This window comes from Protopterus annectens, chromosome 14.part0 (assembly GCF_019279795.1).
Source record: "Protopterus annectens isolate FY-2018-M chromosome 14.part0, PAN1.0, whole genome shotgun sequence".
Taxonomy (NCBI): Eukaryota; Metazoa; Chordata; order Ceratodontiformes; family Protopteridae; genus Protopterus; species Protopterus annectens.
Window position 1 is genome coordinate 38,107,756 of NC_056748.1, and position 72,089 is coordinate 38,179,844.

Here is a 72,089-nt window from a genome sequence, read left to right on the forward strand (position 1 = left end):
AACATTGCCACTTAGATTCTTGACATAGCCTTGTGGGTATCTTTGGAGTCCTTGGCAATTTTTCTTTTGAAGCTCGCCTTGGATGATTTTATGAGGGATCGCTTGGTGATACTGATCAGGGATGTCTTCCCTTCTTGGGACTTTACTCTTTTCTGTACTAGTTTCCTCCTTCTATTATTTAGTTTGTTTATGGCAGGAGTTCACCAGACTGGTTCCTTTTCTTGCCGGAGTGAGTCTTGGTTTTGCTTGGGATAGCATGATCCATGCATTCTTGTAGGTGCCCATAGAATGCATTAGTAAAGGATTTTGCAGCTTGGACAGCGTTATCCTTTAGCATGGGGGCTTTGAAACTTTCCACCTTGGTCTTAAGTAACGTGAAGTTTGCTTTTGAAATTTTTGCACGGTGGTTTCCTTGTCCGGGACAAAATGTAGATATCCAAAGTGGTTTGTTTATGGTCAGATCTAACCAGTGAGGGGTTGACCTCTGGTGTGGAACACCGATCGCCCATGTTGGTAATGACCAGGTCCAATATGTTGTCACCTCTGGTGGGAGTGTTGACCAGTTGATCCAGGGCGTTTGAGTTTATAAATTCTAGGAAATGTTGGGCAAGAGAGTTAGTACTTGAGTAGTTCTTCCAGTTAATGTTTGGGTAATTGAAATCACCCAATATTAGAGTGTTTGGTAGGACCTTTATGTTTCCAGAAATGCGGAATGGGGGTCTTGGGACATGGTGGGTGATCTGTAGCAAGCTACAATTTGAATTGCAGTTTTGCCCATTGTTAGTTGCACGTGGATGATCTCTGAAGCATCGTGCTGTGCCACTAACCTGGAGATGTGTGTATCCTTGACGAATATGGATACGCCCCCGCCTTTTGTATTTCAGTCTGGGTTTTGTGGCCGAAATGTGTGGTATGAGTTGTAGCCTGGTAGTGCTGGGGTGCTCTCTGGAGCCTTAAACCAGGTTTCTGTTACTGCACATATATTGATTTTCTTCATACTGAGGAGTGCCTCGAGTGCATGCATTCTGAGGTTCAGACTTCTGGCATTGAGTAGCATTACCCTCAGTTTTTTGTTACTTGTGCTATTTACGGTGGTGGGTTTGTCATTTGAGCCTTGCCTAAAAAAGGCACTATGGGGGTGGCAAGAACCTTGGCCAGTATTTGAAAGCCTAAGGGTGACAGGTGCAAGCCCTCTCTAGCGAAGCAGCATGGCTTCTCGAGCATGTCATCCCAGGCGGACAGACACTGGATCCCCTTTGAATGACAACATAAACTTAGCCAATTGTTGAAAATATTTTTTTCTTTATACCGTGGTATCATTCTTGGTGAGGGCAGGATGCCACTCAGGGTCATACTGGCCTGAGCTACGTTCAGAGAGCTCTTCCATGTCTCTTTTCATGTAGTCCAGGGAGGTATGGCTCATGTCATTCAGACCAACATGGACAATGACAGAGTCGTATTTGTACTTGTTCTGGAGTGACCGGAGTGCTTGTGTTATGTGGCAGATCCTGGTACCCGACAGGCAGCTAACAGTAACTTTCTCCTTATTCAGCCTAGTGAGTGGGACGCCAGTGTGCCTGAGTATAGAGTCACCTATTACTAGTATGTTGGGTATGTTATTTTGCCTTAAGGGCTGTGATTGCATGGCACACTGGTTTTGTGAAGTATGTGCTTCATGGTTTGTGTTGAGGGGGTGGAGCTTAGCCAAACGGGGAAACACTCTTACACTGTTATAGTGCAATACCTCACTCAGCAACCTTTATGAACATAGTTCCACAATCATAGTGTAATACCTGCCTTAGCCAGATGAAAAAATCTGTTTCCACTGCCATAGTGCAATATCTTCTTAAGTCACATGATGAAATATACTTCCATTGTCATGGTATCAGTATCTCCCTTGACCACTTGGGGAATGCTTTTCCACCCTTGTCTGCACTTAAGAGCAATGCTTGAGCATGGCCTCCCCCCTATTTGCACTGTCTCTACACTGCTCATCTGTCTCTGTTCCCTGTACTGTCTGTTGGTCTTGTTGCTGCAGCTTCCCTTACTGACTGCCTTTCCAGATATTTAAACGTCCCACAATACTGCTGTTTGACTGCCAGCTTTACTGAATTGGTAGAAGCATTTATGCGAGAAGTTGTCACATTGTAGCCATGTGTGATTATTTCCCTTACCTGCACTTTGATATGATGACCATTAGTGGCTGTTATAAGGTAGGCGAATGCACATAAAAGTTATTTAGCCCACCCAGTCTTACCATTTGCCTTTATTCTATATTCTGGATAAGCTGCTGATCTATATGAACTGCTTGTTTTTACCCCTCCTTCTCTGAATAAGAGCTGTTATATTTATTCTCCATTCATTCTTCAGTGTTTCCACTGGTTTATACACTACAGCTACTCCAGGATACCTGTTCCAGTCATCCTTGACATTTTGATTAAAATAAGGATTTGTCAATGCAGAATGTCAGCTTGCACTAGATATGAACAGCAGCAGCTGTGTTTGTAGTGCTGTGATAATTACAGTACGGAAGTTTGCAGTTTAACATTACATTGGCTACACCCCATAGTGTACTGGTACTTTCAGAGACTGATGAAATAAATGAAGTTAATTTATAATGTGTGCGTAAATTACAACGGTTTACTGTCACATGTTCGTTAGTCTTTTAGAAGAACGGAATATGTACGAAAACCACATAGCAAAACTGGTAGGGCGATCACCACAATGTCGAAGCTGACAAGAGCGAATGGCCACTGTTATCAGCTCCAACATTGCGGTGCAGATTGCACTATAGTGGGGATGGGGAAATGTACCCTTACTCTCACTGTAGTGCGATCTCAGAGTTTGTATATATAAGTAGGGGGGGTTTGCCCCCCTGCAAACAGTGTTGGTAGACTTGGGCAGATGTGAGCTTTTCAGAAAAGTCGACATTCGACATTGCTGAAATGCTCCGTTCGCTATTTTGTTTGGACGGTGTTCCGATTTCCGACCATTTGTGTCGGCAGTTGTCACATTCATCTAACTGACGATCGAACATGTGATAGTAAACCAATTACAACAATACACACCAATGGTGATGCTTTAAAGTTTGAAATGCTGCAGTAGATAGTATAGTGTTTTTTCTTTGATTGCGTTTTTCATAATTAATGAAATAAAATGAATATCTAACAGATGCACACTTACACCCATGGTTGTATTCTTCCATCACTAAGCATCAGTGGCAATACTTCATGTAAAAAAAAACTTTCTTTTTGAAAGTAGGCATCCACTTGAATTCTATGGACTTCATTAAGGTGCCCATATGTTTCTGCCATATTCCCTTTTGTCTGCTTTCTTCAAGACTCCACACATCAAGTTTTGGAAGCCTTTCTTCATGTGCTTTTTAAAGTACTTCAACCTGAAGTAAGTAGCTATCAGAGGAGGCATGAGCAACAGGGGTCCTTGGGACAGATAGATCACAGAAACACCAGTCATCTAAAACAGTTTTAAAGTCGGGTACCGTGAAAATTATTTACTACACTTTCTCTTAAAATTTAAGGGAAGAAACTTGCTTGGACCAATAAGTGCCATTTCTCCATCCGTCAGATGAGTTGCTATATGCCTGAGCTGCTGGTTGCCCAGATGAATGTAGTGTAAAAGATCTCATGGTACTTATCAAAAAGAGTAAAGGACATTTCCTGGTGCCACTGTCAAATTTCCCCTAGTTATTATGAATACCACCTCAGGTTTCCCAGAAAAGGAGGCCACTGGCCTAGCGAAATAAGCTTGGACAATAAAGCTTAAATAGATAGAATTATATTTTTTCTTTCACAAAAGCATACTTAAGTGGGGTCTTTTGAGTTGTACCAGAAAACTAAAATTAATAATGTGATTTGTTAATAAACCTGTGGATTCATTAAAGTACCTAGCATGAGTTATGTGTCATATGCTAAAAACAGCCTTTCTCCCATGATGTGCCAATTTGCAATTCAGGGGGATGTTAGCCGTGATGAGGTAAGACCTTATTATTGACTAATTTCCATGTCAGTAATACATATTTGCTATGACTGCTGCTCGAATGTGTAGCCACTGGCATTCCTCTCCAGTCACTCTATCATACACACACCACAGTCCCTGTACATGTCCCTAACCTGTCTGACCCCCCCCGTGTTTCCCCCACCCTGTAACAGTTTAAGCACCACTAAGGCACTTACCTCTTATGCCTAGGTAGTCTAGTGAATCCCCCACCTCTCATACTGCTGTTGGTGCTCCATGGTATCTAGTGTATCCCCCACCCTCATCCCTGTTGTGTTGTTGGTTCCATTACAGCACTTGCTTTAAGAGTATTCTCTGGTTTCTAGTGGTCTCCCATACTCCTATCCCTGTACTGTCCTCGTGGCAGGTGGTTAAACATGGCCTTTTGGCCGCATTTAATAACACAACTTGGAGGGGATGGATGTAATGATCTGCTTGACCAAGCAAGTTTCTTGACTTGCTTGGCCATGTAAATGCCTTCTTGGAGGCAGTTCTGGGGAGAGAGTACATAGCTAATTAGCATGTGCCCCTCCTCTAGAATGTCTCATTAGAATTCATCATGGCCACGGAGCCAACCCAGTGTGGTGCTGCACATATCTGTGGTAGAGAACCTTGCAGCACCATATTAGCATGGCTGCTGAACTGGGAAAAGGTGCTGCAGCGTGTACACATCAACCCATCACAGTATCTTCGTCAGTCCCAGACATTGTGCTCCCTGGACATCTGAACTTCGTAGCTGTACATAAACATATTTCAGGCTATTCTTACCTATGACAGTAGTCCATATTTGTTAGAAAAAAGTGGATTTTGTTTTTTCATAAGAAAGAACTAGCAAGGATAAACTAATTTTTCTTTTTCAGGCCTCTGATAGTGCATAATCTAACAGAGGGTTTAGGCAGTGTGTGGTTTTACATGTAGGGACACTTAAAAACAGCTTTGAAATGACAGCCATCGTTGAGTTTGTGATGGTAGGAAGGAAGCATAGACTATCAGGATTTCTTTGATACATATATATTATAAGGCATAACTGGTATTTGTCAAGGAAGGTTTGTAGCCTTTTGTATATTAACAGCCCGAGTTCATTGATAAAACAAATAGAAATTAAAAAAAAAATATTTCTTGAGGTCTGGGATACTGTAATATGAAGCATCTGGTGGCCCAAGATAGGACCTGCCTTGGAAATAACACCAGTCAGATTTCTGATTTGTTTTTACTGTTAGATGCTGTATATATGCTTCATTTTATGTTTGTCTTCTCTGTTACTGGGGTGTCTTGTGCCATGTTTTGTCATTTTTGTCGTTAATGTTTTACCAAGTTATAATAATCGTTTCAGCATTCACCATCTTGATGACATTGTATCATTAACTGTCTTTTGTGTTATTTCTTTCTTTAGTCTGGAGGTTTGAGCGCACTGAATTTTGGAGCTTACATTGCTGTTTCTCCTTCATTTTCCTTGCATCTTCTGTTCTCTGTCTTTGTGTGTAGTCCTTTACTGTTCAGATTGTGGTAAATTTATTTATTTGTTTTTTTTTTACTTATTTGTTTGTTTGTTTGCCAGGTGAGGTGGAATGATACACTACCCTTTTCATCCACTGCCTGGGCTGAAAGGCAATATAAAGTTCCAAAACAATAAAAAACAAAACAAAACAAAGATCTAGAAACATCATACTAGGCATATAATGTATGTAACTAAAACACAACAGGGTGTAACACAGACAAATGCAGACATGACTGTACAGTATTACCCAATAAAGTATTACTTAAAGAATAACCCTGTATACATCATAGTGTACATACATATAAGAGATACAAAAAAAATTCTAGTTTGATTGTAGTGCACATATCTAATTGAGGTTTGCTGTGTAGGAGGGATATACAAGGAAAATTGGATCAGAGTTGACCAGAATCTTTGAAATGTATGTATATTTGTATTCATTAGGCAGGTGGTCCCTCAATCTTCTTTTGAAGTGCACAATATGTTCAGCTTTATGGTGACTTCTTTTGCTAGTGTGCTATGAGGCAAGAGCCAGTTTACAGAAAGATCTTTCACAAGAGACAAGACAGAACTGAGGTCTGTTTAGTTTGAGAGAGAAGTTTAAGTATAGAAAATAAAGGGAGTCATACTGAAAGTAACCATTTATGAAGGGTTATCTTTCCTTCAGCAGTTTAAACGTAAGGATATAAAGAAGAAAGATAGCGTTGGCAAAGTCAGGGTGCTGTTTGACGTTTGACTGGATTTGCATTGACATTCACTTGCCTTTAGCAAGGTCAATAAATATGATTATTTTATTTTCTGTGTTTTAAAGTCGTCATATTTTAATCTGACAGCAGATCAGTAATAGATGGTACACATTCACATCTAGGCATAAGCATTGTGATAACCGTAGCTCTCCAACCTTCAGATATTAGTATGTTACAAACACTGTAGGCAGCTTTATGATCACCAGTGCCCCCCCCCAAACAATCATAAACTGCAACCCACTAAATTTGGATCTCTCATTTCTCCTACATTAGTTTCTTCATTTATGTCTGCTCCTTCATTAATGAAGTTCCTTGTTTTATTGTTTCCGTTGTATTTGTTTCACAGTAGCATCTACAATTACAGGTTAGATTATTCTTAATTTGTGTAGTTAAACTGCTCAGAGAGTTGGTAGCTTTGCTGAGGACTTTACTTGGAACTGCCAGGTGATTTCTACCTGTATCTATTCATCACACTCCTTCTAAGCCTTGATCATTCGCTCTGTTTATATTATGGACTTGTACTTTGGGTTGTCATTAAACCGCGGTGGTGGTGCTGCGGTAGCGTTGTCGCCTCACAGTAAGACACTGTCTGGTTCGATTTTCAGCTAGAGCGTTTTCTGCGTGGAAACATGCGTGAATGGGCGTACCTTCGTTGAAGGTTGTGCATCAGGCCTGGCAAGCCGGTATGTAAAAATCAACTGCCAATCATTAGCGGACCGGAGTTCCGCTGTGGTGACCCCTAACTGGGAAAAGCCGAAAGACACAAACAAACTTTGGGTTGTCATTAAGACTGTATGGCCTTTTACTTGACAGACTGGCAGTGTCAAAGGCACGCAGTTTTTACTTTTACCTTAAGTAGGTTAATTTGAACGGTGTGCAGTCTTTGTTCTTCATGGTCGGACTGACATTGTTATTTTGCTGCTTTCAGCTTGTTTGAACTTTGAGGTTTTGGAACTGCAGTTGGAATTGTTATGGTCACTCAGGGCAATCCTTAGGTTAGCAGGTAAGGATACCTACTGAAAGCTGTCACTCTTTCCACTACACTGCTTTACCTACAACTACCCTTCATCTTCCTGTCTTAAATAGATCATTGTTTCCTGTCTTTCACTTTTCCTACTACTCACTTCCCTCTGTTGTTTTCTCCCACTAATCTGTCTGTTTCCTATAGTGTTAACTAGTCTGATTCCATCTACCACTGCCTGCCTCTCCTGCTTTCTACTCATCTGTTTTTCTTCTTAAAATTAAACTTTAGGTAAAAGGTACATCTCTAACCTGACCCCCACACACACACATTTATTGTTGCTGTTCCCCTCCCTCCACCTTCCTATTAGCACGTTTTCCAACTTACAATTACAGCCTTAGCTCCCATTCTACATTCTCAATCCCTGACGTCCTTCTGTTAGCTCCCATTCTACATTCTCAATCCCTGACATCCTTCTGTTAGCTCCCATTCTGCATTCTGAATCCCTGACATCCTTCTGTTAGCTCCCATTCTACATTCTGAATCCCTGACGTCCTTCTGTTAGCTCCCATTCTGCATTCTCAATCCCTGACGTCCTTCTGTTAGCTCCCATTCTGCATTCTCAATCCCTTTCGTCCTTCTGTTAGCTCCCATTCTGCATTCTCAATCCCTGACGTCCTTCTGTTAGCTCCCATTCTGGATTCTCAATCCTTGACATCCTTCTGTTAGCTCCCATTCTGCATTCTCAATCCCTGACGTCCTTCTGTTAGCTCCCATTCTGCATTCTCAATCCCTGACGTCCTTCTGTTAGCTCCCATTCTGCATTCTCAATCCCTGACATCCTTCTGTTAGCTCCCATTCTGCATTCTCAATTCCTGACGTCCTTCTGTTAGCTCCCATTCTACATTCTGAATCCGTGACGTCCTTCTGTTAGCTCCCATTCTGCATTCTCAATCCCTGACGTCTTTCTGTTAGCTCCTGTTCTGCATTGTCAGTCCCTGACGTCCTTCTGTTTAGCTTCTGATACTTACTGGTTCCCTTGCTTTGTTCTTTCTCTGTCTTCCATGACACTGAGGCAACTGCTCAAGGGAAGTCACCCCTGTTTTTTTCCACCTAGGAGCGTAACTAGGGCAAGTTGAAGGGGATAGCTACCCCAGGCCCAAGATGTTAGGAGGTGTCATCGGTGCAGATGATGAGCAGGCAGTATGCGAATACTACATTTGTGGTCAGGGCTGACGTGTTTTAACACTTCGTGTGTGGTAGTTAGCTATAGCTGCAGCCACTTGTTACATTTTTGCAGCAAATGATTTTATAGAGTTTTCAACCTCGACTTAGAATTGCAAGAGGTGCAGAATATCTAGCTGCAGTTCTGCCCCCACTCAGGTAACTCTCTCTGTCTTATTTATTAAGTAGTCCATTTTCCACTTAATCCTTAGCTCTTAACTTGGTGCTTATGTCTGTTGCTCCCAGACATCCTCCTTTATAGCAGCTTTGTTAAGAATCCTGCTTTTCTCAGGAAGCAAACCTTTCATGGCAGTCATTGTTTTGTTTAGAGATCACTCCCTCCTTTCTTTTCCTTGGTTACTACTGGAATCCTGCATTCATTTCTCTGATCGCTGAAAGAATCCCTTAAGCAGAAGACAAGGCTCCCTCGTTCTCCCATTTACTTCATCCCCCACCCCACCCCTCCACACACACACACACAGACACACACACACACACACACACACACACACACACACACACACACACACACACACACACACACACACACACACACACACACTTCCTCTCTTTATTATTCGTTTTTAGCACACCATTGGCTGGCTACTTTGATCATGGTCCCCATCCATCCTTCATCAAAGCTCATCCTACTCCCACTCATATGCTGGATCCCTTCTCTCTTCTATCCCCTAGATCCTTCTGTAACTAATTTCATACAGTGAAACTTAAGATTGCAAGTAGAGTTCCTTCACCCAATCTCCCCATAACTTTGGTTCCACTTTAAGTGAATCACCACTCACGCTGAGTTCACTATCCTCCTTAACTGCTTCCTACCATCTCTATTTATCTCAGTTTTGGGAATACACCATTGGTGGATAACCTCCAACCGACTACTACATCTTCCATTTTCCATCCCTTTTTCATCCAGCCACTGCCACTGTGGCCTGAACTTAAATGCTGTTCCCCCTGCCTTACATAAAAATGTCTATGTCTTAGGCATTTCCAGAATGTTGCCTCTCTACTTTACCTCGCCTTACTAATGGTGTTAGCAAGTGACATCAGAACAAATTCTGGTCCTGGTCCAACTGCCTGTCACACATTTACCTCTCAACTGTCCAGACCTTCACAGAATTTCCAGATTTTTTGACCCATATTTTTGGTCTGTTCCTCATAAAATTTGAGGTTTTGTAGAAAATCTTTGAAGATTGAAATCACTAAATAATGACAGACATTTTAGTTTCAGACTTCATATCCTTCATAAAATGCATGCCAGTGCAAAATTTATTATTTTAGCAACTTTCTAAATTTATAAGAGCAATATTTACAATCTATCCCTATTTTGGGGTCTTTATTCTCCAGTTATGTTTGCCTTTGTCAGGTTTCTTGTGATAAGAGATCTATTGGTATGGCACACCCCATACCTCTCAGCATTTTAAAGCAAGAAATCTGGGCAAAGCCATAATAAAAGTGGGACAAAGGCCCAAAATAGGGACATTTTTTTAAACATTGCTATTACAAACCTAGAAAGTTGATAGAATAATAGGTTTTGCATTAGCATGAATTTTCTGAAGGGTATGAAGTCTGAAACTCAAATATCTGTTGTTATTTTCTAACTTCTGTCTTTAATGATTTGCCAATAAGTTGTCAGAAAAAACACAGTTTAATGAAAAACAGACCAAAAATATGGGTCAGAAATCTGGACATTTTGCACAAATCTATACAGCTGAGAGATATGGCAGACACTACCCTCTTCTACCCAATCTAATCCCATAGCTAATACCCTCCCCTCAAATGCTTTGGCAAATAAAGTTAAACACACCGCAGCCAAAAGTCTGGCATCTAAATGCCCAAAGCCTTAGCAAGAAATAGGACAACGTTGAAGCTTGGGTTTCAACTCACAATCCTGACATTGTCACTAAAAAAATACTTAAGTCCCTGCTCTTGCTGTCTACGTACCCTAAAGAAAAATATGAACTTTGCTAAAACAGCAGGCTTGGCACAGTGAAAAAAAAAGTGTGTGCACAATGCTTCTTATTAAAAAAAATCACAGAAATATCTTCCTGTCTTATCACAGAGTTACCTGTCTAGTGGCACATTGACACGTTTCCTAATTGGCTATTATTTCAACTAAATATTTATAATAAACTCAAGCTTCCCTTTGCTGTTGAGTATATCCGGTTTCAAATGTATTCATCTTTCAATCATCAGCTGTTTCCTATCTCACTGTTAGCCTAGCGACATTATAATAGCAGGTGACAAATACTGACTTTCTCGTTTCTTACAAGTACCAACTCATTAACTTCCTTATTGTAATCAAACTTTCTCAACTAGTCAGTACCCTAAATAGGAAAAAACGACTCCAGTAAAGATGCACTGCGAATGTCTTCGTCACAGGTATACCCCAGAAATTAAAAGTATTGTGCCTAATCACTGCTTTAAGTAACCATCTCACCACTCAAGCCCATGTTTCTTAAAAAAAAATCTGTTGTAATCATTTCACACAGACTTTTTCCAAAATTAAAGATGTATGTTCTGCTCCATGAGCCTCAAATCATCAAATGGTCTTTTTTCTATATTGAGCTACCATCCCAGACACTAATCTAGGTATCTTCAACTCTGGCCCTTTCCTTCAAATTTAAAAGATCTTCCACATTATTAAGCTGAGGGTGAGTGGAAAATAACTAAGGAGCTTAAGATCAAATTCAAACTAAGGGACAAAACTTGGGGATGAAAAAATAAAATAAAATCACTTCCTTTGAAAACTATATTGAACCACTTGCTACAAATGTAACAAGTCGCTTGCTAGAGCTAATTATAAAATAATGTCTCATTTGTATTGAAAATGAGCATAGACCAATAGAATAAAGTCTGTCTGCTGAAGTACCATTGAGGTGCCGGACTTCCTACTGGATTTGCTTAGGAACAGAACAAAACAGAATTAAAATCAAGGGTACGTTCTCAAAAATAAACAGAAACATACCTAATTTTCCTTCTATTTCTGTACTGTCCGTCGTAAAATCTCAACAGAAAAAAAAAAACAAACAGCAATGGAAATTATTTTTTTTCCATTGCTTCTTGTCCTGCACTGTACTGATGTGGTGTACTGTGAAATGGTGGGGACGCAAGTTTCATATGCTCGAATAGTACATCAGGATAGCAGCACGGAGTACACTTCAGAAGTGCCCTTATACAAAGACATTATTAAGAACATACCTCTCAAGTGTACCTCATTGCGAGAAACGTACCTCATTTGGAGTCTTAAAAAGTTCATGTTCCTCGAAGTTCCACATTGAAAGAGTCTGCTACACATTCAGTTTTAGGACGTTTTTAACCGATATTTGTGGTAAATAGAAATTAATCAAATTAATTCATTAAAGGATCTTTTTCATAAGTAACACCATCATATTTTAACCATCCTATGGCTTTCCTAGTTGAAGTTGGTAATAAGCTGTTAGTAAATGTTCCACATTATGAAGGCTAGTGTTCCTTATTTTGGAGTTGGAAGGTTGAGAGCTGTGTTTAAGAAAGGTAAAAATTTTTTTCTTAAATAACGTCAGTGTACAATAGCAACTATCTGTGACTAAGTATATATCAGGATTTACCCACAGCTGGCTTGGTTTAATCACTCTGACTTCACCTTCATGGTCAAATCACATCAACCATGGGTAAATCCTGATAAACCTACACCCAGTCATGGATTATTGCTTAGATACCACAAACAGTGTTAAAGCTTGTTAGCTCTCACAGCAAATGCAATATCCAGATACTGCCCTACTGCCAGAACCTCATCTACAGCAATCATACCTCGTAACCCCTTGTACCCGGGCAGCTGCCCCCTACCCATAGGTTTGATTACCTCTGAGAAATTACCTCAGTGTTATCAAAGAGTTACAGTGAAGGAGAAAGTCAGTATTAGAAGCTAAACAGAAGGACTTCAGGGAGTGAGATGTCAGGATAGTTTTCATTTATGTGATATGTTAAAACAGAAGGACTTCAGGGAGTGAGATGTCAGGATAGTTTTAATTTATGTGATATGTTAATGATAGAGATAATACTAGTGAATCTTTAATGGAGCTGTTTTTCCCCCGGTTAAAGCACTGACTGGTTGTAAAAGGATGTTTAAGGTGATGAAGTTATTGAATTGGTAATTACCAGAACTGATTAACTGGCTGATTAAGGTTGTGAACGTGGAAATCATCCCTCCTTCATACTAATGTGACATTTTTAAAATTTAAAGCAAGGATGCAAATTAGTCACAAAGGAGGCAAAATCACTTCACTTAAATATTGCTATTGTTCCTCAACCTGAGATCTTGCTGGAAACTTGGTGCCTACTGTGGTAAAGTGCCTTTTTTTAGTATGAACCCTAACTTGAACGAGGTTGCTGGGAATAGTTTCACCATCATGGCTTTGTAGCCTGATCCATTAATGTCCACTTTAGCCTTACTTCATCAACCTCCCCTTCATTCTCCTCCAAGTCAGTATTTTTCCACACTGTCCTCCCCTTTTGCCCCTCAGGCCATCTCCTGAGTTCAGCCTTTGTCTACACAATCCTCCCATTTTTCCTTCTTTCTACTTCTAACTAAGCCCCTCCAAGACTGTTAAATCCATGCCCACTTTTTTTTCTTTCATTGTACCTAGATCATGTCTGAAAGGGGTCCCAAGACCACTACACTAAAGTCCATTACAAAATAACAATTTGATGTATTTTTGCTTAGAATCCTGGTGATAGTCTTTCTGAAATGAATGCATAAGTCTGGGTTTCTATAAAGTATGATTTTGAAATTCTTTATATTTGTTATTTTTACTGCTGTTGTTGATTTTTTTTCTTGTACAGACAGAAAAGGGAAGAAAGAGAAAACTGTACCCTGATTTCCCCTTATTACATTTAAGCATACATCTTGTTCTATTTTCTTATTACATTTAAGCATACATCTTGTTCTGTGTTTTCCTCTTGTGATTTATGTTAACAGTTGTTAATGGATTCATGTGTTCAGCTAATTTTTATTGACTTGTCTTATGTTTCTGTTTTGTTCTGCTGGGCTGAAACTAAAAATCCCCTGGAATTTAGAAAGGCTTTCTGCGATGTGGAAGCCATAACTCCAGACGTTTCTTCATATCAGTAAAACTCAAGAATTCAGAGATGGCTTTCCTTCCAGGGCCTTATGCTGGCACTGACCGTAGAACTGAAAGTGGTCACACTGACAAAGACGCTTGCAAATGTGGTAGTCTGGGGGATCAGCTAATGTTGATTAGCCGTGTGCTTGTCCCCAGAAAAGCAGCAGTTCCAGAATGCTCTAAGTTATGTTTTTTGCTAGGTGGAAATTGTGCACACCCTCTTTTGATGGTATATACCTGTTCATCCTTATGCAGTGGTTGCAGACCTGTAGAGGTAGGGGTGTGTGCACTCACGCTTGTATATCTGTAGTGCATGCATTCAGTCTAATAGGTGTGTGTGTGTGTGTGTGTGTGTGTGTGTGTGTGTGTGTGTGTGTGTGTATACACACTGGTGGGTGGTTGCATTAATAAGTGTTTGGAAGCTGTGTGTGTTTGAGTGGTTCTGTGAGTGTGAGCATGTCTGTGGATACTTCTTTCTGGCTGCATGGATGCATGCATATGTGTGTGTGTGTGTGTTAGGTAATACCTGTGCTATGACAGTATGTGGGTTGCTAGAGAGAGCACTAATGCAGTCATGTCTGTTAGTACACTATTTGATTCAGAGTCACGGTAATTAGTTGCTAATGTGGTGTTTCTCTGTGCCAAGCTTTACCTTGTCTCTGAAGTGGATGGAGATTCTGAGCATTGTGCTAATTGACGAAAACACAGCAGCCAATTAGTGGAAGTGGCAAGAATCCGTCTGAATCCAGGGATGGTGTCTTGGAATCAGTCCTTTACCTCAGTTAACAAATGTATATACATAAATAGATAACATATTCAGTAATATACTTGGACTGAAACTGTTTGGAATAATCTAAAACAGATTTCTTCCTTTAAGCACACCCTGATAAGTCACCCACCAAGGCTTATATACTTACATATTAAACAATACACTTGCTATGTCAATTACAGTTATTTCTACCACTGCCTTGATCATCTTTTTTAATTTTACTCTTGAATATTTTTATCCCAATATATGACCCGCGGTGGTGGTGCTGGGGTAGCGTTGTCACCTCACAGTAAGATGCTGTCCGGTTCGATTCTCAGCTAGAGTGTCTTCTGCGTGGAGACATGCGTGAATGGGCATACCTTCGTTGAAGGTTGTATGTCAGGCCTGGCAAGCCGGTACGTAAAAATCAACTGCCAATTATTAGCGAACCGGAGTTCCCTTGTGGCGATCCCTAACTCGGAAAAGCCGAAAGACACAAACAAACAATATGTATTTTCTGTAAATCTACTCAACATGTAAATATTCTGTATGCAAATTATCTGTATTGCATGTGTATGTTCAACTTTTTTGTTATTTAATTAATGTGTTTTTTTTTTTTTTTTTTTTTTTACTGAGCTTGAAAATGGCGCAGTAGAGTCTACACTTTACCCTAGTTAATAATTAAAAATAAATAAAAATGAGTATTTGACAGTTCTGTTTTTACGTTATTTTACCATATTGTTTGGTTTGGTTTGGTTTATGTATGGCGGTTAATTAATGAGCAGTTAAATTAACTTCAGCTTTAATTTGAAGCCTTTGAATAAGGAAAACAAGCAGTTGAGCAACACACACAAACATGTAGGTGTAGAGACTTTAATGAACATTGATCGAGTGTTGGGTGTTCGGAATTTAGCCGCTCCATAATGGAAAGATTACTGAAGAGCTAAGTTCAGTAACCTTTGCTGTATCTGGCATAGTATGTCTGGCAGTTTGAGTAAATAGATTCCATATCCAGGAATGGGCAGGAAGTAGTGTGTGTCCCAGGTCATGTTTGTACAGTCAGTGAAGTGGTAATTAAATGCTTATATGTGTTCAGGTATGCATTCTCCTGAAGTTCTTGTTTTTCAAAGAGTTGGACATAGTGAAAGGAGTGATTAATCGTCAAAGCATGTAATCAAATGGAAATTTTCTTGGGGTTGAAGTAAAATGTGAACTGAATAAGGTCACAATAAGCAATGAGTGAATAAAATTTAAGTAAATAACCAATGGATGGTAATTGTCTGAGTATATATATTAATTGCATATTATATTTAATTGGTTATTTCTGCATTCGCTTTCCTTATTCAATATACATACATTTGAATATTTTGGAGGGTCTTGCACTGCCCAGCCCACCCGCCACCTGTGTCTTTTTTCACCATATAGAGTTAGTTATACTTATCACTGTGTGTGGTGACTATTCCTTATCCTCCTCGCATGATCTTACTCTATTTACCTAAACTGCATTGTATTTATTAACTGATTTGTTGTTTTTTGTCATAGTAAACCTGTTTACAGTAGTTATGTTGCTTTATGTCAAGCATGCCTGTCATTTTAAGTTAACACTCCATGGCTGTCACACCCATCACTCTGTCTCTGGCCCTTCTCCAACTCCCATGTGTACTTGAAGACCTTAATTGGGCCACACCTTACCACTTATTCTGGTAACCCCACTCTGTGTAATAATATATATTTCAGAATACACTATAGTTTGTACTCTTTTCTGTCTGATGTCCTCCTCAGCCCCTACTCTTCCTCTTCTGTTCTGTCATCACAGTCCTTAGTCATGACTGGAAAACCAAGACAACATTGTCCACTCTGTCCTAGTTTCTTCCAGACTTTCTCTTCTTTTCTCATAGTATGTTTTGCAGCTTTTATGAGACTAATAATAATAATAAAAATAGTAATAATAGTAATAATGATAGTAATAATAGTAATATAGCAGTGGTAATACTAATAATAATAATAATAAATAGCAATAATAATCATAGTAATAATAGTAATAATGATAGTAATATTAATATAACAGTAGTAATAATAATAAATAGCAAAAATAATAATCGTAGTAATAATAGTAATAATGATAGTAATTGAAGTAGTATACCAGCAGTAATAATAATAACAATAATAAATAGCAATAATAATAATCATAGTAATAATGCCTATTTGTTTACCAGGTAGGCCCAGTGGACACAAAGTCCCTTTTTAGGAGTGACCTGGGAGCAATGTCTGGTTAAGTGACTTGTTCATGGTCACACAATAGGCAAATAAGAAATGAAGTAATCAAACCCTGTACCACAGGAACTACAGCTCATAGCTTTGACTCTCTGCACCAAAGGCCATATTACTGGGTCCTTAACTCTTTTTTTTTGTTCGTTTGTTTTTATAACTGTATGGAGTGCACCATATAAGGCCCGATTATTGCCACACACAGATGTGGAAGGCCCCCTTGCTCCTTGTGTCTGTTTTCCTGCGGTTGTAACGGAGGATCCTTTTAGTTTCAAGGTACAGCTTTCTGATTCTGCATCTGATGGTCATGTCCTGCTACTTAACAAAGCATAAAGAAATCCCTCCTTTCTCATTTTCTACTTAACCATCCATGCTGCTGTATGAATTTTTTTCTTTTTTTAATTTCTTAAGCAGGTAAGCCTGTGTAGAATGAGTCCATCATGTCAGGGACAATTCCTGGGCACTTATGGTTAAGTGACACACTCAGAATCACACAGTTTGATATTAGAGATTGACGGGATCAAACTCAGAATTTTAGGATGGATTTCATCAGCGGCTTGTCGTCTTAACTCGCTGTAGGTACTCCTTACTTGCACACAACACCAGAGCATCAGAAATGAGCAATAACAGCAGAGATTTCTCCAAGGAAACACTGGTTTATTTGTGGATACTAAGAGTTAATTTCTTTTAACTTGTTTTTTTTTCCTGTCTTCCCAGAATTCCACCAGGCAGTAGAGAAGTACATGTGCTATATGGTGGTTCTGAGGGAAGAATGCCCCGTGTTATGCCTGGTCTTTCCTAGACTTACTTCTTCAGGGTAAGGGGGTGCCCTGTGTTATGAATGGTCTTTCCTAGACTTATTTCTTTAGGGTAAGGGCATGCCCTATGTTATGCCAGGTCTTTCCCAGACTTACTTCTTCAGGGTAAGGGGGTGCCCTGTGTTATGCTAGGTCTTTCCTAGACTTACTTCTTTAGGGTAAGGGCGTGCCCTGTGTTATGAAAGGTCTTTCCTAGACTTACTTATTCACGGTAAGGAGGTGCCCCGTGTTATGCCAGGTCTTTCCTAGACTTACTTCTTCAGGGTAAGGGGTGCCCTGTGTTATGCCAGGTCTTTCCCAGACTTACTTCTTCAGGGAAAGGGGGTGCCCCGTGTTATGCCAAGTCTTTCCTAGACTTACTTCTTTGGGGTAAGAGGGTGCCCCTTGTTATGCCAGATCTTTCCTAGACTTACTGCTTCAGGGTTAAAGGGTGCCCCATGTTACGCCAGGTCTTTCCTAGACTTACTTCTTCTGGGTAAGGGGGTGCCCCGTGTTATGCCAGGTCTTTCCTATACTTACTTCTTCAGGGTAAGGGGTGCCCTGTGTTATGCCAGGTCTTTCCCAGACTTACTTCTTCAGGGTAAGGGGGTGCCCTGTGTTATGCTAGGTCTTTCCTAGACTTACTTCTTCAGTGCAAGGGGGTGCCCCGTGTTATGCCAGGTCTTTCCTAGACTTACTTCTTTGGGGTAAGAGGGTGCCCCATGTTATGCCAGATCTTTCCTAGACTTACTGCTTCAGGGTTAGAGGGTGCCCCATGTTACGCCAGGTCTTTCCTAGAATTACTTCTTCTGGGTAAGGGGGTGCCCCGTGTTATGCCAGGTCTTTCCTACACTTACTTCTTCAGGGTAGGGGGTGCCCCATTTTATGCCAGGTCTTTCCTAGACTTACTTCTTCAGGGTAAGAGGGTGCCCCGTGTTATGCCAGGTCTTTCCTAGACTTACTTCTTCAGGGTTTGGGGGTGCCCCATGTTATGCCAGGTCTTTCCTAGACTTACTTCTTATAGGTAAGGGCTATCAGCAGCAGAGTGAAGCTGAAACTCTTGTTTAATATAATAACTGCCAAAGACATATTTTACTGACTATATAATGCTCCATTTTAAGATCTCATGGAACATGTTAATCTCTACCTTTCGCTAATGAATTGCATTTACTTGTTCTAAAGCATTGCACATCTGTGCCACAAATGAAAATATGTAATATGTTTACTTCACATAAATGTTTTCAGAAGTAATAGGGTTAAGTTTGAAAGATAAAAATAAAGGTCACTGTTGCAGTGAGAGTTTGTGTGTGATGGTACAGCATACTCTCTCTGTGTGATTACATAGTTTTACATACACACATGTACACCAAGGAGTTTGATCATTTGTCACTTAATAGGCTACAAGGGGGTTCTGGTTCCCTCTAATTTAATTTCGGAAAAATATGTTCCTAGAAGTTAATTAAGAACATTTATTGTGCTGTAGTGGGAAGCATTGAAATAAAGCTCTTAAAAGTAAAGGAAATATTCTCACATGGGAGTGCTGTAATTTTTATTTATTACAGATGCTTCATTAATATTTGTAGCCATATTCAGTAAAAATGTTAAGCATGTTCCACATATTTATGTAATATCAGATATTGTGTGGTGTTTCTACTGTCTGTGTAATCTTTTTTTAGACATTTTGAGAGGTTATAAAACAACTTAAAGAAAATGTATTTCTCTTCCCTTTTTTCTTTCTTTTCATTTTATTTGTCATTTTCCTGTCATTGTCAGCAGATCTGCTGGGACCATTCTGCGTGGCAGTCACTACTTCAGTGCAAGTGCACTGCCAGTTCTCAGCAACAACAGGCGAAAAAAGGGGTTTAGTAAGAAGGATGCCAGAGCACAGCAAATTCCTGCAAACTATAAATCTTAATAGAAGTTCAGGGATTCCACAGGGCTATGCAGTGCCTCTCTTTTCACCAACCTCACTCCATCTTGGCTCCCTTGTGACGAGTCCTGCAATTTTCCTGAAACAGAACCATAGCAACTTGAATTTACTTGCAGTGCAATTTGCCTACAAACAGGATTACATGCATATAACCTATGCAAATCAGTAAAAACATGTCAAGACCCCTTAGTTGGTTCTGGGCTCCTGAAGCACAATTTATTGTGCCACAAATGAGAATAAGAAGCTTGGCAACAAATAAAGTCTGATCACCTAACTAGCACCTGTTGTCAGGCATTTGAAGACTGCGTTTTTCATTTGCCTCAGAGTAAATTGCATTTTTGTGCATACTGAATGGTATAGGGACCAAGGGACATACATAACGCTACATCTGAGATAGCCTGCTGAAAGTAGCAGCCATTTTCATTTAAAGGGAACAGTAAAGTTCTGAGGTACTTTGTGATGTTGTCATTTATAGATGTCTTATTCACACTTTCAGAATAACTTTTATAGAAAAATAGAAACACAGTGTGTGACGGTGATGCAGAGTCTTGGTGTTCACTCAGACTGCATGTTGCAATTTATGTAATGCATACATTCATTTTTTTATTTGTAATGACAGTTTGCCATTTTAAACTTCATTTTTCTTCTTTTCTCTGCAGTTACATGATTACCCGCGCAGTGGCGTGAATGTCAAAAACATTTAATTTTGTTCTCCTGTATGTAATGCTGCCCGAATAACTGCTAAAACAGTAGTTTGCAGTATTTCCAGTGTGTGTGTGTAATATGTGAGTGTTTTTTTTTTCTTCATTTTTTTTGTTCTGGTTCTGTTCTCTGAGAATGTATTCTAATATTCATAGCTGTTTATATGATTGTGATTGTATTCATCCAGACTGTGTCTGAAATAGGTTCATTGTCATCATTGCACTATCCTGGTAAACAAACACACACACACACACACACACACTCCCTGCACTAGGAGTGATACTCTAAATATCTATGACTAACATACAGTTCTGGGGGTTTTGCAGGAAACAATGAGACTGTGCTGTCTCAGATATTTCTCGTAATCATGCATTCTTGTTGTTAGTGTATGCAGATAGCAGGAGATGTGGGTGAGCCACTCCCCCATGTGGAGGGCACAGAGGGCTTGTCCCCCTGCAAGATGGATGTTTCTGGCTGGTTTTGGAATGTAGGTTGTTTATTATAGTTGAGTGATTCTGATGGACTGTGATCCTTGTTTGATGATAGTTCCGTCAGATTTTCATTAATGAGTCATATTAATGTACGTATGCAGGGCAGAATGTGGAGACTGCAGAATATCGACTTGTTCTCTAGCAGTGTTTTTTTGCCAAATGCACGGTATTTCAAAGTCAGAATTTATTGGCATATTAAAGTGAAGTAGCGGTGTGGTTGGAATCCCATGTACTAGGTTACCTTGTGTTAAATGAGTATATTTTGTTGGATAAGAGGGCATATTAGTGTAGGTTTTTGAAGGAAAGCATCATTGGTGTGGTCTTCAGTGATTGCCCTTTGTAGGGCAGTATATTCCCCTTCTTTGAGTTGGTGTGGCTGTGGAGTTCGTATATTGAGTTTAAAGGTGTGTGTGTGGGGGGGGGGGGGCTGCCTTTCACATTGGAGTGTAGTGTGGCTTGCTCCACTGAAAAGAAAAATATATTTTTCTTTTGATAGTGGGATTTTTGTAGGTTCAAGATTTTTTTTTTTAAGACAACTTTATTTCAAACAATAGAGTAACATGTACAAATGCTATCCGCATGCATTCTCATGGTGGGTTGGGCTCATATTATTAACGCCAATTGACACAATACAAAACCCTCTTTAACCTTATACAACAGGCATAACCCAGAACCAAGAGTAACAAAAAAAATCCTCTCTTCACAATATACTAACTCATTCTATCCTTCCCCCATCAAAGTCTGATCTTATGAGTGATCTTTATTAAGGAGGACTTTCTCCCCTTCTCACCGCCTCCTTTCTCCCCTTCTCACCGCCTCCTTTCTCCCCTTCTCACCGCCTCCTTTCTCCCCTTCTCACCGCCTCCTTTCACCCCTTCTCACCGCCTCCTTTCTCCCCTTCTCACCGCCTCCTTTCTCCCCTTCTCACCGCCTCCTTTCTCCCCTTCTCACCGCCTCCTTTCTCCCCTTCTCACCGCCTCCTTTCACCACTATCTGTTCTCCTCTTTCTCACTCATTTCCTTTGCTCGCAGGAGGCTCATTTTTTTTCTGCGCAGCTTGCTTTTTCTATGTCTCAGCTGGCTTCGCTATCCCATGACCTTCTATCCAGTTCAAATGAAAGTTTATACTCCTCATTTGCCATCCCCTTTCCACTATTTTCCGGATTAACTTCTCCAATTCTTCTTTAAAACTCTGTAGTTGTTCACATAACCAAAAGATACTGTCCCGGTCCTGCACATTTTCTTGTTCACACCTTCAGCATTTCGCACTCAGCCTGGGAAAAATTATCTGCAAACATTTTAGACTACATCTTTGGAGGCACTTTCATTCAAAAATTCTCAACTTCCCTAGCCTTGTTGCTCTTCTAGGGATTTTACATATTTCTCCCCATTTTTCATCTGCTGTCTCCAATTCTTCCCATTCCCTCCACGTTTGGGCCTGACTTCGTTCTTCTTCCATTTTTCTTTGATTAAGGCTCTACATGTCCTGCTTACTAACCTTCCTGTATCTGCTTACTTTGTCCTTGTTTCTATCAATATCCTAATTATTTCTGGCTTTTCCAACTTCATTCATTGAATTTCTGTATCATATTACTGTAGGATTCTATGTCATTTTTTTGTAAATTTCAACCTTGAGGCTTAAACCTGTCAACAGTGTCCCTCCATTCCAGTCTTTTATGCCCTTTTCACAACTGCTCCCAAAAATACACTTTTCTGTTCCTCTACCACCATCCTTTTGTTATATCCAAATTAATTGCAAATCGCCTGGTTGCTCATCCTGATGGCCAAACCCGCAAACTCCATTGTTGATATTCCCCTTCCCTTATGATTTTCATCCAGCCTTTATACATCTCTCCTATCTGTTCCCTCTCATTTTCAGGTCTTAGAGCTTGACCCCACAAACATTTCTTTTCTCCATGCTCACTGGTCTCAACATCATGTCTTTGCACTTTGCCCAGTATATGGGATTTAGAAGGGTATACACCACTTCTTATCTATGCCACCTTGTAATACTCACTGTCACCCCCCCCTCCCCCCTTTTTTGGTGTTTTTTTTTGCCATGTTGCTCTTGGCTTCTTGTCCATCTAGATTTGTCTTATTATTTCCTTCTTTAATATCCCCCAGTGACCCCTGACTGGGTTGTAACCCAAGAGTTTGCATGCTATATAAAATCAATGGGACCACAGACATTTTAACTGCCTGTGTTCTTTGGCCAGTGTCTTTCACATTATGTCCTTGGTCGGTGTCTTTCACATTATGTTTCCCCCTCCATATTGGACACATGATTTCTATCTTTACCTGGTCCTTTGGTTTTTTTGGAAACTGGGTGGGGTCCACGAAATCTATATACCAAAATACTTCAACCTAAAGAGTCCCCAGAAATGTGGAAATTCCTAAAGAAATTCAAATGTTGGTTCATAATTTATAAATATAGCCTTTGTTTTGTCTTTGTTTGTTTTATTCCCTGCTATCTATGTGAACTTCGTTAATGTTTTGAATAATTTTGATATAACCTGTTTGGGATTGGTCATAGAAAATGGCACATATTCGCCAAACATTGACAGTTTTTATTTGCTGTTATGCCAGTCTCAGGCCTTGATGTCTGTTTGCCGTAACGTATGTGATAAGCAGTCTACTGTGTAAAAAAGCAACAGGGACAACGGCACCCCTGTCCTGTACCCCTACTACCAGTCATCACTTCTGGTGTCACTAACACATTTACTTTTATCAGTACTTTGGATCCCTTGCGTTAACCCTGCAGCATGAGTATTAACTCCTAAGGAAAACCCATTCTAAACAATGTTTCCCATAAATAGTCCCAATGTACTCTGTCAGACACTTACTGTTGTTGTTGGATTCTAGCGAATGCTTTTCCATGTCTAAATCTCTCTAATGCTAGTTTTCCTTTCTTTTTACTTGCTTTACTTTGTCTCTGTTATGGGATTTAGCAGCTCCCTCCTTTCCTCATCCATCAGTCTGGGCATCACCAATCATGCTAAAAAGGTTTCTAGTTTCATCCGCCATTAATCTTCCTTTTGCTTTGGACATAACGTACAATAAAATCCCAGAACACTTTCTGTATTTCATTATCTTTCCTGTTCTGGGATTTCTGATTTTCCACTGTCATACAGTTGTTGCTAGATATTTTTAGTGTTTTGCCGTATTGTCATAGTATGCAACATTAAGTACCACCTGCCTTGCTGAATTCTGTCTCCCTCCCAATCTCTGCAGTCCCTTTCTAGCTCTGTCTGTAGTCTTAGCTCTTTTGCAGTTAGGTGTTGCTCCCTCACCTGCAGGTCCTGTACTTTCTTCTTCCTTTCCACACTCCATCACGTTTTCCTCTTCTTTTAGGCTTTGTCTCATAATCTGCTTTATCAGATCTCAAGATCTCGTAATTTCTAACTGGGATTTTTTTATTGTAGATACTCTTTCTTTAATATTTTTATACAACTATGTGGCACTTCTGTCTCCAATGCCTTTCCCCTTATATCCCTTGGGCTCCTCATCTCCACCCTAACTAGGATGTGATCTGTTAATAAAATGGGGTGTATCTGATTCATCTCCACCCTAACTAGGATGTGATCTGATAATAAAATGGGGTGTATCTGATTCATCTCCACGCTAACTAGGATGTGATCTGATAATAGGGTGTATCTGATTCATCGCCACCCTAACCAGGATGTGATCTGATAATAAAATGGGGTGTATCTGATTCATCTCCACCCTAACTAGGATGTGATCTGATAATGGGGTGTATCTGATTCATCGCCACCCTAACCAGGATGTGATCTGATAATAAAATGGGGTGTATCTGATTCATCTCCACCCTAACTAGGATGTGATCTGATAATGGGGTGTATCTGATTCATCGCCACCCTAACCAGGATGTGATCTGATAATAAAATGGGGTGTATCTGATTCATCTCTACCCTAACTAGGATGTGATCTGATAATAAAATGGGGTGTATCTGATTCATCTCCACCCTAACTAGGATGTGATCTGATAATGGGGTGTATCTGATTCATCGCCACTCTAACCAGGATGTGATCTGATAATAAAATGGTGTGTATCTGATTCATCTTCACCCTAACTAGGATGTGATCTGATAATAAAATGGGGTGTATCTGATTCATCTCCACCCTAACTAGGATGTGATCTGATAATAAAATGGGGTGTATCTGATTCATCTCCACCCTAACTAGGATGTGATCTGATAATAAAATGGGGTGTATCTGATTCATCTCCACCCTAACTAGGATGTGATCTGATAATAAAATGGAGTGTATCTGATTCATCTCCACCCTAACTAGGATGTGATCTGATAATAAAATGGGGTGTATCTGATTCATCTCCACCCTAACTAGGATGTGATCTGATAATAAAATGGGGTGTATCTGATTCATCTCCACCCTAACTAGGATGTGATTTGATAATGGGGTGTATCTGATTCATCTCCACCCTAACCAGGATGTGATTTGATAATAAAATGGGGGTGTATCTGATTCATCTCCACCCTAACTAGGATGTGATCTGATAATAAAATGAGGTGTATCTGATTCATCTCCACCCTAACTAGGATGTGATCTGATAATAAAATGGGGTGTATCTGATTCATCTCCACCCTAACTAGGATGTGATCTGATAATAAAATGGGGTGTATCTGATTCATCTCCACCCTAACTAGGATGTGATCTGATAATAAAATGGGGTGTATCTGATTCATCTCCACCCTAACTAGGATGTGATCTGATAATGGGGTGTATCTGATTCATCTCCACCCTAACTAGGATGTGATCTGATAATAAAATGGGGTGTATCTGATTCATCTCCACCCTAACTAGGATGTGATCTGATAATAAAATGGGGTGTATCTGATTCATCGCCACCCTAACTAGGATGTGATCTGATAATAAAATGGGGTGTATCTGATTCATCTCCACCCTAACTAGGATGTGATTTGATAATGGGGTGTATCTGATTCATCTCCACCCTAACCAGGATGTGATTTGATAATAAAATGGGGGTGTATCTGATTCATCTCCACCCTAACTAGGATGTGATCTGATAATAAAATGAGGTGTATCTGATTCATCTCCACCCTAACTAGGATGTGATCTGATAATAAAATGGGGTGTATCTGATTCATCTCCACCCTAACTAGGATGTGATCTGATAATAAAATGGGGTGTATCTGATTCATCTCCACCCTAACTAGGATGTGATCTGATAATAAAATGGGGTGTATCTGATTCATCTCCACCCTAACTAGGATGTGATCTGATAATGGGGTGTATCTGATTCATCTCCACCCTAACTAGGATGTGATCTGATAATAAAATGGGGTGTGTCTGATTCATCGCCACCCTAACCAGGATGTGATCTGATAATAAAATGGGGTGTATCTGATTCATCTCCACCCTAACTAGGATGTGATCTGATAATGGGGTGTATCTGATTCATCTCCACCCTAACTAGGATGTGATCAGGTAATAAAATGGGGTGTATCTGATTCATCGCCACCCTAACCAGGATGTGATCTGATAATAAAATGGGGTGTATCTGATTCATCTCCACCCTAACTAGGATGTGATCTGATAATAAAATGGGGTGTATCTGATTCATCGCCACCCTAACCAGGATGTGATCTGATAATAAAATGGGGTGTATCTGATTCTCATGCAAAAGGTACTCATGTTTCTCCATCACTTGTATTTTGTACAATCTTTATCTTGTACCATAATGACTTGATGCATATGTGTATCCTTCCTCCCTAAGTCCTTCATCCCATAGTTCTTCAAAATATATCTCAACATTTTACCCTCCCCGCTGACCTTCCCTGCTCAGGGACCCCCACTTACATCATCACTCACCACTACTGTTTGTCGGTCTCTTGCAGTGACACATACTCCCTGAACAGAGTCACTTTCAGTATGTTTTCCATTTCAGCTCCTGACATTTTCAGAGAGATATAAACGGTTATCATTATCAGGCTTTTCCTCCTCCAGTCTCCTCTGATCAGTATATATATATCTCCCTGAATCATCAGGTCTCTTATCTTCAACAGTAAATGGTGTTCCTTATGTGATTAAAATGAGTACCCGTATTTTTCTCCCCTCAGAAGTGCTACCATAGTGTTCTTCCTTCAAGCCCTTCTTTATGCATTTGGTTTTATTCAGATGGATTTCCTATAGCATTATTATATTTACACCACTTTGCTTTATGTAATCCATTACCCTCTGCATCTTATCATTATCAGGAAGGCCATTTAAGTTCTGTGTTGCTAGTCTTGTTGTCATTTTCATCTTTCCCCCCATTTTTTTGCCTCTCTCCCCTTCTCTGTCTAGCTAGGTTGTTTTTGACAGGTGGATTATTTTTTACACCTTTTATGTTGTTGCTTGCCTTATTGGACTGTATCTGTGTATTTTCTTGTATCTTAACCACTGAAAACCACAAACCTTCATAAATAGGTTAAATAATACTCTACTAACAATATACAAAAACAACTGTACCTTTAATAAATATTTCCTCTTCCCTTTGCCATTAAGCAGATCACTCAAAATGATGCCCTGAACCTCTCTCACCTTTCTGCATTCCACTTTCCTCAAAAATTCTCTCTTTCCTGTTGTTCTCGCTCATCATTTCTTTACTCGCTTGTCTCCCTCTTCCCTGTTGTTCTCGCTCATCATTTCTTTACTCGCCTGTCTCCCTCTTCCCTGTTGTTCTCGCTCATCATTTCTTTACTCGCCTGTCTCCCTCTTCCCTGTTGTTCTCGCTCATCATTTCTTTACTCGTCTGTCTCCTTCTTTCCTGTTGTTCTCTCTCATCATTTCTTTACTCGCCTGTCTCCTTCTTCCCTGTTGTTCTCGCTCATCATTTCTTTACTCGCCTGTCTCCCTCTTCCCTGTTGTTCTCTCTCATCATTTCTTTACTCACCTGTCTCCTTCTTCCCTGTTGTTCTCGCTCATCATTTCTTTACTCGCCTGTCTCCTTCTTCCCTGTTGTTCTCTCTCATTTCTTTACTCGCCTGTCTCCCTCTTCCCTGTTGTTCTCGCTCATCATTTCTTTACTTGCCTGTCTCCCTCTTCCCTGTTGTTCTCGCTCATCATTTCTTTAATCGCCTTTCTCCCTCTTCCCTGTTGTTCTCGCTCAACATTTCTTTACTCACCTGTCTCCTTCTTCCCTGTTGTTCTCGCTCATCATTTCTTTACTTGCCTGTCTCCTTCTTCCCTGTTGTTCTCTCTCATCATTTCTTTACTCGCTTGTCTCCCTCTTCCCTGTTGTTCTCGCTCATCATTTCTTTATTCGCCTGTCTCCCTCTTCCCTGTTGTTCTCGCTCATCATTTCTTTTCTCGCCTGTCTCCTTCTTCCCTGTTGTTCTCTCATCATTTCTTTACTCGCCTGTCTCCCTCTTCCCTGTTCTCGCTCATCATTTCTTTAGTCACCTGTCTCCTTCTTCCCTGTTGTTCTCGCTCATCATTTCTTTACTCGCCTGTCTCCCTCTTCCCTGTTGTTCTCGCTCATTTCTTTACTCGTCTGTCTTCTTCTTTCCTGTTGTTCTCTCTCATCATTTCTTTACTCGCCTGTCTCCTTCTTCCCTGTTGTTCTCGCTCATCATTTCTTTACTTGCCTGTCTCCCTCTTCCCTGTTGTTCTCGCTCATCATTTCTTTACTCGCCTGTCTCCCTCGTCCCTGTTGTTCTCGCTCATCATTTCTTTACTTGCCTGTCTCCCTCTTCCCTGTTGTTCTCGCTCATCATTTCTTTACTCGCCTGTCTCCCTCGTCCCTGTTGTTCTCGCTCATCATTTCTTTACTCACCTGTCTCCCTCTTCCCTGTTGTTCTCGCTAATCATTTCTTTACTCGCCTGTCTCCCTCTTCCCTGTTGTTCTCGCTCATCATTTCTTTATTCGCCTGTCACTTTAAACTCATGCAGACATTTATCCCATTCCCCATTACAGTACGTTCAGATTTGTTTCCCTTTCTGCTTTTTTAACTTCTTGCACTTTTCTTTCCCCTAATATTCTCCGTATTCTTCTCTTCTTTTTTATTTATCCATATAGTTTTGTTTTGCTGTCCTTGCCCCCCCCACACACACATGTTCACTTCGACCTGCTCTCACTCCTTCTGCCCTTTTTGAAATATTAATTCTGCTTAGCGAACGACTTGTGATGCTAAAACCCAGCTGAACAACAAACAAAAGGCCAACTGATTCCAAAAATACTTTAATAAAACAAAATTTCAAAACACAATCTCCTCTAGCGCCTTGGCTGAAAGCCTTTAACAGAGTATGTCCTTGTCCCTTCTTAACATCCTATATTTACACCATTACCAACTAATTAAACAATTAATCTAATAAATTAAACAATAAATCAATTAAAACATTCATTAAAAAAATGTTTATATTAAACATTTCCAACTGCATTCCTTGTTCATACCTTTGGGAAAAAGTGTTGAATTTCAAAATTAAAATAGATTCTTTCCTTCTCAACTGCCTTTTTATATCAGTTACCATTATTTTATCTTTATGCAGTTGTTCCAACACTGTTGCCTGTAACATTACTATTATGTGCTTGCTGAAAATGTATGGCTGCTTAACTAGCTTCGTTATTTTTTCTAATGTCTCTCAGATGTTCTTTCAACCTGGTTGAGAAGCTTTTTTTACTTTCCCCTATATAGTATTTCCTGCAGGGGCATTTTAAAGCACATACAACCCCCTCACTACTACAGCTAAAACAACCTTGTGCTTGAAATCTTTTACCATTCATCTGGGAAAACTTGTCACTACCTTAACTTGACACTACGTTGTCACTACTTGTCACACTTATCCCCTCAAGCCACACGCTCTAGGGATCTAAACCTCACCACAACAATAAATAGGACGTGCTGGAGGGATAGATTCCTGTCCCAGAGACTTCCCATGCTCTAGAACAAGATTCCAATCTACATTAGGCAGAGCTCCTCGCTAACCCTCTTCAAGAGAAACCTTGATGAGTGGATGTGAAATAGAAAGTTTACCTCGGGGATCACTTCAGTGGCTATGCTTGGCAGCGGCACAGGGAACTAATCTAAGGGGGCGGTGAAAGCCAACACATTCTGGCTAGGCTTATAAATGCCTTCGGGCAGATAGCCTAGTACCTACCTATGAAACTAGGAACTACATGTTGACATTCTATACATTTTCCACAGGGGAAGGCTCCTTGTACCACCACCCCTTCTTATCTAGTTAACATTGGGGGACTAAACTTTCATTGTACTAAAAAAAAATCTGTGATGTTTCTCCCTCTCATATAGGAGAACCTTACTTTTCATTTAAGAAATTTAACCTCTCATCCCTTTCCAAAATACCCCAATACTATTTTATCAGATTTCTAAATTGCTCTGAAAACAATGTATATTTAGTAACAAAATATATAACATTTTCAATGTTTTCTCCTCTCATTAAATTATTTCTTTTCCTGCAATGCATCTTAACCTCTTTCTTATTTACCTTCTTAACTTCTTCATTAATCAAATCTCTTTTATAGCCCCTATGTGTAAACATTTGAACCGTCTTACTTAACTCCTGCTCATACTCACTTTTGTCACTACAAAATCTTTCAAGCCTTAAAAACTCAGTAAGAAACCAATTCTATGGTGTGAGGTGGATGGCAGCTACTTCCATAGAAAATGTAATCAAAATGATCAAATGTCCTATGTATTTTTGTTTTGATATTACCATCATTCATTCCCTCGATTATTATATCTAAGTAGTTGCGCTTATTACCTAATTGCAAGCCATCAAAGCCTATATTGAATCTATTTCTTTGAAGGCTTTGAATAAACTCTATCACCTTATCATATCCACCCTCACAGATAAAAATCACGTCATCTATGTATCTAAAAATACTTCACCACGTGTCTAATAAAAAACTCATTACTATAAATATATATATACTTTCAAAGTAGCCCATAAATAAATTTGCATACATGGGGGCAAATGCTGCCCCCATAGCTGTCCCTTGTAACTGTTTAAACAATTCTTCATTAAACTCAAACATATTATTTTGCAAACAAAACAAATTGAATTCCAATATATATAGTGTGCTAGGGCTATCACCCAAAAATGTAGTACTGCCTCTAGTCCATGTGCATGTTTTATACTGGTGTATAAACTTGTTATATCTATGACTACAAAATATCTTTCTCCTTACCAACTTACATCCTTAATTCTTTCTATAAAGTCAAAAGCATCCTTAATGTAAGATGGCAACTTAACCACTCTTCGTAATAAATACTGATGAAGAAAACAAGAAATATTATGAGTGAAATATCCACAGGCCGACACGATAATGGCCTGGTGGGTTATTAAACTTTTATGTATTTTAGGCACACAGAAAAAAATAAGCTGCAGAACAGTCCTTACTATCAAATACATATTGTACATCCGTAAGATAAAAATAATTGACCTTTCCCCTGTGGAAAATGTACAGAATGTCAACCTGTAGTGACAAGTTTTCCCAGATGAATGGTACAAGATTTCAAGCACAAGGTTGTTTTAGCTGTATTAGTGAGGGGGTTGTATGTGCTTTGAAAGTGTTGGAACAACTGCATAAAGATAAAATAATGGTAAATGATATAAAAAGGCAGTTGAGAAGGAAGGAATCTATTTTAATTTTGAAATTCAACACTTTTTCCCAAAGGTATGAACAAGGAATGCAGTTGAAAATGTTTAATATAAAATGTTTTTTTTTTAAATGAAATAATGTTTTAATTAATTTATTGTTTGATTTATTAGATTGTTTAATTAGTTGGCAATAGTGTATATATAGGATGTTAAGTAGGGACAATAAGATACTCAGTTAAAGGCTTTCAGCCAAGGCACTAGAGGGGATTGTGTTTTGAAATTGTGTTTTATTAAAGTATTTTTGGAATCAGTTGGACTTTTGTTTGTTGTTCACCTATTAATTCTGCTTACTCTGATAATCCTGTGTTACATTTAAATTCCTTCTGTAAAGCATACTGTTTCCAGTTGGCCAACATGGGGAAATTTACCCTTCTCTTTACTTATAGTGCAATCTCGGAGGTGGTATATGTAGTTGGGGGGTGTGGGGAACAAAGCCCCCCATCTGGGTGGGTTTGACATACTTTGGTGTGTTTGCTGTTGAATGTTGGCTAACTGCCTCCATTTCCAGTTTAAAATTCCAGTGATGTGAACATTCGTGTACGTGAACGTTTGGTGTTGTCTCGATCTAGTGAGATTCAGGTAAATGGTATTTTGGTAATTAGAAGTATACCCCTCCCGACACATCCTCACTTTTGAAAATCAAATTCTAGTGCCCCCTATAAGTAATATTCCCTGCATCTTAGGTTAATAGATTCATAGGTGTTTACTAGGATAAGGATCATAAGGGCCTGTTTAAGCGTAGCTATACATCCCAAATGTCTGACAAGTTTTTGTACACTTGATAAGTGTAAGCAGGGGCTCTGGAGATGAAACATTTACAAGCAGGTGCCACAGAGATGAACCACTGCAGGCTGCCTGTTTCCATTAGAGACACGGGTGCCAAACCAGGAATTAATTTCCTGTACCCCATCCAATTGAGTTAAGGAAGAATTCTGCTTCACATGGCTGTGGAGCCTGTTCCAGAAAAGGGATAGTCTCCTGGGTACATAAGCAGGTTCTGTTTATATCACAGACAAGCTTTACATCTTTAGAATGGGTACTTCTGGTGCTGTTTGTTTTACAGATATGCAGGAGGTCCATTAGAGTGGGATGTGACAATGCTCTGTATGCCAGGCATAGATCTTCCCTCAACAATCTATAGAAGATAAAATACAGGGATAGGCCTTGAGGTAGTCTGCATAGGACATGTTACTTATGCCCTGTATTCTTTTAGTGAGGAACCTCTGTGGACGTTCCAATTGTTGGGTATGCCTTGTTAGGTACATACCAAAGGAACACTGTACTCAATGATAGGTCTGACGAATGCCAAATACAGTGGAACAATGACTTCCTTGGATCTAGATGCCATACCTTTGTTTATAAGTTGCACAACATAGAATGATTTCCTCACTACTGTAGACGAGTGATGGTCAAAGGCTAGATTACTGTCTATGTATGTCCCTAAATCCCCTCACTACTGAGTCAGCTCTAAGGAATCTGTTGTCAATATGATAGTTACCAGGGGTGACTGTTATGCATTTCTTGGCATTTAGTTTTAGTCCATCGCTCTGGCAACAGTTGTATTTCTTGTGTCAGCCCTTGCTGGAGAACATTTGTGTCTATATGGGATTCAGTGACAGCTCCTAATTTGCAGTCATGTGCAAATTTAGTCAGCCAGAGACCATTGACATTGGCCTTGACTTCAGAGAAATAAATGCAAAAAAGGAGTGGTCCCAGGGCCAATCGCTGAGGGACTCCATTTGTGACTGGCCTCTTTGTAGAGGTGAACTCCCCAATTCTAACTTCCTGGGTCTTGTCTATGAGCCTTTTTGCTATCTACCAAGTGACAAAAGGGTTTGTACCTAACCTCTTGAGTTTTTCAACAATGTCCGAGTGTGATATTGTGTCAAATGTTTTGGCCAGGTCAAGGTAAGCAGTGTGAACCATTTAGCCCTCTTCATTTACATTGGTGACCTTCTCAAAGAAGTCCATCAGGCTGAGTAGGCATGACCTGCCCTTGATTAAATCAAATTAGGTTGAGTTCGGTGTCTGCAGGTTTACTGTATCATTACTGGTCATTTCAAGCTAGTTAGACTTATGGGTCTGTAGTTTCCAGCATTTTTAGATGGCTCACCTTTCTGCAGAGGGATGACTGTTGCCTTTCTCCATTCATGAGGCACAAAGCCTGTTTGGAGGCTACAGTTAAATAGCAATTCCAGAGGTCTTGATAGGTCATGTTTCATGCTATTTTTGGAAGGCATCCTGGGATATTGTCTGGGCCCAATAATGCAGTGTTCTTGATCTTAGAGAGAACATTAAAGGCATGTTGCCTAGTGGTAGCAGGGGGAATTATATTTCATGGTATTTCCTGAGGGAAGGTTGAGGTGGAGAGAAGGGTAAAGTTGGACCTGAATTTGTTGGCCAGTGGGTTTGCTGTATCTTGTAGTTCAGTACAGGTGGCTCCATTTACAATGAGCTCTGCACACGATTGTGTATTGCCTTTGAGGTTGTAGACATAGTTGAAGAATACCTTTTGGTTTTCGTTGGCCTGAGAGGCCAAATGTACCTCAAATTTGGCTTTGGTAGACTTTACTTGTCCTCCGAGTTGTTTGTTTAGTTTAATTAGTGTGCTTTTATCCTGGTGGGTGCTGCACCTCCCAATTTTTGCCATGATTGTCTTCCTTTTGTTATACAGCCTATTGATTTTGTGATTCCACCAGGGTGCCTCATTTTCTGAGTTAGTTCTGCAATTCTTCCTGGTGGGTACAGCTGCTTCTATGCAGCTATTAATATGCTTGTGTAGGGTTTCTATGAACAGTTCTGCATAGGTAGCAGTGATCTCAGGGTTTATGGGGGCTTGAAAGTTTGCCAGGTTATCACTTAATAGCAGGAAGTTAGCCTTAGAGTAGTTCCTGAATATTCCAGGGTTAGCTGAGATTCCAGATTTTATTTTTCTTCAAAGGAGACCATTTTGTGGTCTGACATTGCTAGGGAAGACATTACACTAGGGAGTGTGCAGCACTCTCCCGTATTAGTTAGGACCAGGCCCAGTATGGTTGTACTCCTGGTTGGTGTATTGACAATCTGGTACAGGAAGTTTGAGTTTACAAAATCCAGGAATCTCTGTGCCTGTACATTTGTTGTTTTGTAGGACTCGCAGTTAATAGTGGGGTAATTAAAGTCGCCCATGAATATGGTACTGGGTTGGTTGGTTAGGGTTTCCAATAAGTTTAAATACATGGTATGGGTTTCCTGGGTCATAGAGGGGAGATCTATACCCTGCAAGGAAGTGGTATTGGGTTTCATGTATGGTGATTTGAATGTGAAGAAGCTCATGCATTGTCCTATTTGATCAGCCTTGAGGTATATTTATTTTTTATGTAAATCAAGACACCACCACCTTTAGTCCCTATCTGTGTAGTTGTTGGTCTAAATGTGTGGAAGGCATTATAACCCTGCACTGTCAGTGTGCTCTCCACAGCTGTAAACTATGCTAAAAACTGATTATTTCTCCCCAAAGTTTCTTTAGTTCCATAATAGCAGTTTTTGGTGGAATATAAATACATGCTATTGTAGTCCTCCTGCCCTGCCAGTAGCCGCTTAGTATCACAAATCTACCATTTTTTACATTTTTCCCTATTCACTATTGGAGTCCCTCAAGCAGTTGGTGCAGTTACTCCCCTTTTCCTGTGTCCCTGTTATTCTGCTGAGTATTCATTCTGAAATCTTCTCTCTGTCAAATTCACAGCTCATTTTGTTCCAAATGTTTCTCGTACAGTATTGCTATTTGCAGTCTGCATTTCATAATATAATTCAATACTCTTTCATTTTTATGTATACCTTTAAGGCCATTCATGTTCCAGGATAATATATACAGCATACACATCATGATAAAACCTTTTGTTCCCATGTATTATACATGACTGTTTTTAATGTGTATTCTTAGTTTTTGTGTTACATGCAGGGGTCTAGGACTATTCGCTGAAAGCACATTTCACTGAAACACATTAGACTGTGCACAATTCACTAAAAGCTCAGTTCACTGAAAACACAATTCACTGATCCACATTTCACTGAAAGTTATATATGGCCTTTTCCCTACTGTTGTGTGACCCTGGAGTTAGTATATATAGTAAGGAGGGTGTGGGGGGCATAGCCCCTCCACCTGTTTTAAATATTTTGAACTGTATACATGGATACTTGCAATTGCAATAAATTACTCTTTTCTGAACTTAATATGTATCCAAAATATGTGGGGGGCTAAGCCCCCCACACCCCCTTACTATATATACTAACTCCAGGATCGCACAACACTGGGGGAAAGGCCATATATAACTTTCAGTGAAATGTGTTTCAGTGAATTGAGCTTTCAGTGATTTGTGCACAGTCATTTGACTTTCAGTGAAATGTGCTTTCAGTGAATAGTCCTAGACCCACATGCACATACTAATGTTTGGCAGGCTAATCTTTTGTACATTTCTTTCTTCTCATCTCCATCTGAACCTATGTCACACTTTTCAAGCATTTTTGTTTTAATGAAAACCCTTGGACAAAAAAAAAAAAAAATAAATAAATATAAAACATCTTCATCCCCTATTAACTTGGAACAAACACACAAAGCTATGCTCATCATTAAAACATGAAATTTAACCATCCAGAAAGTACAATTGCTCCAAATTAATGGCTTTACCTACAGGCATTATCTAACCTTAAATTAAAGTTATCCATGCTAAAGTGCATGGTACAGCCTGTGCTCCCACTTACACTGATTGCGGCCTGTTCTTTTCTTATATCTCTTCCTCTCCCAAACACAAAAAATCTCTCAGAAAACCTTAACTTTCAGCCCTAAGAAAAAAGTGCACTTGGCTGTATTTAAGAAAAACTAAATTACACACTGTTCTATTAACTGCTGCTAGAGAGGTTGTTACCTCTTATTCACTTCCATAACTTCAAACTTATTTTTTTCACTGAATTGCTTGCCATTGTACCTTTAAATTTTGCATTTCCCCTAGCAAAGAATGATCAGAATTCTGAATATCAGCTTCTTGCACATGCAGACAGCTTGTCTCCATGGAAATATACTCAGTCTTTGTAAATTCTACTCAGAAAAGATTGCAAAGCTGCTGTCAGCTGCAGACATCTCAAGTCCAGTGAACATTTGCCAGTGGAAACAAACAAGCTAATGTCTTTGCAATTTGTAAGGAGCTAATCATTTTCATGGCTTTCATCACTTTGTTTGTAAGCCTACATGCTTACAAAAATACCTGTTTACAGCTTAAGCCAAAGGTAGTAATCTAGACATTCACCCTTATAAAATAAAAGAGAAAATATCCTAATTCTACATATAATCAGTGCACTTACACCTCCACAGAGGCAGCCCAAGATCACAGCATATCAACATTAAACTTGCTTTTGTCCAGCCTTTTTTCTCTTACTATACTGTAACACTAAATATTTATTACAACTGAAAAAGTATTTATTTACTTTAATATCTTTAACACAGAGCAGTCACTGAAAAGACTCACCCTACATTTAAAATACCACTGACTGCACAACACACAAAACTGTTTTACTGTATGTAACATGCAGTTTGCCATGAAATGTTTTATACAAATACAAATAAGAACAAAAAGTGTTTTACTTGCAGTTGCTTTTCCCCTTTTAGTTTCCTTCTAAGAATTAGTGATAGAAAATGGGATATATGCTTTACAGTCCACCCACAAGTTTAACAAAGTCAACAAAAAGTCCAGTGTTTTTCAGATATTTTTCTTGAAAATCCATATTTAACAAATGTGATGATGCTTTATAGTCTATCATTTATTCACTACTTTCAGAGTTCCTGGTCTTCTTTCTGTTCCTCTCCATCTCCCAACACCAGACTCTGGTTCAAGTCCAAGGAACTGCTTATTCTTCCAGTTAACTCCTGTGTTTTTTTTCTTTCTCTCAAGCATTTTCCTTTGGAACATTGGAAGAAGTTTCGCTGGCAAAATCTCTCTTTGAACATTACACCAGAAGAATGAAAAGCAGTCCCCTTCTGAGTCACTTTGTATTGGATACACTTTTTATTTCCTTCTTAGCCTGTTCTCCGTTAAAAAATGGTTTTGGTGCACCAGAAAAAAAAAAAGAAAAAGGAAAAAAAAAACAATTTGAAGACAGCTGGGTACAACAGCTTGAATCTCATACCCACCTCTTGACATTCCCTGATTGCTGGATAAATTTACTTCTCCCTGGTGTAAAGGGAATAATCATTTTCTACAGACATTCTGCTCTCTCCAGTTTTTGATACTGTGCCCTTCTGCCCCAGTTTTTTTTCAGGATTGACTCTTTCTGCTGGTATAATTGCATCTTTACTAATATAGGTCTTGGCTTCATTCTTATAGCCAGGTTTAGAGCATACTTTTGATGAGCCTTTTCAATTAAATTCTGTTGTGGAACACCAGTCCAGTTGCTCTTTTATGTTTCCATAAAATAAATATAGTCTGTTCCTTTCAGTTTCTCTAGTACAGCAGAAAATCTCAGGTTTTCTCTCCATGCTCTATCTTCCTTCTCTACTATTTTGTAAACAGTTCTTCTTGAGAAACTTCATATTTGGCCATCTTTTTCTTCATGCTTGATTTTTGCATTTTTACCAGTTCATCTGAATGGCCAGTTAAAAGTTCTTCTATTTTCCAGCCTTTTGCTGTTTGAATCGATATATATGTTTTATTTATTTATTTTAAACACCTCTGAATGCATTTGGTTTATTTTCCTGTAAATTACTGGAAGCCATCTCTTGAACCAAAGCTGAAGCTTAAACTGCTTTTTGCTGAACAACTGCAGAATCCTTCCCAGACACTGTTTTTTCTTCACTTTTTCTGGTTGATTTTCTTTCAAGTTTTCCAAATTTCATCTTTGCTGGCATCCAGGCAATGCATTTACTAGCCAGTAACTGAAGTTTACCGAAAAAAGAAAAAAAAAGCAATGGTGCTCTTTTTTTCTCATTTTATGTAGTCACACTGACAGAGTTGAAGCCATGCTTTGGATGAGTGTGCAACCATCTTGGAACTCCCAGTCTTTTACATATCTTTATGTATGGCAGAAATTTACCTTTCATCTGCGTGGTATCAACAGAATAATACTGATCCAAAAGTACTCTTTCCTTCTGTTCCTTCCAGGACATTTGTAAATCTTTAAGTTGCAAGCCCGTCTCTCAGTATTGCATGTCCAGTAGCTTCTCCCTTACTTCTTCTTGGGTGGCTTACAATGCCATTGTGCAAATCTTCTGTTCCTGTCCCTCCTTTTTTCCCTTTTTATGCCATCTGATTGCATCACTGGGGTATTTTCTATCTCATCTAATCTTTTCTCTGTGTTTATCACAAATTCCGGCCATGACTCATTCATCTTACTTCATTTTACATCTTATCCAGCATATCTTGTACCTCAGCCATTCCTCTCAAGCCTTCTCTCTTCACTTCATAGCACTGCTTCTGTGAGTCTCGATCTCTGCCTTGATTTTTCACTGTTATTAGCACTTTGTTTTTCAAGCTAGTCTGATTTTTCATTTTGATTTAGTCATGAAACACCCTCTGGTAGTTTTACTTTAGTTTCTTGATGTAGACATCAGTTCTACGTAATATATTTTCCTGAAGTTACTATATCCCCATCGAGAAAGGATAAGGGACTAAATCTGTTCAACTTAACACCAAAACCAGAAGTCATTAGAGATGTTTTTCAGATTGCTATGTGGTGTCCAGTTTTTTTTTTTTTCAGTGTTTTTTTTCCCTCTGAATTTTGTGAGGTTAGATATTTTTGTAGTAATATATATAATCTATATATATATATATATATATATATATATATATATATATATATATAGTTTACTATCATTATGTTAAAGTGGATTCGGACGAATCCACTTCAATGAAAGGCAGGGGGTCGAATGGTGATAATGTCGAACCCAACATTGCTGAAGTGCAAATCTCGCCCCTATGTCGACCTGTGTTAAAGCCCATTTCTTGGCGCATTCGAGACGTAATTCGACAATGTAGGGATTCGGCATTGTCAACTTTCGTGGACGTATATATATATATATATATATATATATATATATATATATATATATATATATATGCATTATATACTGAGAGAGAAAGAGCTGTGTATGTATATATATATATATATATATATATAGAGAGAGAGAGAGAGATGTAGAAATGTGTGAATATGTTTGTATATCTGTATATATTATTAGTGGCAGACTTTGCTAACATAGACTCATAATGTTGACAAACAAATGCTAACATGCTCCTATGTATGTTCCTAGGTAATTTTTCAGAACATGCAAATTTTAGAACTGTGTTTTTGAAGGGGGCAACTCCCCGCACTCCCACAATCCCTGCAAATTATTTATTCCAACTCCAAGACTGCACAATCCCCAGGAAAGGGGATATTCCTCAATCCTGGGACAAGTTAACCAAAGTGTGTCAACATGCAGAGGTCAATTTAAACTTAAACTGACTATCGGCAGGTAATCCATAGATGTAGATCTGTAGATATAGATATATCAACATATATTATATTTGTGTGTGTGCATATAAACCAGTGTGTTTGTAGATATATAATAGTGGTCAAGAGAGATTGTCATGTAATAGATGGGCAGTTCCAGGTTTCCCTAAGATGTATTTTGAGTAAACTTTTGAATTGTTTGTCTGTTTTTGCTGAGGTTATATTGGCAGGGAGGTTATTCCATTTTTTAGCTGTGGTATGGGAGTATAGGGCTTTGCCAGCAGTGTTGTTGGCAGTTGTCATATTGAGGAGAGGTTTATTAGATGAGTACAGAGGGCAACCAGTACAGTAAGATGTTAGGAGCTGTTTTACTGCTGGAGTTTTCTCTGGGAAGTTCATGATGTTAAAGGCACAGGTGAGTTGTTGGTAAGCTAGTAAGTGTGGAAAATCAAGCCACTGGAGTTCTTTTAGTACTTGGCAATGATGGGTTCTAAAGGGAGAGTTGTTGGCAAATTTGGCAATTTTATTATAACATGAATCTAACTTGTCCAAATCTGTTTTTCCTAATATGGGTTAGGACTGGGGCTGCATATGTGTGTTGATAAAAGGTGGGTTTGAGCTAGGGTGATTCTTGCTTTATTTGTGAGAAAGTTTTTGTGTCTATAAAGGGTTCCCATTTTTTTATGTACCTTCTGGATGGTTTGTGCGATGTAAATATCAAAAGATAGGTTATCATCTATTTCTACCTCTAGGAGTTTTGTATGGGTAGATGGAGAAATAATAATGCCATTTCTGGATGAGATAGAGAAAGTTAGGCGAGTAGATTTTGTTTTGTTAGGGTTAAACAAGAGTAATTTGGTTTTATTGGGGTTGAGAATGAGTTGGATATCAGTGATCCAGCTTTCAGTGGCAGAGAATGATTTTTGGGGCCAATTTCTGTAGGGTGGTAACAGATGGGGCTGCACAGGTGAGTGTTGAATCATCTGCATACTGAATTAGTGTCGCTTGTTTGGAAGAGGTATGTAGATTGTTTGTAAAGATAGAGAAAAGTAGTGGGCCCAACATTGAGCCTTGTGGTACTCCTATAGAGTTAGGGAGAGGGGGAGATAGTTCGTTTAGCCATCGTACAGCTTGCTGTCTATCTGATATGTAGCTTTTAAACCAGGAGATAGTAGGGGAAGCATAGGATAGAGAGTTAAGGGCATCTAGAAGTTTAGGGTGTGCGACCATGTTGAATGGTTTGGAGAGGTGTAGAAAGATAGCAGATACTTAATTATTGTTATTTCTGTGTTGATTGAGCTGATTGGTGAGGAAGAGGAGGGCAGCACTTGTGCTGTGGTGAGGGCAGAATCCATGTTGAGTGGAGGACAGAAGATTGTGTGAGGAGAAGAACTGCATGACTTGCAAGTGAATACATTTTTCTAAAAGTTCAGATAGGGGAGAAAGAATATTTATAGGCCGGTAGTTAGCGAAGTCGTAGGATTTGCCACCTTTGTGAAGCGGTATAATATAGGATATTTTCCATAGATGTGGTACATAAGCTTCCTGAATGGACCTGTTTATCAGAATTGAGACTGGATATGATAGGGAGTCAGCTGCTATTTTCAGAATGTTAGCAGGTATGCTGTCTGCTGCAAGTGTGGTTGGTTTTAGGGCAAGGAGGAGTTTTTTTAATTTTAGATGTCGGTGCAGGTGAGAGAGAGAAGGATGGTTTGTCGGTAGGGTTACTTGGAGGGCTATTTATGGTTGTGGTTGGAGGGTTATCAGTGTTAGATAGTTGGATAGATAGAGTTTGAATTGAGTTAATAAAATGAGAGTTAAGATGGGAAGCTATCTTTGCTGTTATTTTTGGGGGAGGTAGGGGCAGGGGTAGTAAGTTTGCCAAGTTTTAGTAAGGAGTAGATGCTGTGCCAAAATCTTTTGGGATTTTTTGAGTATTTGGTTTGGAGACCTAGAAAGTAGTTTTGTTTATTTTTTTGGCTAGATTTATAATTTGTTTTATATATATATATATATATATATATATATATATATATGTGTGTGTGTGTGTGTGTGTGTGTGTGTGTGTGTATGGTTTACCTTTATAGTGCCAAAACCACATCCAATGAATGTGCATATATGTGAAACATTTCCACAAATTTCGTCTGACTGAATCCTCTAAACTTCGAAGAAACAGCGAACTTTGACATTTCCGACCACTCCACAGCTGACTACCATGGGTCAAAAAGGGGACGAGATTTTGTTATTTGGAACATCGGCGTTCTTGGTTTTGAGAAGTTGCACATTGCAGTTCGCGGAAGCTGTTTCGGGGACATGGCTGTCGGCAGTATAAATGTAAACCTATATATGTGTATGTGTGTGTGTGTGTGTGTGTGTGTGTGTGTGTGTGTGTGTGTGTGTGTGTATGTATGTGTGTATATATATATATATATATATATATATATATATATATATATATACACACATATACATATATATACTATATATATATATATATATATGTATATGTGTGTGTGTGTATATATATATATATATATATAAAATTATATGTATATATATATATATATATATATACATATAATTATATATATATATATATATATATATATATATATATATATATATACATATAATTATATATATTTGTGTGTGTGTGTGTATGTATGTATGTATATATATCTATATATATATCTATATATATATATATATATATATATATATATATATATATATATAAATAACTTGAGTATGTCAGTTACGTCTGAATGTGGATTTGGGTGACATTCACAATATCGGCCAAGACTCATCAAAGCACAACTCATTGAATCTGCAGTTCAGTAGTTTCCAGCTACTTAAGCACAGGCACTGACCTCATTGTGCCCCATGAAGGCATCTATATATATCTGAATAGTGAACAAATGTTTGCTGTGTGCTTCATGCCTACTCCAAGGCAAGGCACATGCATCAGGTAACATCAGCAAGTATAAAAATATCTAGATATGACTTTTGCACAGCTATCAGAGCAGCAAAGCAGAATTACAATTGTAAGCTGGAAGGCTATTATTGAACTGCTGACAACAAGGGGTATGTTGAAATGCCTGGAAAACATCATAAGCTACAGACACAAAGGCAGAGGGATCATTACTGACAGCCAGTTTTCACCAGACGATTTCAATGAATTTTATGCCCAGATTGAGGTCCAAAACACTAAGTCAAAGGGTACCATCATAAGAGAGAGGGACAGAGAAGGGGGCACCACCACTTTCACAATATCACCAACAAGTGTGGTAAAGTCCTTGAGAAGGATAAATCCCTGGAAGGCAGGCGGTCCAGATAATATTGCTGGAAGGGCACTCAAAGCCTGTGCTTCAGTGCTTGCTGATGTTCTGGATGATATATTGAACTCTCCCTTGCATGAGCTACAATTCCCACTTGTTGTAAGGTAACCACTATTATTCCAGTGCTGAAAAATGGCAACGCCAACTGCCTAAATGACTACCGGCTGGTTGCATTGACTCTCATAGTGATGAAATGCTTTGACAGATTGATTGAGTCATATTCAGTCAGTTTTACCTGATTCAGTGTATCCCCTACAGTTTGGATACAGACTGAATACGTCAACAAAGGATGTAGTCAATACAACATCGCATGCAGTTCTTAGTCATTTGGAGAATTAGGACTGTTACGCTCGATTGCTGTTTACTGAATATAGTTCGGCCTTCAATATGGTGATACCAACGAAACTCATTAATAACCATACTGGGGGTGCCACTGACTCTTTGCAATTAGGTCATGGATTTTCTAACAGGCAGATCAGTCAGTCAGGCTGGGAATAACATCTGTAAAACAATAATAATAAACACAGGACGTCCACAAGGCTGTGTCTGAGTCCAATGCTGCACACCCTATTCACTTATGATTGTATTGCTTCTCAACATGATACCAGTATTGTCAGATTTCTTGATGCTACAACAGTCATTGGTCTGATCTCCAGGGATGATGAGTCATTGTGTAGGAGAGAAGTGGAGAACCTTCTGAAGTGATGTTGGAACAGTAAATCTCTCTCTTAATACCTGCAAAATGAAAAAGATGATCACTAATTCATAGAGGAAGAGATAGCAGCACTTAACAATTATGTATTGGTGAGTCTGAGGTGGAAAGAGTGGCTACATTCAAATTCCTCAGTATTAAAATCTCTTAGGACATTACCTGGACTCATAACATCTCAGACCTGGTAGGGAAAAGCTGGCAGCAACTGTATTTTCTGAGAAGGCTGAGGGAGTTTGGCATGCCCAACACCATCCTCAGCAACTTCTACAGAAGTACAGTTGAGAACATTCTGTCCCACTCTATTACAGTATGGTTCGGGAATAGTACAATACAGGATCACAAGGGTGTGCAGGGAGTAATAAAAACTAGCAAAACACTATTGGAGTAATACCCCCTGCATTGAAAGACATCTACACCAAAAGAGCTTTTAGGAGTGTCCAAAACATTATCATGGACACTATCCACCCACAATACAAACTGTTTATGCTGCTACCGTCAGGGAGGCGTTACAAGAGCATGGCTCCACAGTGCCCACCCACACCACCTGGTGCCCCCATTCTGGTCTATTTACACCAGCCATTACTGGAAAAGCACCTCTGATAGACTGGTGCCCTAGGCGCCCGCCTAATTGGCCTATACGTAAGGCTGGTTATGACAACCAGCCTGAAAGACAGTTTTATACCTCAAGCTATTAGACTGTTAAATAAAACTCACATACTACCTCTCCCTCCAGTATGGTAGGTTGGTTCACATTTGGAGGGAAACAAGCTTGCTTTGCACAAATGTTTTCTTTTGCACAGTTGTATATATTTACTTATATTGGTATTTATATCATTGTCTATTTGTTTTCTTAGATTACTACTTCTTGTCAATGTCGTTGCTTTTATATGTTGCTGGAGGACTTGCACAGTAACAATTTCATTGTACTTTGTGGCACTATCTCCAGTACATATGACAATGAAGTTGAATTGAATTGTTGAACTGAAGTGGACTTTAACATGGATCTTTGAGTGGTGGGGTTGGTTCTCTTTTACTGTGACTGAATTGTGCTTTGATAGGTTTTTAGACAACATTTCATACATTGACCAAAACCCATCCCATAAAAGCTAGTGCATCTGTCGATATACATATAGGAGTATATCAATAATTTTCAAACAGTACAATAAATGACTGCCACATAACTGAAAAGCAAAAACATTAACTTTGAACCAATTGAATCAGTAGAAAACAAATGAATGTGAGGTTGCAAGGAAAACATTCTTGAACTTATGACTGCAAAAAAAAAAAAAAAAAAACCTACAAACAAGTCACTTTCATGTGGAGGAGTAGCCTCCCACACCCCCTTATATGTAGATACTTATTCCATAGTTACACAACCACCACAAAAGTGGTGTCAGTCTGAAACATGAAACCTATTCTTGAATGCTAGTAGATCAGAGAAGTAGTTGATTAATAGTGCAGTTGACTACCATGGTCTCCTAACTGCCTATTTGACAGGCTGACCTGCAGCCGTAGATTCATGGATGTGTGTGTGTGCGTGTGTGTGTGTGTGTATATATATATATATCTATATATATATATATATATATATATATATCTACATACACACACACACACACACACATATATATATATATATATATATATATATATATATATATATATATATATATATATAGGTTCATAGGTGTGTACTTGACTAATGGGCCGGAAGCCTTTACAAGCCTAGCCCATAGGATTACCCTGGCATTGTGCCACCTGACCTTAGTTCACAGTGCCTCTGTCGAGTAGAGCCACTAGAGTGATCCCTCGGGGTGAATTTTCTATTTCCCAACCACTCATCAGGATTTCTCTTGAAGAGGGACAGCAAGGTGCTCTGCTTGACATGTATGAGAAGTCTATTCCAGAGCATGGGCAGTGTCTGGGTTATGAACCTGTCCCTCCAGCACGTTCTGCTGATTGTGGTAATGAGGTTGAGGTCTCTGGAGTGTGTGGTGTGGAGGGATTGGGATTTCTTTAGATGTAGCATTTTTAACAGAGCTGCATCAGACATGGCTTTGTAAGTCAAGCAGAGATCACCTCTAACCAGGCGATATGTGACAGAGAATAGGTGGAGGTTTTTGAGTCTGTCCATATAGGGCAAGTGTTTAAGGCCTCGGATCCTCTTTGTGAGGTACTTTTGCGGCCTCTCCAGTTGTTGCAGGTGTCTAGTGAGGTACATGCCAAATGAGGCATTGTACTCGATGATTGGCCTAATGAGAAAAGAGTAGACTGAGACAATGACCTCTTTCTGCCTGGATGCAAAACCCTTAGTAATGAGATGTGCCACAAAAGACTTTCTGACCACAGTGGCACTGTGGTGATCAAAAGAGAGGTTGTTGTCAACCTGTGTTCCCAGATCTCTTATAACCCCTTCTTTGTTCAGAAGACTACCATCGATGTGGTAATTCATGGGAACTAAGTTTTTCCCAAAGGGGATGACACATTTTTTGGCATTGAGCTTAATGCCATGGTTCTGACACCAGTCGTTGGTCTCAGTGAGGCCTTTTCTGTAGGATGTCAACATCACTTGGGGAGTTAATAGTAGCTCCCATCTTGTAATTGTCTGCAAACTTTGTCAGCCAGAGTCCCTTTGTGTTAGCCTGGACTTCAGAGAAGTAGATACCAAACAGGAGAGGACATAGGACCGAACCCTGAGGGACTCCACTCATGATTGGTCAGTAGTCTGACTTGGAGTCAGCTACTTTCACACTGTGGGTTCCATCTGTGAGCCAGTTTGCAACCCACCTAGTGATATAGGGGTTGATGCCTAGATTAGTGAGTTTTTCTATGATTCCTGAGTGGAAATGATATCAAAGGTCTTGGCCAGATCAAGGTAGGCTGTATGAACCACCTTCCCTTCATCCACAGCTCTGGTGACTGACTCAAAGAAGTCGACCAAGTTGAGCAGACATGGTCTACCCGTCACAAAACCAAACTGTGTGGGATCCAGAGTTTGGAGATTCCCTATATCCTTGTTTACTAGGTCCATGATGGTGCGTTCCTTAGCCTTGCATATTAGAATCGTCAGGCTAATGGGGGCGATAGTTCACAGGGTCTGTAGTCACTCCTCCTGTGTTGAGAGGCATGACTGTAGCAGTGCATTATTCGGTAGGGACAAAGCCTGAGGTGAGGCTGTGACTGAACAGGAGGCACAGGTGAGGTGCCAGTTCACTCTGTAGTTCATGTAGAACACAGCCAGGGATATTGTCAGGTCCCATAGAAGGTGTATTCTTAGCCTTGGACAGTGCTCTTTTAATCTGTGCAGCAGTAATACTGGATGCCTGGCAATCAACTGGTATTGTGATTGGTCCTTTGGGAGGGGTAAAGTTGGCACTAAATCTGTCGGCCAGTATATTGGCAATATCTGTTGGCTTGGTATAGGAGGTACCATTGTGCAGTAGCTCAGAGCAAATCTGGGTATTGCCATGGAGATTCTTTACATAACTAGAGAAGGCCTTGTGGTTGTCTTTACTATCTGCTGCAATTCTGTTTTCATAGCTAACTTTAGAGGATTTGATGAGGGATCTCAACTTTTTATTCAGGCTGATAAGGGAGTTTTTCCAGTCTTGGGACTTCACCTTATTCCACATCAGTTTCCTCCTTCTGCTGTAGAGTTTGTTTATGGCAGAGGACCACCAGATTGACTTCCTTTTTTTGGAGGAGAGCGTCTTGGTTCAATTCCGTATGGCGAGATCCATGCATTTGTGTACGTGTTCGCACAGTCAATTGGTGTATGAATCAGGGGTCATGCAAGTATTCTCCATTTGCATGGGTGCCATGAAGTTAGCCACCTCTGTTTTTTGGAGCCCAAAGATAGCTTTGGAGAAGTTTTTCATGGTGGTTACCTTTGTGTGTGTGTGTGGGGGGGGGGGGGGTGGATTTCCAAGGTGATTAGTTTGTGGTCATATCTAAACAGGGAGGAGTTGACATTTGGTGTAGAGCAATGATCGCCCATGTTAGTAACGACCAGGTCAAGGATGTTGCTACCTCTAGTGGGGATAAGAATGAGCTGGTCCAGGGCATTGGAATTAAGGAATTCCAGGAAATGTTTGGGCAAGTGTATTGGTACATGAGTAGTTTTCCCAGTTGAAGTCACCCAGTATGAGAGTGTTAGGTTAGACCCTAATATGCTCCAGGGTGCTTAGGAATGTGGAGTGTGAGTCTTGGGACATGGTTGGGGACCTATAGCAAGCTAAGACCTGAACTGCTGTCTTACCCAATGTTAGCTGCACCTGAAGTATCTCTGATGCATTATGTTGGGCTACCAGTCTGGAGGTGTGTGCATCCTTTTTGAATATGGAAACACCACCATCTTTGGAGCTTCGGTCCAAATTCTGAGGCCAAAAGGTGTGGAATGAGTTATAGCCTGATAGTTCAGGGGTGCTTTCTGCTGCCTTGAACCAGGTCTCTGTTACAGCACAAATATCGATGTTCTCCATTTTAAGGAGTGGTTCGAGCGACTGCATTTTGAGATTTAGACTTCAGATTACATTTGTAGCTGTTACAGTGGTAATTTGTTCTTTGGAACACCACCTAAAAAAGGCACTGTGTGTGTGTGTGTGTGTGTGTGTGTGTGTGTGTGTGTGTGTGTGTGTGTGTGTGTGTGTGTGTGTGTGTGTGTGTGTGTGTGTGCGTGTGTGTATGTATATATATATATATATATATATATATATATGTGTGTGTGTGTGTGTATGTAATATATCTATATATATATAAAACATATTCATGAAAAAATATAAAAAAAAATAAATATAAAATATGCATAAATTATATGAATGAATCTGTGAACATAAATTTAGGCTTATTTCAACAAGTTTTTCAATTTAAGAATACAAGTAATAGAATAAATTTCGTTTAACCCAGGTAACTGGCATGCCCTAGTATGTAACTGCCAACATAATTCCAGTTTTTCGAGCATTAATGATTCCGGGCCACCCCTATCGTCACAATTAATACAATCAATAGCCCTAAATTTAAAAATATGATTTAAAATTTTAAAAATAATGGTTTTAAAGCTGTTCATGACCAGAAAGACCAAATTTTTCTGTGCTTAACCATCCTCAAAACTATGCATGATTTTTTTGGGTATGTGCCAGCCTGTTTCCCACTAGATTTGTGCATGTTCTTCACCTCTGGGGTTCATTCAGCTACTAAAGCTGACAAATCTGCAAATCTTTGTGGGGTCATTTTGAAAAATTTAAGCTACACTGTGAGCTTGAAGAGTGTGTCTTTTAAAACTGCAAAAAATTAAAGCTTCTTTCTATTTTTTCTTTTCTAATTTGTCCAGTGGTATATCAACTGTTTCCTTAAGTTTTTAGTTTAAAAAGATGAGCACATAAAATGATGCCAGAGATACTTCCATTAAAATTTACAAGATCAGTGTAACATTTGATACCTGTCACTGTTTATGTTAGTGTTTAACATTTTTGCCTTTAACATGGTTTGCAGCTGAATATGGCTCCCGGGTCAGCCTACATACTACATTAACAAATTAAAATAAATAAATGAAAGAAACAATCAGCCGCTCTTTTTCAGCCATATTACAGTGATACTGAAAATAATAAAAGTAAACACAGACTAGAATGTCTGTTTTAGCCAAACTGCTGCTTTAATCACCGACTCTGGAACAGGTTAATGCTGATTATACAATGACTCCCCCCATTAATATTCCAAATCGTGCATGCTGATTGGCCAGCATGCCCGTTGTAAATCCCACAATATACCAACAGGAAAAAGGTCTGGTCGCCTGGACTTTTTTTCATTGGTATAAATGCTCAAAACATTTTTTTAACAAAAAAAAAAAAAAAAACGGAGCAATGGAGAATTTCTTTTGTCCATTGCTTCCGTTTCTAAGCATTGATGTACTGGGTATGCATGGGACGCAAGTCCCATACACATGCTCAATACATCAAAACAAAGAAACAGTGTACCACAACCAGCGGAAGAACAGTAATGTGCCGTTATACAAAGCATTGATGTACTGGGTATGTGTGGGACACATGTCCCATACACATGCTCAATTCATCAAAACAAGGAAGCAGTGTACCACAACCAGCGGAAGAGCAATAATGTGCCATTATACAAAGACATTATTTAAGAAAAGTAAGTATTTTTTTTCTTAAATAATGTCATTGTATAATAGCAATAACTGACTCTGTGGTTGTGGTATATTGAAATTTACCCACTTTTGGCTTTATTTAATCACTCGGGCTTCGCCCTCATGATTAAACCACACCAACCCTGGGAAAATCTTCAATATACCACACCACGTCTTCGGTTATTGCTTAAATACGTTAGGCTGAGCATGTCCATATGTGTAGAAATACTGAACTGTATCTGATTAGAGTGTAACTATTCCAAAGACTAACTGATTACAGTTTAGCTGCTACTAAAGCAAAGCGGTAGCTACAGAACAAGTTAAAGCTAATAGCATAACAAGTTTTCCTCCTCTGAATAACTGTGAGGTGAGCTGTGCACCGTTCCATATTCAGGAGCTTAGCAGTGTAGGCATGGGGTGGTGCACAAACTTTTGAAAGTGAGCTCCTATGTCAAAGTCTCGAATGCTGCTTGGATAATTTGTAGCTGCTGGGGTGGTATCACTTTGATTACAGACCCCAAGGTGACTGCGCATTATTCTGCTGTTTTAAGTATGCAGAATACCCTAAAACAGATTAAATGAGTCTGTGTAGTCTCAGGAAGAACCCTGTCAGTAATTTCTGTTCTGTAGAGTTAAAATAATACAATGTTGCAATTTGTCTGATGCAATGTTTATTGTGAAACACTTAGCATTTTCATTTAGTCTTTATTCAAGGTCAGTAAAATTATCACTTTTGCTTAACTTTAGTAAGACCATAGTCCCAAAATTCTTCACAGCCATTTTTTATACTGAGTACTGTAGTTACTTGAACCATTGTGATTTATTTTTTGATGTTGGAATGTATTGTGGTAATTGTGTGGTTTTAGCTAAATGAAAGTCTTTCATTAAAAATGCCACAGAATGTTAACTGAAAGCTGTGAGATGACAGAGACAAACTAACCGTCAAATGAATCAGTAAATGGAACAGCATATTTTATAAATGGTAATTTAAACCAAATATGTAGATGTGGAAAGAAAACACAGACATGATTGTGGAATATTTGTTTGTGGTTAGTGTAAAGGGAGTACACATTTTTACAATAAATGATCTAATGACTTGTCATAAATGCAGACGGTGCATTTTTGGCTCTGTCATTTATGTTTGTCATAATTATAAATATAGTTATATTTTTTTCTGTCACTCTTTGTTTCTTGGTATACAAAGGAGATGAGATGTCATCACTGTATACCCCACCCCCACCCACATTTCTGTCCTTTATGCAGCTGTCTCTTGAGTTGACTTCAAAACCTGAGCATCAAGTTACTCGCATCTGTAAAGTAACACTGAAAATAATGCTTTTATTCTTCTTAGAATTATGCTACATCCTCAACTGAGTTTTATTTGTCACCACATTCCTTCCGTTTGTTTCTTCCCGCCTTACATTCTTGTTTCTTCTTCTTGTGTATGTTTTATAAGCTGTTGTAAGGCGTTGTCGCCTCACAGTAAGAAGCTGTCTGGTTCGATTCTCAGCTAGAGCGTCTTCTGCGTGGAGACATGCTTGAATGGGCGTAACTTCGTTGAAGGTTGTGCGTCAGGGCTGGTAACTCGGCACGTAAAAATCAACTACTAATCATTAGCGGACCGGAGTTCTGCTGTGGCGACCCCTAACCAAAGACACAACAACAACATAAAGCCCGCAGAATGCTTAGGAAAATGTATAACTTTACAACCAGCACAAAAGCGGAATTATGGTGGTAAAGTTAAGGAAAATGTTTTCACTGTTGGGAATTCTTTGGCTTGGTTGCTGTACAGGTGATCAGATGCAAGTGGTCATATAACCAATGAAAGCAGATCCAGATTGCTATGAGTGATAGTAAGCACTGGTTGGAAATGGGTAATAGTCTGCCTAGTTCTGACACTACAGGTATCCTTGTAAGGGAGTGGACAGTTTCCTTGTGCCATTAAGCACAACTGCTTGACAGAAGGAAACTAGGACATTTTCAGGTAGGAAAAATCATAAAGTCTGAATATATAAACCTTATACATATTCGCTTGTGTATGTGTTTTTGAGCTTGTATCCCATTCGTGTGAAAAATATTCTTTATTGTCCACTGGAATCACTGAATGGTTGAAAAGTGTATTCCCTGTGTACACAAAAAACAAGATTTTAGACATTTTTTTATCCGATTCAGTTATATACTTGATTATCTGAACTACCCTAGGTCCCAGTTAGTTGACATAATCGACTCTTTACTGTTCTGATACCGTGTTTTGAACAGTAATTCAGAAAGCGAAAAAAGATATGTGAAATGGCTAAATGACATATACCCCACACGTTTGTATGGCGCTGGTGTCTGCTTTTGTTCTGGATTGTTGTAGTAGAAGCTGCCCACCAGATGATAATCCCTTTAGCATGGCTATTTGTTTAAGTTGCAGATGAAATAATAAATAAGTCAGTGCCTGCCACAGTATTTTGGGGTGGGGGGACAAAACAAAATGATCATTGTTGAAAGCAGTCATGATGAGTAGAGTGCAGTCCTCAGGGGCTGTTGTAGCGATATGGGCATAGATTTTTCGAAGGAGCTTGACATTAGCAGTAGTGAAAAAAACGAACTGCATAAAATTCAGCATGAAAATAGCGACGACTTTGAAAGATTTTGTGTCACAATTAGCGCCCCTAATCCAGATATGTAATTATACCAGCAACAAAACATGTTGTAGCCCTCTGGGACCACTTTCATGACTATGGCAGCTTGTCACAATTAGCGCCCCTAATCCAGATATGTAATTATACCAGCAACAAAACATGTCGAAGCCCTCTGGGACAACTTTCATGACTATGGCAGCTTGTTAGAATTAGCTCCCCTAATCCCGATATATAATTATACCAGCAACAAAACATGTTGTAGCCCTCTGGGACCACTTTCATGACTATGGCAGCTTGTCACAGTTAGCGCCCCAACCCAGATATGTAATTATACCAGCAACAAAACATGTTGTAGCCCTCTGGGACCACTTTCATGACAAAAGCAGCTTGTCACAGTTAGCGCACTAATCCAGATATGTAATTATACCAGCAACAAAACATGTTGTAGCCCTCTGGGACCACTTTCATGACTATGGCAGCTTGTCAAAATTAGCGCCTCTAATCCAGATATTTAATTATACCAGCAACAAAACATGTTGTAGCCCTCTGGGACCACTTTCATGACTATGGCAGCTTGTCACAGTTAGCGCCTCAATCCAGATATGTAATTATACCAGCAACAAAACATGTTGTAGCCCTCTGGGACCACTTTCATGACTATGGCAGCTTGTCACAGTTAGCGCAGTAATCCAGATGTGTAATTATACCAGCAACAAAACATGTTGTAGCTCTCTGGGACCACTTTCATGACTATGGCAGCTTGTCACAGTTAGCGCCCCAATCCAGATATGTAATTATACCAGCAACAAAACATGTTGTAGCCCTCTGGGACCACTTTCATGACTATGGCAGCTTGTCACAGTTAGCGCACTAATCCAGATATTTAATTATACCAGCAACAAAACATGTTGTAGCCCTCTGGGACCACTTTCATGACTATGGCAGCTTGTCAAAATTAGTGCCTCTAATCCAGATATTTAATTATACCAGCAACAAAACATGTTGTAGCCCTCTGGAACCACTTTCATGACTATGGCAGCTTGTCACAATTAGCGCCCCTAATCCAGATATGTAATTATACTAGCAACAAAACATGTTGTAGCCCTCTGGGACCACTTTCATGACTATAGCAGCTTGTCACAGTTAGCGCCCCTAATCCAGATATGTAATTATACCAGCAACAAAACATGTTGTAGCCCTCTGGGACCACTTTCATGACTATGGCAGCTTGTCACAATTAGCGCCCCTAATCCAGATATTTAATTATACCAGCAACAAAACATATTGTAGCCCTCTGGGACCACTTTTATGACTATGGCAGGTGTTATGAGTGCCCCCTCCCCAGTTTCCTATTTTCACATCTAGCAGACCAGACTTAAACCTACTGTTATGTCTACTGTTCTTATGGTGTGCTGCACCAAAAGTGTTGCTGACATTTTATTAGAGGTCTTTTCCTGTGGGTTTTCTGTGCATTTTTCATCTTTAACAGTTAAACGTTAGCCAGGTGTGCAGTGATGGGCATCCCTAACCCTAAAACTGGCCCACCGACAACAAACTATCCATAAACAAAAAAAAATCTGTCATAGTGTTTGGTACAGCCAGTACTATCTCCCTCATTTCAACTCCCTCTGTCAACTTAATCCGTTTTACCAGACATCAAAAATGCCTTGGCATATTATTAAGTGGTACTTTTTGTCTTTTTTATTTAAAAAAACACTGACTCTGCTATACCAAAAGTGCCACTCCAACTCAAGGCTTCCGATATAAGTTCCAACCTACTTAACTCTGGTGCATGTCATATCACCATCATTAATGACATTAACTTGCAAGGCTTGAATATGCCCTACCTGTTATTCATAGGTTCATAAGTTGATACTCGGCTATCTGCCCTAGGGCATTTATAAGCCTAGCCAGAGTGTGTTTGGCTTTCACCACCCTTTTAGATTAGTTGACTGTGCCTCTGTATAGTAGGTCACAGAAGATGGCCCTTTTTTGCCCTGTTTTCAGGTAAAGACATATCAGCGCCACCAGTTTCAAGGCTAAGAAGTATCCAGCCCTACCACATCATCCTGCTCGCTCAATAATCTCACCTTTACCTGACAGGAAGAATATGCCATAACCCTGTTTGTTTTTCCTCCCAGTTCATATTGCAATTTCTGTTTGTATTATACTAACTTACATTTATTCTTTATAAACTGGCTAAAATTTCTTTAAATATTAAATAATCGCCATATAAGTTGCATCTATTCTTAACCAGTGTTTTCACATTATGTCTAATTTGGTATAGTTGTTTAAACTGTACTTTTTTATTGTCTTTTATTATATTATTTTTGAAGATTGTAAAATTTTTGTTGTTAAAATGTTTTGTAATACTTTGGAACTCTTCTCCCTAGGCCTTCACTGAAAATGGGCACCTACCCAGTCGGACTTTTCCTGGTAATCAGTTGTCAGTAAATAAATAAATTTTCACCAGTGGTTGATAGCGTTCTTAAACTTCCCCAGCTTTGTGGTGTAATCTTCCTGCCCAGATTACTGTATTCCAATATCTCTCTCAATTCGAAGAACAAATAAAGGAACACTTAAATTGATGTTCATTCCCTTGTTTTAATGACAGTGGTTAACTTTCACTTTCTGCAGTGATTGACTCAAATTTGCAAGCTGTTTAATCGTTACTTTCTTCTCTTTGCTGCCTCTGAATTGCAACTAAACAACTATATGTAACAAAACCTAACTGTAACTAAACAACTGCACTGTTTGTTGAATTTTGATCTGCTGTCTCCTGACTTAATTATACTCTGTACACGGGAGAGTAGAGCTTTTATGATTTAACTTTTAGTATTTTGTAAAATAAAGTTTGGGATGCTTGTCTCTGTATGTTCCATGCTTCTGTACGTTTGTAGTGTTGCTGTATGGCCGAACTTGCACTAGCCTGTTAACCTGGTTAACAAACTCCAGATAAATTTAAGGAACTATAAAAAGACTTTTAAAGCACTGACGTGTAAGACAGGGAACCTGATTCCTAGAATTTTAGTTTCATGTATAAATAACAATTATGAGTAGGTGCATCTGCTTTATTATGTGACTAAGGTGTCCTCATACTCTCCTGTAATTTAGGGATGCAGAGTCTGTTTACTAGGAAAGTGCTAACTCTTTTAGTCAGACATGCTGACAAGACCCTGATACTGACCACAGAGCTCTTGATTTCATGGGCCCCTCTCTTCTTTTGGTGATTTGCAAGGACTGTCATTATTCATTAGTTCTTTTTATTCATTAACTGGGTAAAACCAACAGATACATGTGCCTGGCTTCAGTTGTCAATATGACAATATTCAGTTTGTAATGTGGGCCTGTTGAGTGGGGTTCCTTGAGTGGTACATGATGGAAGTTTATAATGTAGGGCTTGTTGAGTGGGGGTCCTTGATTGGTATGTGTTGTGAGTTTAGAATGTAGGCCCTGTTGAATGGGGGTGTTTGGGTGGTATGTGTTGGGAGATGTAAGACCTGTTGAGTGGGGGTCTTTGTGTGGTACGTGTTGGGAGTTAGGACAGTACGGTGTCTGCAAAAAGACTTAGTGTAGGAGTTTATCATCTGTGCAGAGTTGAAGGTGGTAAAATCCATGGGCCAACGTGGGCTTCCCCAGTACTTACAGGGATTGACAGTGATGCATAGTGCCATGTAGGTCACCCATGAACTTCTTACTGTGGCAGCATGAAATGTCCAATCATGCCACAGCAACCTTCTTAGGTGAACAAGAATGTGCAGCCATATAGAATAAGAGACAGCAGGGCAGACCTGGCAGTGGTTTACTTGGATTCCTGATAACCACTTGTCTGTGTCCATTTTGATGCTTTCTGGAACTGAAGCCCTCTGTTTAGCTTGAAATTTGTGGATCAAGCAGGAAACTGGCAAGATTATGCTGAGCGAGGATAGCCATTACACCAGCAGTTTTGTTGTCCCTGTCTGTTCTGACTGCCTCCATTTGTTCATTTTTAGCCATGTTTCAAAGACTGATAAAATGTCTGGCTGATGAAGCCCTTTCTGTAGGGAGCCTGGTAGCTTGGCATCCCCTTGTGTACATACACGCACACAGTTTCTGGCATGGATTTTTGTTGTAGCTGGTTTGTCTTCCAGTCATGAATTCCATTTCCCCCATGTCTGTTCAGTCTCACAGACAGGGGGCCCCTAAACAAGAGCTAACCTAAGGGATTGCCATCCATATAGCCATGGAAAAATTCATGCTCCTGCCAATACTCATTTCTTCTGCCTGGCTGCCATAGGTGGGCATCCTAATCCTCCTAACCAGTGTGATGCATGCTTCAGGATGGACCTTACTTGTCCTCTGGCTGGGGAACTACACAACACCACTCCTGTCTTGAAGCCCTGCAGCTCTCCATCATTGAGAGAATCAGTTATGGCCATAACCATGTTCCCCCATGTTTGTTGTAAACACACAGATTACTACAGGACCTTTCTATGAACTCTGCGGATGTTGGCAATTGGCATGCTTCCACACGCCCTGAGGGCAGCCATCACCAGCCAGGGAGCAGCAGACCTATATCCTCCCAGTATTAACCTGTGTTATTGTTGTGCCACACACTGCTTGTGTGAAGTAATTTGGCCACCAGAAAACTACCATTCCCTCCCTCAGGATTAGTAAGCTGTAAGCTTAGGTCATCTGGGTGACAGTCAGGGCTTTATTCATATGTACCACAGCATGGGCCCTATTTCTGATGTGAATTTTGATCTAAACAAAATTTAAATTATAGGTGCCTTTGAAGCTGTGTCCATCAACAGAATATCCTGGAACAACAGATTCTTAAATGGATGAAATGGCCATTGTGAGGCACAGCCAGTCAGCTGTGAAAGCCTAAGTGAAAAGATTTTGTTGTAGACTTGGAGACTTTCTTAATGAAGAGTAGCAGGGAACTGGGGAGGGCATTTGCTTAGAGACATTAAAGGTAGATGTGTCCTAATCTAACACAACTAAATTTAAAAACACATGCATGCACACACATCAGATAGATATAGTCTCCCCAGCCTTAATGGAGGGGGGAGGTCTCATTAGGAAGAGTGAAGATTCATGCCTGCCCTAGCTGTATGCGGTTAACCCAAAATGTTTCATTCCATCTGCCATGCCTGACACTTAGTGTAGTTATTAATCAGATGAATTTCAGAATCTTGGGCCAAAGATTTGAAGCAGCTTTCAGTAGCGGCTAGGACATGAGCATTATAAACAGATCTTGGGCCAAAGATTTGAACCAGCTTTCAGTAGCGGCTAGGACATGAGCATTTTCAGTAGCGGCTAGGACATGAGCATTTTCAGTAGTGGCTAGGACATGAGCGCTTTCAGTAGCGGCTAGGACATAAGCGTTATAAACAGAGAGTAGGAATGCCCTAATAGTATTTTACAATGCAGGCACAGCAGGGTAGGAATGCGCTAGTAATATTTTACATTATAGGTACAACAGGGTAGGAATGTGCTAGTAGTATTTTATATTACAAGTACAGCAGTGTAGGAGTGTGCTAGCAGTATTTTACGTTACAGGTACAGCAGGGTAGGAGTGTGCTAGTAGTATTTTACATTACAAGTACAGCAGGGTAGGAGTATCCTAGTAGTATTTCACATTACAGGTACAGCAGGGTAGGAAGAATGTGCTAGTAGTATTTTACATTACAGGTACAGCAGGGTAGGTGTGTGCTAGTAGTATTTTACATTACAGGTACAGCAGGGTAGGAATGTGCTAGTAGTATTTTACAATGTAGGTACAGCAGGGTAGGAATGTGCTAGTAGTATTTTACATTACAGGTACAACAGGGTAGGAATGTGCTAGTAGTATTTTACATTACAGGTACAGCAGGGTAGGAATGTGCTAGTCGTATTTTACATTACAGGTACAACAGGGTAAGAGTGTGCTAGTAGTATTTTACATTACAGGTACAACAGGGTAGGAATGTGCTAGTAGTATTTTACATTACAGGTATAACAGGGTAGGAATGTGCTAGTAGTATTTTACATTACAAGTACAGCAGGGTAGGAGTTTGCTAGTAGTATTTTATATTACAGGTACAACAGGGTAGGAATTTGCTAGTAGTATTTTACATTACAGGTATAACAGGGTAGGAATGTGCTAGTTGTATTTTACATTACAGATACAGCAGGGTAGGAGTGTGCTAGTAGTATTTTACATTACAGGTACAACAGGGTAGGAATGTGCTAGTAGTATTTTACATTACAAGTACAGCAGGGTAGTAGTGTGCTTGTAGTATTTTACATTACAGGCACAACAGAGTAGGAATGTGCTAGTAGTATTTTACATTACAGGTATAACAGGGTAGGAGTGTGATAGTAGTATTTCACATTACAGGTACAACAGAGTAGGAATGTGCTAGTAGTATTTTACATTACAGGTATAACAGGGTAGAGATGTGCTAGTAGTATTTTACATTACAAGTACAGCAGGGTAGGAGTTTGCTAGTAGTATTTTACATTACAGTACAGCAGGGTAGGAGTGTGCTAGTAGGATTTCACATTACAGGTACAACAGAGTCGGAATGTGCTAGTAGTATTTTACATTACAGGTGCAACAGTGTAGGAATGTGGTAGTAATGTTTTGCCTTACAAGTACAGCAGGGTAGGAGTATGCTAGTAGTATTTTACATTACAGGTACAGCAGGGTAGGAGTGTGCTAGTAGTATTTTACATTACAGGTACAGCAGGGTAGGAATGTGCTAGTAGTATTTTACATTACAGGTACAACAGGGTAGGAATGTGCTAGTAGTATTTTACATTACAGGTACAGCAGGGTAGGAATGTGCTAGTAGTATTTTACATTACAGGTACAACAGGGTAGGAATGTGCTAGTAGTATTTTACATTACAGGTACAGCAGGGTAGGAGTGTGCTAGTAGTATTTTACATTACAGGTACAGCAGGGTAGGAATGTGCTAGTAGTATTTTACATTACAGGTACAACAGGGTAGGAATGTGCTAGTAGTATTTTACATTACAGGTACAACAGGGTAGGAATGTGCTAGTAGTATTTTACATTACAGGTACAGCAGGGTAGGAATGTGCTAGTCATATTTTACATTACAGGTACAGCAGGGTAGGAGTGTGCTAGTAGTATTTTACATTACAGGTACAACCGGGTAGGAATGTGCTAGTAGTATTTTGCATTACAGGTATAACAGGGTAGGAATGTGCTAGTTGTATTTTACATTACAGATACAGCAGGGTAGGAGTGTGCTAGTAGTATTATACATTACAAGTACAGCAGGGTAGGAGTTTGCTAGTAGTATTTTACATTACAAGTACAGCAGGGTAGTAGTGTGCTTGTAGTATTTTACATTACAGGCACAACAGGGTGGGAATGTGCTAGTAGTATTTTACATTACAGGTACAGCAGGGTAGGAGTGTTATAGTAGTATTTCACATTACAGGTACAACAGAGTAGGAATGTGCTAGTAGTATTTTACATTACAGGTACAACAGGGTAGGAATGTGCTAGTAGTATTTTGCATTACAGGTATAACAGGGTAGGAATGTGCTAGTAGTATTTTACATTACAGATACAGCAGGGTAGGAGTGTGCTAGTAGTATTTTACATTACAGGTACAACAGGGTAGGAATGTGCTAGTAGTATTTTACATTACAAGTACAGCAGGGTAGGAGTTTGCTAGTAGTATTTTACATTACAGGTACAGCAGGGTAGGAGTATGCTAGTAGTATTTCACATTACAGGTACAACAGAGTAGGAATGTGCTAGTAGTATTTTACATTACAGGTACAACAGGGTAGGAATGTGGTAGTAATGTTTTGCCTTACAAGTACAGCAGGGTAGGAGTATGCTAGTAGTATTTTACATTACAGGTACAGCGGAGTAGGAATGTGCTAGTAGTATTTTACATTACAGGTACAACAGGTTAGGGATGTGCTAGTAATATTTTGCATTACAGGTACAACAGGGTAGGAATGTGCTAGCAGTATTTTGCATTACAGGTACAGCAGGGTAGGAATGTGGTAGTAGTATTTTACATTACAGGTACAGCAGGGTAGGAATGTGCTAGCAGTATTTTACATTACTGGTACAGCAGGGAAGGAAAGTGCTAATAGTATTTTACAATACAGGTACAGCAGGGTAGGAATGTGCTAGTAATATTTCACATTACAGGTACAGCAGGGTAGGATTATGCTAGTAGTATTTTACATTACAGGTACAACAGGGTAGGAATATGCTAGTTGTATTTTATATTACTGTTACAACAGGGTAAAAATGTGCTAGTAGTTTTTTACATTACTAGTACAGCAGGGTATGAGTGTACTAGTAGTATTTTACATTACAGGTACAACAGGGTAGGAATGTGCTAGTAGTATTTTACATTACAGGTACAACAGGGTAGGAATGTGCTAGTAGTATTTTACATTACAAGTACAGCAGGATAGGGGTGTGCTAGTAGTATTTTACATTGCAGGTACAACAGGTAGGAGTGTGCTAGTAGCATTTTACATTACAGGTACAGCAGGGTAGGAGTGTGTTAGTAGTATTTCACATTACAGGTACAGCAGGGTAGGAGTATGCTAGTAGTAATTTACATTACAGGTACAGCAGGGTAGGAATGTGCTAGTAGTATTTTACATTACAGGTACAACAGGGTAGGAATGTACTAGTAGTATTTTACATTACAGATACAACAGGGTAGGAATGTGCTAGTAGTATTTTACAGTACAGGCACAGCAGGGTAGGAATGTGCTAGTAGTAATTTACATTACAGGTACAGCAGGGTAGGAATGTGCTAGTAGTATTTTCCAATGTAGGTACAGCAGGGTAGGAATGTGCTAGTAGTATTTTACATTACAGGTACAACAGGGCAGGAATGTGCTAGTAGTATTTTACATTACAGGTACAGCAGGGTAGGAGTGTGCTAGTAGTAATTTACATTACAGGTACAGCAGGGTAGGAGTGTGCTAGTAGTAGTTTGCATTACAGGTACAGCAGGGTAGGAATGTGCTAGAACTATTTTACATTAAATGTACAGCAGGAGAGGAATGTGCTAGTAGTATTTTACATTACAAGTACAACAGGGTAGGAGTATGCTAGTAGTATTTTACATTACAGGTACAGCAGGATATCAATGTGCTAGTAGTAGTTTACTTCACAGGTACAGCTGGGTAGGAATGTGCTAGTAGTATTTTACATTACAGGTACAGCAGGGTAGGAGTGTGCTAGTAGTATTTTATATTACAGGTACTGCAGGGTAGGAGTGTGCTAGTAGTATTTTACATTACAGGTACAGCTGGGTAGGAATGTGGTAGTAGTATTTTACATTACAGGTACAGCAGGGTAGGAATGTGCTAGCAGTATTTTACATTACTGGTACAGCAGGGAAGGAAAGTGCTAATAGTATTTTACAATACAGGTACAGCAGGGTAGGAATGTGCTAGTAATATTTCACATTACAGGTACAGCAGGGTAGGATTATGCTAGTAGTATTTTACATTACAGGTACAACAGGGTAGGAATATGCTAGTTGTATTTTATATTACTGTTACAACAGGGTAAAAATGTGCTAGTAGTTTTTTACATTACTAGTACAGCAGGGTATGAGTGTACTAGTAGTATTTTACATTACAGGTACAACAGGGTAGGAATGTGCTAGTAGTATTTTACATTACAGGTACAACAGGGTAGGAATGTGCTAGTAGTATTTTACATTACAAGTACAGCAGGATAGGGGTGTGCTAGTAGTATTTTACATTGCAGGTACAACAGGTAGGAGTGTGCTAGTAGCATTTTACATTACAGGTACAGCAGGGTAGGAGTGTGCTAGTAGTACTTTACATTACAAGTACAGCAGGGTAGGAGTATGCTAGTAGTAATTTACATTACAGGTACAGCAGGGTAGGAATGTGCTAGTAGTATTTTACATTACAGGTACAACAGGGTAGGAATGTACTAGTAGTATTTTACATTACAGATACAACAGGGTAGGAATGTGCTAGTAGTATTTTACAGTACAGGCACAGCAGGGTAGGAATGTGCTAGTAGTATTTTACATTACAGGTACAGCAGGGTAGGAATGTGCTAGTAGTATTTTCCAATGTAGGTACAGCAGGGTAGGAATGTGCTAGTAGTATTTTACATTACAGGTACAACAGGGCAGGAATGTGCTAGTAGTATTTTACATTACAGGTACAGCAGGGTAGGAGTGTGCTAGTAGTAATTTACATTACAGGTACAGCAGGGTAGGAGTGTGCTAGTAGTAGTTTGCATTACAGGTACAGCAGGGTAGGAATGTGCTAGAACTATTTTACATTAAATGTACAGCAGGAGAGGAATGTGCTAGTAGTATTTTACATTACAAGTACAACAGGGTAGGAGTATGCTAGTAGTATTTTACATTACAGGTACAGCAGGATATCAATGTGCTAGTAGTAGTTTACTTCACAGGTACAGCTGGGTAGGAATGTGCTAGTAGTATTTTACATTACAGGTACAGCAGGGTAGGAGTGTGCTAGTAGTATTTTATATTACAGGTACTGCAGGGTAGGAGTGTGCTAGTAGTAGTTTACATTACAGGTACAGCAGGGTAGGAATGTGCTAGAAGTATTTTACATTACATGTACAGCAGGAGAGGAATGTGCTAGTAGTATTTTACATTACAGGTACAGCAGGGTAGGAGTGTGCTAGTAGTAGTTTACATTACAGGTACAGCAGGGTAGGAATGTGCTAGAAGTATTTTACATCACAGGTACAGCAGGGTAGGAATGTGCTAGTAGTATTTTACATTACAGGTACAGCAGGGTAGGAATGTGCTAGTAGTATTTTACATTACAGGTACAGCAGGATAGGAATGTGCTAGTAGTATTTTACATTACAGGTACAGCAGGGTAGGAATGTGCTAGTAGTATTTTACATTACAGGTACAGCAGGGTAGGAATGTGCTAGTAGTATTTTACATTACAGGTACAGCAGGGTAGGAATGTGCTAGTAGTATTTTACATTACAGGTACAGCAGGTTAAGAATGTGCTAGTAGTATTTTACATTACAGGTACAGCTGGGTAGGAGTGTGCTAGTAGTATTTTACATTACAGGTACAGCAAGATAGGAGTGTGCTAGTAGTATTTTACATTGCAAGTACAGCAGGGTAGGAATGTGCTAGTAGTATTTTACATTACAGGTACAGCAGGGTAGGAGTGTGCTAGTAATATTTTACATTACAGGTACAGCAGGGTAGGAATGTGCTAGTAGTATTTTACATTACAAGTACAACAGGGTAGGAGTGTGCTAGTAATATTTTACATTACAGGTACAACAGGGTAGGAATATGCTAGTAGTATTTTACATTACAAGTACAACAGGGTAGGAGTGTGCTAGTAGTATTTTACATTACAGGTACAGCAGGGTAGGAATGTGCTAGTAGTATTTTACATTACAGGTACAGCAGGGTAGGAGTGTGCTAGTAGTATTTTACATTATACGTACAGCAGGGTAGGAATGTGCTAGTAGTATTTTACATTACAGCTACAGCATGGTAGGAGTGTGCTAGTCATATTTTACATTACAGGTACAACAGGGTAGGAATGTGCTAGTAGTATTTTACATTACAGGTACAGCAGGGTAGGAATGTGCTAGTAGTATTTTACATTACAGGTACAACAGGGTAGGAATGTGCTAGTCATATTTTACATTACAGGTACAGCAGGGTAGGAGTGTGCTAGTAGTATTTTACATTACAGGTTTAGCAGGGTAGGAATGCGCTAGTAGTATTTTACATTACAGTACAGCAGGGTAGGAGTGTGCTAGTAGTATTTTACATTATACGTACAGCAGGGTAGGAATGTGCTAGTAGTATTTTACATTACAGGTTTAGCAGGGTAGGAATGCGCTAGTAGTATTTTACAATGTAGGTACAGCAGGGTAGGAGTGTGCTAGTAGTATTTTACATTACAGGTTTAGCAGGGTAGGAATGCGCTAGTAGTATTTTACATTACACATACATCAGGGTAGGAATGTGCTAGTAGTATTTTACATTACAGGTACAGCAGGGTAGGAGTGTGCTAGTAGTATTTTACATTACAGGTTTAGCAGGGTAGGAATGCGCTAGTAATCTTTTGTAACAACAAAACTGTGCTGCAGCCATTGGATGTGATGAAATGTCTGAAATATAGATATTCATTTCAGAAGGGTTCATTTGGGCTATAGTCTGGGTTCATTGTGATGCTAAAGAAAAGGTTGCAGAAGTTCTTGTAAAGTTAAACAATATTTCTAACTAGAGCCTGCCAGTCACACTGGTAGACCAACAAGTTTTACTGCTATCTTTAAATGTTTCTGCAGGGTAGACTCAACCCTTAACTTCCAAGCCTGCATAGATTAAAATAGAAAGAAAGCCATCCCTTTAAATTTCTGGGCCAAGAAAAATTCCGCTTGCCTATCCAAACCAGACAGAATATGTATAGTCAAAGGAGTCCCTTTGACTTACCTTGAGCATAAACATCCCATAAAAGCATCTGCCCCCCGTAAGAACCTGACAACACATTCAAACATTTGCCAGCAAAATGTTTTTTTTTTTTATTACTATCCCACCACCTCCCCAAGAACACCGCTGTATCACTCTCAATAAAGGCAAATGGTTATCTAGAAAGCAGCGAGTCATTCTACCTGCTAGGCTTACTTCTTGGTCTTGAAATTATTCCCTGCTGACAACCAAAAAAGTCTCTCCTTGGCCACAACCATCCCCAGTGGAACAAGCTACACTGCACCAACCATGTGTTCTCAGTTGTAGACCCCAAACCTTGGTAATTATCACCTCCCCATCTAAAGCACTTTTCCTTTTTTCTGAAATTTAGGCAACAACTGAAATCATACTTGCAAAAAGCAAGCCCAGTGCAAGTGCTTGCCAGCAGGTCACATAACCTAAACATTCTGTTCACATCTGTGTGATCCAGTGCCAAATGGAGACCTGTTCTCACTCCTCGCTGCTCAAAGACATAGCAGCTTCCAGTGCCAAATGGAGACCTGTTCTCACTCCTCGCTGTTGAAAGACATAGCAGCTTCCAGTCTCTGTTTTAAATAACATGCTGTTCAAATGTTCAAAAGCTGTACTCATTCTTCTAGTAGATGTGGTACTCAATTTGTGTTCTACCTTTGTGTTTGTTAATGATGTATTATCTGTAATACCTGTTCATTGCTCAAGTCGCATGTTACCTCTTCTTATGTTTGGCTACCTTACTTTATATACAAATTTTTTATTTGATTTTACTGTGGTTTAATTAACCCGGGCTGTGCCTGAATTTCGTCCATTGTAATCAGTACATTGTTGTGGTCAACAAACTTAAATGAAACATGTCTGGCCTTATTATATGCATTGTTTGATGATGTTAGAAACATCCAGTGTGTCTTAGAGTTGTTACCACTGCAAACACTTGGAGGGGAAAAAGGTGGGAGCTGAAAAACTATAATACCCAAAGTTTGATTAATCTGGTCGTAACATAAAATGGTTCAATTTAAACATGTATATGTACTGCATACGTAAGGCTTTGTTATGAAATCTGAGAGAGGTGGCTAGCACCTCTAGTCCACCACCAGAGATTTTCAACGGTACATTCTCTTCAACCCCCACACACACATTTCATGAAATATAGTCTTATTTATTTCTCACATTTTTGAGTACAAACAATCTAGACATCTCCATGGTACCCAGTCGTTCTCTGTTCAGTCAACACCATTGTTCTTAGTGGGTGTACAGTCTCGTTATGTGACTGCTCCAGTCCCATCTGTGCAAATTACCAGACTACAACGTGTTGGATTAGCTCAGACCTATCTGTGGTATTCAGTGCTTTGGCATCATAAGTCATAAATGCTAATTCCAAGTTCTGTGACCTTTTTTTCTTATATCATGAGACAATCGTTGCACTTGGTTTATAGGAGCTATTATTTTTGATGTTAGTGTTTAACATTTCCTAGTGTATTCTGGATGATTTCACCTTATATTTATTGTTTTTGTATATTCCTTTAAGCAGTGCAGTTTCTGAAATTTAGAAGATGTGGCTAGATACACAACTCTATACTAAGTTGCTTTCAGACAGAAGATGTTTGGCAGAACATTTCAGCCTGAATGCAGCTGGGACAGCTGTTTGGTTCCAGATGTCTCACCTGGCTTTAGCTGAAGTTAGAGGATTCAGGTTGCTGTGTTTAGTTTAGTTCTTTCCACGAATGATAGCTTGAATGCTGCTGTCAGGGGCACAGATTGGAGGGTCATCTTAGTACAAGGGAGAAACCTCATCAGAGACCAGTGCATTAGCATGTACCTCATAACATCTCAATATCTAAGGGCACATGTGCTCCAACTTCAGTCGCCCAAGGGTGTATCTTACCATGTGTCATTGCAGTTATCTATACTCTTCTTTGTCCCACAGTTGCAGTGGTTAGCCTTATTAGATCACATCACCTGGGAGTATTCATCTCTTTAGACCTCATCATCCAACAGTTTACCGCATTTTACCCAGGTCTATATTAGAACACCGAACATTCAAAATGTTGAGTGTTCTACTATCGAACCCTAGCAATCGAAAATACAAAACATCGAACATTCAGAACAGTGAATTTTTTCCTAGGGAAAAAATTTGCTGTTCCAAAACACATACACACAACACAAGCACACCAAACAAACAGCAATCCACACACATACACCTAAAGTCTTACACCTAACCTTCCACTAAACTATACATACCACTAACTATCCACTTACCTTAACCCAAACCCTAAGGTCCATCACTATTGCACAGTCACCTCACTCGCACCCTAACCCTAACTCACCTAACCCGCCCTAACCCACACATCCACACAATCGCACACTTACCTGAACCCGACCCGTAGCTTTCCACCAGAGCGCTGAAAATACAGAAGCAACAGAAACGGACAGCCAAATTCTTTCCGTACGAAAAAAATTGTTTTTTTGTTTCTTCGATATTTTCAGCGTTCACTGAAAACGGGTCGATATTAGAACACTCGACATTTTGAATGTTCAGTGTTCTAATATAGACCCATTTTACCCTATACCATAGTGTACCACACTGCACACTGTAAATATTGAGCTTACATCTCTGCAATCCTTAAGTGGATGGATTGTCTCACTGAACTTCATGGCAGTAGTGTTTTCCTTAGTCCACTTCATTATCCTGTGACATATTCCCCATCCGTTCCTATTGACTTATGGTATACATAATCAGAACCCTTATTTTGCGATGCATATAGTCAAGGCCCAGTGGCTGAAGGAATGTGTTACAACCTGTAAATGTTTTAATTGTACTCATTCTAGGAGGACTATAATCTCAGTAAAAGGAAATAATCCCCCACCAATTTCATTTCTAATGTCTGCGGATCTTATCTATGGATAAGTGATAAGTAATATAGGGTCTCCCTATTAAAATCTCAAGACTTGCGTTGCCAATCCTGAGAAAATGAAAAAAAGACCCAAAAGTTCTGGAGAAGAGTGCATATTAAACATCACTCTACTCCATTAAACTTTTGCATAGGAACAAGCCCTCTGAACCCCTGAAGTATGGGGATAAGCACCCAACATTCCTCACACTTGTATCTTCAAGGTATGGCATTCTTGGACTTAGTATATATTTAAGTCCATGTTTTCGGCCATTTGGTCAACACATTTTGGGACATTTTGGCAGTGAGTGTCCTGAGATTTTAAATGTTTGTCATAGAATTCTTTGGTTTCCATGCATTTTGCAATTGGGCACTTTGCCTTTATTTCTCTATCCATTGAGGACTGAAAGAGCACTAATGCTTTATTTTAAAAGCTCATTCAAGACCTGTGTTTCTAAACTTTCATTTGAGCATGGTCCTTAATTCAGCCTATATTATTTTAATTGCATTGTTGTTGTAAGTTTCTATTAGCATTATAGTAAATTTGAAATTGAGGTAGGGGTGAGAGTGTGGTCTATGTCAGCATAGCAGAGGCCACTACATTTCCTTTTCCCAGGTGTCATTGCTGTTTGGTGTTAATAAATGCCATTTGGAAGTAGGCAATAAAATGGAGCTAACAATGAGAGGTATCATGGCCTCCCTGATATCAGGAGTGGAATATGTAACAAAAGGTGTTTGTTTAAATACAGAAGTACTTAGCACCATGTTTAAAAGTGACTTTGACTGTTTATGTCCACTCACTCATGCATACACAACAGAACTAAGCCATGCTTATTGCAAACGATGATGGATCTCTCCAGACTTTTATTTTGCTACTTGGAAAGCAAAAGCATAGGTTCGAACCTCATACTGACTAGAATATTGATCATACATGGCAGAAATGTTATAAGGTGTTGTACTACAGTTAAAAAAGAATCACACATGAAGATATGTGCTAAAGAATAAAACAGTTGTCTTTTGCAAACAGATTCATTTGAACATTTCTGAAAAGCAGAGCTGCTAGATAGAACAGTGTCTTGGATTAACCATTTTATATATAAATTGTGTACTAGTACTGTAAACCATTTCACTTTATTTTATGGCTGAACAGTCGTTTCCCATTGCATGCTGGGCTTTAACTCCAGTACTGCTACTGATGAGCTCATTTTCCATGCAGAATGTCCAAAAATGAGTCTCCCTTGTTGTTCTGAAGATAAATTACGGGCCTGTAAATAATGCAGCGAACCCTAATTCTCTTTGATTAGTAGCGAGTTAGATGATAGCGACCCGTTGAAATTGGTCATCAGCATAAATAATGAGTGAATGAACTGATAAAATGCAAACTCGCCAGCCGTCATAAATCAACTGCAATCCACTTTCTCTGGAAGTCAGTGAAATTAGAAGTCCGTGCTCCTATTAATTATGTTGCCTTCTGAAGACGACAGTGTTATAAATCAGCCCTGAAAGGCACTTCACTTAGGAAGCCAAAAGAGTAAGGCTGCCAGCAAATTGCTTTGTATACACACCTAATTGTTTCTTAAGTAATCCACCTTTTATAATGCAGCTGCAAAAAAGGCAGAAGATGCCAGAATAATGCACTTAAATGAAAAAAAAAGTGTAAAAGTGCCTTTTCCTATAAAGGATTTTAATTTGGTACAAATTCCAACTCCATAGATCAGAATAAAAGTCATTTAGGACCAGTGAGACTGATCTAAGATAACATACCAGGTCTTTCTTATGTAATTCGGAATAATTTCTTGCTCACCAGTTGAATAATGCTAATTGTATGATGAAATTGTGCTAAAAATTTGACTTGTAGAAATTGTTACAGAATAGCTTCAGAGTGTTTCTCACTTTAGATATTTGTCATGAAGCGTGGTTGACCTCTGTGTAGGCTTCACATCTATCCAACCACAAAAATAAATAAATATTAAAAAAAAAAACGTGTTTGACAAAAAGAAAATTTCAATTTGCATTCGCCGTTGTGAAATCTTGTCCATATGGTGAACAGGATTTATTTATACTTTGTTGACCAGGTTAGTCCCACTAAGACCTGTGGCCTCTTCTCAGGGCAGACCACAAGTAGTGTTCATATTGACTAGGGGAAATTTGGCGAAGACACCAGACAGATTCCTGTACCCTTTTTGATAAATGCTATTGGATAGTTTACATCCACCTGAGCTACCTCCATCTGTGGCACTTGGGACCATAGTGTAACATGTCCTCCGAAGGACGGCACACCCAGGAGTGCTGCATCCTCCCTTACTGCATTGAAGTGTCATAACTGGAATATGAATCCAAGCAGCTGATGTGGGAATATAATTCACAGTGTTTTAAAGTCTGCTACCTATTGAGCCACTGACACTGAGAAAATATGCACTTATTTAAGAAAAAACACTATGTAGCTTCTTGAGGCCCTCATTTGCATGTATATGTACACATGGCTGCAGGGACACCCATTTGATGTCTGTGTTCTCTTTTTGTTAAAGTTTACATTTTGCACATGGTCTCAGACTGAGTAATTACCTGTGACCACTTTGCTTGTAAAACTAAATCCTGCACAGAAGTGAACTAAGCAGTAGCTTGTGCTCTTACAGAGGAAAGTAATGTACACAGTGTGGGATACTTTTCTGAGTAACACAGATAATACAATGAACTCTGCATAAACTGCATAAATCTCTTCTTATGTACATTATAATTTCTGTTACCAGGATACTGATAATATAACAAGTAACAACTTATTAAATATTATTAAATCCAGCAAGATGCTCAGAATGGTAGTGCACTTTCAAAAATATATAACACAGTGAAATTGATTACTGGGAAGAAGTGAAGGGTGGGGGCCCAGCATGTTAAATATACAGAGAGAAAATAAGGCTACAGTTGTTTGCTGTACAACACATGCAACAACAACAACAAAAATTGCTAGTGAGCTGTTCTTATGTGGGTAAGTATGTAACAACATGCCTGAATAGTGCAGAAGCTTATGCACCTTTTTCTGTTCCTCTCCATATATCTCTGTATAGGATAGTGTCCAGCCCACATAGGTGACCTGAATGCAGACTGTTGGCCAGTATCAGTAAGTGCAGAGCTTGGGCTATTTATAACCAACACTTTCCTCTTCTCTCTCATAACCTGCACTTCAGAATACTGCAGAAATGTCCTCTTGAGTGGGAAAATATTTTTATTTATTACCTAGCAGCTAAGTCACTGGACATAGTTCTCCCTTTTAAAGGGTGACCTTTAAACACTTTCTGGTTAACTAATTCGCTCAGAGTCACAGAGTAGACCATTGAAGGAGAAAGGATGCCAGCCTTGTACCCTGGGCACAGGAAGCAGCTGATTAACAGCTCAGAGCTCTAGTGCTTGTGTGCTAACTGCCAATTAATATTGTTACTGTGATTCTGTTTGCTGTTATATTTAGACTGCGGTACTCTATCGGAGTCCACTTAAATTTGCCCTGTACAGCGCCACCCTTAAATTAACCATGTACAGTGGTATACTTAAATTAACCATGTACAGTGGTATACTTAAATTTGCCATGTACAGTGGTATACTTAAATTAACCATGTACAGTGGTATACTTAAATTAACCATGTACAGTGGTATACTTAAATTAACCATGTACAGTGGTATACTTAAATTAACCATGTACAGTGGTATACTTAAATTAACCATGTACAGTGGTATACTTAAATTTGCCATGTACAGTGGTATACTTAAATTTGCCATGTACAGTGGTATACTTAAATTAGCCATGTACAGTGGTATACTTAAATTAGCCATGTACAGTGGTATACTTAAATTAACCATGTACAGTGGTATACTTAAATTAACCATGTACAGTGGTATACTTAAATTAACCATGTACAGTGGTATACTTAAATTAACCATGTACAGTGGTATACTTAAATTAACCATGTACAGTACTTTTCCTTTGCTTACCATTTTATTTGTTTACTTACATTTTGATTGTGATGTGATAATTTCTGCACCCCAAAGACCTGCAGATGGGCAAACTGGTGATGATTCAAATAGCCACACGGAAGGTGTGTATGTGAGTGTGTGTCTGTCCAAGGTAAAGTGGCTCATACCATGACCCTGAATTAGGTAAAACAGTAGACTCCTTTCTATCTGGGTTTTCTTTTATTTAAAATGTGTTTACTAGGATAGGGCATTGATTACAAGTAAGCAATTTCAGTCTCAGCCAGAGACTACAAAGAAAGTCAGAATTAAAT